Genomic DNA, 72,089 nt, shown 5'->3' on the forward strand with positions numbered 1-72,089 from the left:
GATGAAAGTTCATAATAATGCAGTTGACAAGAAAATTAGTTATTTCTGAGATATACATTTTAAAGTAATAACTAGGATTATTACTTATAACATTATACCAGAACATATAAGATTTTTAGACGTTTCCTGTAATGTCTGAAACATTTATATTAACATATTTCCATACATATTTCCATACAAATACAAATATAAGATTTTTAGAAATTTCATGTAATGTCTGAAACATTTATATTAACATATTTCCATACATATTTCCATACAAATACAAATATAAGATTTTTAGAAATTTCATGTAATGTCTGAAACATTTATATTAACATATTTCCATACAAATAACCCAATGAAAGTTTAGTATTAGTTGTTTTGTTTGTTTTTTTATACTGCAGGTTCTTATTAGGCATCAGTTTTATACACATCAGTGTATACATGTCAATCCCAATCGCCCAATTCAGCACACCACCATCCCCACCTCATCGCAGTTTTCCCCCCTTGGTGTCCATATGTCCATTCTCTACATCTGTGTCTCAACTTCTGCCCTGCAATCTGGCTCATCTGTACCATTTTTCTAGGTTCCACATACATGCATTAATATACGATATTTGTTTTTCTCTTTCTGACTTACTTCACTCTGTATGACAGTCTCTAGATCCATCCACTTCTCAACAAATGGCTCAATTTCGTTCCTTTTTATGGCTGAGTAATATTCCATTGTATATATGTACCACATCTTCTTTAGCCATTCGTCTGTTGATGGGCATTTAGGTTGCTTCCATGACCTGGCTATTGTAAATAGTGCTGCAGTGAACATTCGGGTGCACGTGTCTTTTTGAATTACGGTTTTCTCTGGGTATATGCCCAGTAGTGGGATTGCTGGGTCATATGGTAATTCTATTTTTAGTTTTTTAAGGAACCTCCATATTCTTCTCCATAGTGGCTGTATCAATTTACATTCCCACCAACAGTGCAAGAGGGTTCCCTTTTCTCCACACCCTCTCCAGCATTTGTTGTTTGTAGATTTTCTGATGATGCCCATTCTAACAGGAGTGAGGTGATACCTCATTGTAGTTTTGATTTGCATTTCTCTAATAATTAGTGATGTTGAGCATCTTTTCATGTGCTTCGTGGCCGTCTGTATGTCTTCTTTGGAGAAATGTCTATTTAGGTCTTCTGCCCATTTTTGGATTGGGGTGTTTGTTTCTTTGATATTGAGCTGAATGAGCTGTTTATATATTTTGGAGATTAATCCTTTGTCCGTTGATTCATTTGCAAATATTTTCTCCCATTCTGAGGGTTGTCTTTTCGTCTTGTTTATGGTTTCCTTTGCTGTGCAAAAGCTTTGAAGTTTCATTAGGTCCCACTTGTTTATTTTTGTTTTTATTTCCATTACTCTAGGAGGTGGATCGAAAAAGATCTTGCTGTGATTTATGTCAAAGAGTGTTCTTCCTATGTTTTCCTCTAAGAGTTTTATAGTGTCCAGTCTTATATTTAGGTCTCTAATCCATTTTGAGTTTATTTTTGTGTATGGTGTTAGGGAGTATTCTAATTTCATTCTTTTACATGTAGCTGTCCAGTTTTCCCAGCACCACTTATTGAAGAGACTGTCTTTTCTCCATTGTATATCTTTGCCTCCTTTGTCATAGATTAGTTGACCATAGGTGCGTGGGTTAACCTCTGGGCTTTCTATCTTGTTCCATTGATCTATGTTTCTGTTTTTGTGCCAGTACCATATTGTCTTGATTACTGTAGCTTTGTAGTATAGTCTGAAGTCAGGGAGTCTGATTCCTCCAGCTCCATTTTTTTGCCTCAAGACTGCTTTGGCTATTCGGGGTCTTTTGTGTCTCCATACAAATTTTAAGATGATTTGTTCTAGCTCCGTAAAAAATGCCATTGGTAATTTGATAGGGATTGCATTGAATCTGTAGATTGCTTTGGGTAGTATACTCATTTTCACAATGTTGATTCTTCCAATCCAAGAACATGGTATATCTCTCCATCTGTTGGTATCATCTTTAATTTCTTTCATCAGTGTCTTATAGTTTTCTGCATACAGGTCTTTTGTCTCCCTAGGTAGGTTTATTCCTAGATATTTTATTCTTTTTGTTGCAATGGTAAATGGGAGTGTTTCCATAATTTCTCTTTCAGATTTTTCATCATTAGTGTATAGGAATGCAAGAGATTTCTGTGCATTAATTTTGTAACCTGCAACTTTACCATATTCATTAATTAGCTCTAGCAGTTTTCTGGTGGCAGTTTTAGGATTCTCTATGTATAGTATCATGTCATCCGCAAACAGTGACAGTTTTACTTCTTCTTTTCCAATTTGTATTCCTTTTATTTCTTTTTCTTCTCTGATTGCCGTGGCTAGGACTTCCAGAACTATGTTGAATAATAGTGGTGAGAGTGGACATCCTTGTCTCGTTCCTGATCTTAGAGGAAATGCTTTCAGTTTTTCACCATTGAGAATGATGTTTGCTGTGGGTTTGTCATATATGGCCTTTATTATGTTGAGGTAGGTTCCCTCTATGCCCACTTTCTGGAGAGTTTTTATCAGAAATGGGTGTTGAATTTTGTCAAAAGCTTTTTCTGCATCTATTGAGATGATCATATGGTTTTTCTTCTTCAATTTGTTAATATGGTGTATCACATTGATTGATTTGCGTATATTGAAGAATCCTTGCATCCCTGGGATAAATCCCACTTGATCGTGGTGTATGATCCTTTTAATGTGTTGTTGGATTCTGTTTGCTAGTATTTTGTTGAGGATTTTTGCATCTATATTCATCAGTGATATTGGTCTGTAATTTTCTTTTTTTGTAGTGTCTTTGTCTGGTTTTGGTATCAGGGTGATGGTGGCCTCATAGAATGAGTTTGGGAGAGTTCCTTCCTCTGCAATTTTTTGGAAGAGTTTGAGAAGGATGGGTGTTAGCTCTTCTCTAAATGTTTGATAGAATTCACCTGTGAAGCCATCTGGTCCTGGACTTTTGTTTGTTGGAAGATTTTTAATCACAGTTTCAATTTCATTACTTGTGATTGGTCTGTTGATATTTTCTGTTTCTTCCTGATTCAGTCTTGGAAGGTTATACCTTTCTAAGAATTTGTCCATTTCTTCCAGGTTGTCCATTTTATTGGCATAAAGTTGCTTGTAGTAGTCTCTTAGGATGTTTTGTATTTCTGCGGTGTCTGTTGTAACTTCTCCTTTTTCATTTCTGATTTTATTGATTTGAGTCCTCTCCCTCTTTTTCTTGATGAGTCTGGCTAATGGCTTATCAATTTTGTTTATCTTCTCAAAGAACCAACTTTTAGTTTTATTGATCTTTGCTATTGTTTTCTTTGTTTCTATTTCATTTATTTCTGCTCTGATCATTATGATTTCTTTCCTTCTGCTAACTTTGGGTTTTGTTTGTTCTTCTTTCTCTACTTTCTTTAGGTGTAAAGTTAGATTGTTTACTTGAGATTTTTCTTGTTTCTTTAGGTAGGCTTGTATAGCTATAAACTTCCCTCTTAGAACCGCTTTTGCTGCATCCCATAGGTTTTGGGTCGTCGTGTTTTCATTGTCATTTGTCTCTAGGTATTTTTTTATTTCCTGTTTGATTTCTTCAGTGATCTCTTGGTTATTTAGTAACGTATTGTTTAGCCTCCATGTGTTTGTCTTTTTTACGTTTTTTTCCCTGTAATTCATTTCTAATCTCATAGCGTTGTGGTCAGAAAAGATGCTTGATATGATTTCAATTTTCTTAAATTTACTGAGGCTTGATTTGTGACCCAAGATGTGATCTATCCTGGAGAATGTTCCGTGTGCACTTGAGAAGAACGTGTAATCTGCCGTTTTTGGATGGAATGTCCTATATATATCAATTAAATCTATCTGGTCTATTGTGTCATTTAAAGCTTCTGTTTCCTTATTTATTTTCATTTTGGATGATCTGTCCATTGGCGTAAGTGAGGTGTTAAAGTCCCCCACTATTATTGTGTTACTGTCGATTTCCTCTTTTATAGCTGTTAGCAGTTGCCTTATGTATTGAGGTGCTCCTATGTTGGGTGCATATATATTTATAATTATTATATCTTCTTCTTGGATTGATCCCTTGATCATTATGTAGTGTCCTTCCTTGTCTCTTGTAACATTCTTTATTTTAAAGTCTATTTTATCTGATATGAGTATAGCTACTCCAGCTTTCTTTTGATTTCCATTTGCATGGAATATCTTTTTCCATCCCCTCACTTTCAGTCTGTATGTGTCCCTAGGTCTGAAGTGGGTCTCTTGTAGACAGCATATATATGGGTCTTGTTTTTGTATCCATTCAGCCAGTCTATGTCTTTTGGTTGGGGCATTTAATCCATTCACGTTTAAGGTAATTATCGATATGTATGTTCCTATGACCATTTTCTTAATTGTTTTGGGTTTGTTTTTGTAGGTCCTTTTCTTCTCTTGTGTTTCCCACTTAGAGAAGTTCCTTTAGCATTTGTTGTAGAGCTGGTTTGGTGGTGCTGAATTCTCTTAGCTTTTGCTTGTCTGTAAAGCTTTTGATTTCTCCATCAAATCTAAATGAGATCCTTGCTGGGTAGAGTAATCTTGGTTGTAGGTTCTTCCCTTTCATCACTTTAAGTATATCATGCCACTCCCTTCTGGCTTGCAGAGTTTCTGCTGAGAAATCAGCTGTTAACCTTATGGGGGTTCCCTTGTATGTTATTTGTCGTTTTTCCCTTGCTGCTTTCAGTAATTTTTCTTTGTCTTTAATTTTTGCCACTTTGATTACTATGTGTCTCGGCGTGTTTCTCCTTGGGTTTATTCTGTATGGGACTCTCTGCGCTTCCTGGACTTGGGTGGCTATTTCCTTTCCCATGTTAGGGAAGTTTTCGACTATAATCTCTTCAAATATTTTCTCTGGTCCTTTCTCTCTCTCTTCTCCTTCTGGGACCCCTATAATGCGAATGTTGTTGCGTTTAATGTTGTCCCAGAGGTCTCTTAGGCTGTCTTCATTTCTTTTCATTCTTTTTTCTTTAGTCTGTTCCGCAGCAGTGAATTCCACCATTCTGTCTTCCAGGTCACTTATCCGTTCTTCTGCCTCAGTTATTCTGCTATTGATTCCTTCTAGTGTAGTTTTCATTTCAGTTATTGTATTGGTCATCTCTGTTTGTTTGTTCTTTAATTCTTCTAGGTCTTTGTTAATCATTTCTTGCATCTTCTCAATCTTTGCCTCCATTCTTATTCCGAGGTCCTGGATCATCTTCACTATCGTTATTCTGAATTCTTTTTCTGGAAGGTTGCCTATCTCCACTTCATTTAGTTGTTTTTCTGGGGTTTTTTCTTGTTCCTTCATCTGGTACATAGCCCTCTGCCTTTTCATCTTCTCTGTCTTTCTGTAACTGTGGTTTTTGGTCCACAGGCTGCAGGATTGTAGTTTTTCTTGCTTTTGTTGTCTGCCCTCTGGTGGTTGAGGCTAAGAGGCTTGATGGGAGGCTCTGGTGGTGGGTAGAGCTGACTGTTGCTGTGGTGGTCAGAGCTCAGTAAAACCTTAATCCACTTGACTGTTGATGGGTGGGGCTGGGTTCCCTCCCTGTTGGTTGTTTTGCCTGAGGCAACCCAACACTGGAGCCTACCCGTGCTCTTTGGTGGGATTAATGGCAGACTCTGGGAGGGCTCACGCCAAGGAGAACTTCCCAGGACCTCTGCTGCCAGTGTCCTTATCCCCACGGTGAAACAGAGCCACCACTTGTCTCTGCAGGAGACCCCCCAACACCAGCAGGTACGTCTGGTTCAGTCTCCCCCAGGGTCACTGCTCCTTCCCCTGGGTCCCGATGCACACATTACTTTGTGTGTGCCCTCCAAGAGTGGGGTCTCTGTTTCCCCCAGTCCTGTCACAGTCCTGCAATCAATTCCCACTAGACTTCAAAGTCTGATTCTCTAGGAATTCCTCCTCCCGTTGCCGGACCCCCAGGTTGGGAAGCCTGACGTGGGGCTCAGAACCTTCACTCCAGTGGGTGGACTTCTGTGGTATAAGTGTTCGCCAGTCTGTGAGTCACCCACCCAGCAGTTATGGGATTTGATTTTACTCTGATTGCGCCCCTCCTACCGTCTCACTGTGGCTTCTCCTCTGTCCTTGGACGTGGGGTATCCTCCTTGGTGAAGTCCAGGGTCTTCCTGTCAATGATTGTCCAGCAGCCAGTTGTGATTCTGGTGCTCTCGCAAGAGGGAGTGAGAGCACGTCCTTCTACTCCGCCATCTTGGTTAATCTCCCCGAAAATGTTTTGATTGGGAATTTTTTTTCCCAAATATTTTCAATCTGCAATCCAAGGTTGGCTGAATCCTCAGATGCAAAACCCACAGACAAGGAGGGCCACTGTCCGTATAGTGGTTCCCTTCACTTCCTCTTGTTTCTTGAGTTCTAAGTTTCCTCATCAGGATCCTTAGGATGTTTATAAAAAGGATGAAATTAATCTGTAAAACACAAGGCAGAGGTGGGGCTAAGGGTGATCTGCTCTCCCAGCACGACCCCCCGGCCCTGGCCCCCGGGCAGGGAAGGCGCTGCAGGCCACACCAGGACAGCTCAGCTCGCCACTCCCTCCGCCACCTATTTATGGTCTTTTTGATGATAGCTATTCTGATAGGTGTGAGGTGATATCTCATTGTGGTTTTGATTTGGATTTCTCTGATGATTAGTGATGTTGAACATCTTTTCATGTGCTTGTTTGCCATCTCTATGTCTTCTTTTGAAAAATGCCTGTTCAGGTCTTCTGCCCATTTTTTAATCAGGTTGTTTGTTGTTTTGATACTGAGTTGTATGAACTATTTGCCTATTTTGAATATTAACTCCTTTTCCATTATATCACTTGCAAATATTTTCTACCATTCAGTAAGGTCGTCTTTTTTTTTGTTGATAATTTCCTTTGATGTGCAAAACCTTTTAAGTTTAATTAGGCCCCATTTGTTAATTTTTGCTTTTGTTTTCTTTGCCTTAGGAGACAGATCCAAAAAAAATTGCTATGATTTATGTCAAAGAATATTTTCCTATGTTTTTTCTAGGAGTTTTATGAATTCTAGTCTTACATTTAGGTCTTTAATCCATTTTGAGTTTATTTTTGTATATGTTGTGAGGAAATTTTCTAATTTCATTCTTTTACATGTTGCTGTTCAATTTTCCCAGTACCATTTATTAAAGAGACTGTCTTTTCCCCATTGTATATTCTTGCCTCCTTTGTAGTAGATTAATTGGCCATAAGTGTGTGTGGGCTTATTTCTGGGCTCTCTGTTCTGTTCCATTTATCTATGTGTCTGTTTTTGTGCCAGTACCATATAGTTTTGATTATTGTAGCTTTGCAGTATAGTCTGAAGTCAGGGCTTGTGATACCTCCAGTTTTGTTCTTTTTTGTCAAGATTTCTTTGGCTATGTGGGGTCTTTGGGGATGCCATATAAATTTTAGGATTATTTGTTCTAGTTCTGTGAAAAATGTCATTGGTATTTTGATAGGGATTGCATTATATCTGTACATTGCTTTGTGAAGTGTGGACATTTTAACAATATTAATTTTTCCAATCCATAAACCTGGGATATCTTTCTATTTCTTTGTATCCTCTTCAGTTACCTTTGTCAGCGTTTTATAGTTTTCAGTGTATAGGTCTTTCACCTCCTTGGTAGCGTTTATTCCTAGGTATTTTATTCTTCTTGATGCAATTTTGAACATGATTATCTTCTTGCTTTCTCTTTCTAATGGTTCATTATTAGCGTATAGAAAAACAACATATTTCTGTGTATTAATCTTGTATCTTACAACTTTACTGAATTCGTTTATTAGTGCTAATGGTTTTTTGGTGGAGACTTCTATATACAGTATCATGTTATCCACAAATAATGACAGTTTTACCTCTTCCCTTCCAATTTAAATGCTAAGAAATTTTAAAGGCAATATACATAAGATTATTAAAGACATAAGACTTAAAATACTGTTTCCTTCCCTAGGAGTGCATGTTCGCCAAACCTGAAGTACTTTTTTTTTTTTTTTCCTGGAGTCTGTGCATAAGTTTAGATCCAAGAAAGGACCATGCTTCTGGAATTGAGATTCTGTTATTCTGGTAGTGATAATGGATTCTGACACCTTTATTCAAGTTCTAAGGAGGGATCAGAAGATATTAGTGGGAGGGCTGTGCAACAGTTATTGTATATCCATCCAGTCTGGCCAACCTCCCTGGCAGAGATAAGTGTTCCAGCTGTGTGGATGATAGCCTCAGTCTTCATGGATTAAAGGTGTACATTAAAGTTAATTTTTTAACAGAGCTACTGAATTCAAGGATGGAGTAGGGAGCTACCTGTATATCAGGATTTCAGGGGAATCAAAAAGCACCCCAATGCCCTAACAATGGGCACTGACCCAATTCTGATGACTTTAACTGACATGCTTAGACATTTATTTCTTTGACAATATTTTCTTCACTGATAGAATGAAAAAAAAATCCATATAGTGTTATAATCATGATTTTCTAATATTCTTTAGAGAGAAGGCAAAAGGATAGCTCATTTATACCATATTTTTGAGGAAAAAAATCAGTGTGCCTCTTCTGAGACTTCAACATTATGCTTTGTGGGAAAAGGGATAGAATACTTAATATTAGAAATGTCTATGAAATCCTGTGTGTATATAATCACTTTGCTTATAAGAGATGGGCAACATGACTTTGAAGATTACATGCTTGAGGTTGTGGCTAGGGAGAGGGAAGGAGTACATATCTTAGAACAAGGCAGAAGTGTGGTCTCCTTTTTATCTACGAGATTGAGAGCTTTCACCAGAACGTAAATGTACTAGGTCAGTAAGCACACCACTTAGTTCAGCTGTTTTACATGTAGCAAGATTTTCTCTGTGAAGGAAGCAGCATAAGACTCTCAGTTCAGTGCAAGCTCTTAGCTCATGGCGGACATCATTTTGAGTAGCATCATTTCAAGCAAAGGGAGAGAGCCAGGAAAAAGGGATATCTTGGGAGCCAAGAGAAAACAGCCTGTTTCACTTTTGTTGAGTTCTAATTGAATGGGGTTCTTTATCCAGATTGTTAGAACTACCATCTGTAACCTTCATTTATTGGTTCTTATTCTGTCCTTCAGTTGTGGGACTTCCCTAAGTCTTCCTCACCCCCGCAATTCCTTTAATAATTCTCCATAGTACTTGGTTTTCAGACCCTTCATCATCATCTTCACCATCATTAGAATGTACCACACTTTATCCAGGTTGAACGCAAAATGATGAACTCATGCCTGTTCTAGATACATACTAACTGGAGCAGAGACTGTGGGAACTATTTTGTCCTGGACACTGTGCCACTTCACCACAGCCCGTGATTTCATGTTTGCTCATGGATATGTCTCAATTCTTAAGAACATTAAGTGTACTGTTAACTGAAACCCCATGCCTTTATACTTTCTTCACATGAACTGGAGTTAACTTATATTTCCATCATCTGGTACTTGTGAAGCTGATTTTTTTAAACCTACTAGCCTGATATTTCATTCGTCATTACTGACGAATGGCTTAATTTCGTCTGTTCTTCTGATCAGAAGGACAAGATTTATTAGCCATTCTGAGGTGCTAGTGTAGAGAGTAAATTGTTTCAAGGTGCTTTCAAGGCATTTAAACAAAACATTTGGAATTATGTTACAAATACCTTATCTACTCATTCAGTGCTGTAATGGGATTTATGTGATTGAAAAACTCTTGCTGAGGGACTAAAAGCTTAGAATTCTTCATTAAAAATCAGCTGCATATGTGAGCATTTATTCATTTACCCTTGTTTATAAACATCACCAAATTGTGGAAATTATTGTTTGCAAAAGAACTTTCTACGTATTTTTGGAAAATGTTATTTGGCTTTACTAAAATCCCAGTTTTCTTTTATATAAAATACAAATTAAAATATACACTTTATGAGAATGTTTTGAAGATAAAATAATCTGTGATTAATAGTAATTTCAGTCCACAAATTCCCATTTGCAATAAATATTTCCTATAATTAAATTTAATTTGAAATCTGAGTCACCATTCATTGTACTAGTGAGAAAGGCAACATTTAGTCATTCTTGAGGTTTGTACAAATTAAAGAAGAGGTGGGATTTTAACATGAATTTGAAGTGGGGGGAGAACTCTACCTGGAATGATTGGACGAATTCGGGAGTGGCAGTTTAGACAATTCAAGGGGAGGGAGAGCAGGCAAAAAAGGTGTTAGGTAGGAAAAGCCAAACTGGGTTTGAAACTAGAACTCAGTCTAGTGTGCTTGTAATAGCAACTATGCATTGGAAGAAATAAGGGGGAAAAGTATGATAGGAGTGGAATTACTTTCACAACTGTTTACCCAGACTGCGCTAGGCTAAGTAGGTAGGTTCGAGTTCCTCTGCAATTAAATGCTTTGGGGCCATTAAATTCTTCTGAGGAAGTGACATGGTTACCTTCATGTTTTTAATGGAACATAAAGATAACTGGAACAAGTGTGGTCATGTTTGGAAAGGAAGGGCTTGAAGTTAGGAAGCCCCATTAGGACATATTACAGTGGTCCAGGCAAGTGATTCAGAAGACCCAGACTAGAGGAGTGATGGAGAGAACACGAAGGAGGGAACATGGCATTGGGTTCTTTCTGACAAGGAAGCACTCTTAATAGAAATACTCGTCTTCATCATTAGAGTCCATTCCTTCTTCCACTTCAGTAAACCATTGATTAGATAGTCAGAGTCATGCATTTTCTACCTCCTACCAACCCTTGTCCCTAGCCTGGGACAGCAAGTTGTTTCTTAGTGACTGTAGCTACCAGGGAAAATTGACTTACAATCAGTGTGTAGTGGGAATTAGCAAAATAAGTTCTACTTAGAATAAAGATATATTTGGAATATAGAAGTTATTTTTATGATCATTTTATGCCTTTATAATTTAAAAATCAGTAGATAGATAAGGTTAAATAAGTATAAATGGCATTTATATTTGTTATAGTTGAAGGTAACTAAATAATATGATTGATTCTTATTAAGCTCTAAGACAAATTGAATATGGGTTAAATAATAAGGGTATAAGTTATGTCCTTTGGCTACTGGTTTTAAAATTGATAGAAAGAAGAATATAAATATAATATGCCATTAATTGCTGTTTATAGTTTTTTATCATATCTAAAATTTAAAAAAAGAGTAAGACCTTTCATGTTCAATGTGCTTTGTAGCTTACAAATCACATTCTTGGATAGTCTCATTTAATCCTCAGTACAGTTCTGCCAGGAAGGCACTTATTATTTTCCCAAACAGAGACTCTGAAGAGGTCAAATGAATTTTACAACTTTTTATCGAGCTGGCCGTAAAAAATGAGAACTTGACACTGATTTTGTGTGAGTGATTCTGTGTGTTTTGAATGCTGCACCATGCTACCTAAGTTATTAGTCAGGATACACTAAATTTCAATAACTCAGAACAAACAATATCTATCTATCTATCTATCTATCTATCTTTCTATCTTACACTTGTCCATCAAGTGCTAGCTTCAGGCTCTGCTCTGTGCTTTCTTCAGTCCAGAACACCAAGCCAACAGAGGACATCCATTCTGGTAGTGGCTGGTCATCATGACAAAGGGAAAGAGGACATGACAAAGCTCATACGTTTTGAAAGCTTCTGCCTTGATGACTCACAGTACTAATATCTCCATGCCATTGGTCAAAGTAAATTAAACAATTACACCTAGCTTCAGGTGAGCAGGGATGTATGTCTTTCCATGTGTCCAGAAAGAGAGAGAGCTGGACTATTTATAAACATCCTAATTACTACCATAGTTGTTAAAAGTCAAAATTGAAAAACTAATAAAAATTTAGAGAAACCATATTTTTGTTTTAAATAAAACAATAAGTTTGCCTTTTACCCAAAGTTTACATACGAAATGTTTGCTTTGTGTAATTTTAATGAGCATAATTTATTGACAACTCAGCATAGAAATTCTCAAAGTGAGAATTGTGTAAGACCAAACCTTTGAGATGCTCTGTGATCCAAGGTTGTATAAGTTTTGAAACTCTATCTCCTGTCACTTTCTTGGAGAGTCACAGTTATGTTAGCATTTAAAGCCCAAGAAATCCTGATGAAGTTCCAAACTCATCTGAAGACACTCCTTTGTGTGTGTGCGTGCATGTGTCACATCCACTAGCGTCCTGACAACACGGGACTCGTTGGGAAATTCACCCTGAATCCTTCTTTAATGTCCTCTTTTTCCTTAATCTTCACATTCAGTCTGCCAGAAAGTCCATTCAGAATTATATTTTCCGGAGTTTTAGGCAGCGAAAATTGTAAGAAGCCTATTGTAATAACCATACTAGCTATATGCCATAGCAAGTGACTTAAACTTTTGGAACCTCAGAAATGTTGTTTGTAAAATGGGTTTAATAGTTGCTGTGAGGATGAAAGTAATGACATGTAAGATACCTGACCCAGTAGGTAGTTAGTTTTGATTTTCCTGTCTATTCTTCCTTTCTCTTTCCACTTACATATTGGGAAAATAAAAGAATGGAAATGATTTGCCATTTTTTCTTATTTATTTAACTAAAATATTCTATTCATGTGTTTCTTAAAGATAGCCAGCAAAACAGTAATAGAATAAACTACCACACACTTTAACTTTGCTAACTTCTTAGAGGGAACATTAGAAGCAGAGAGCACTGAGCCAATGGGGTATAGAAGTCATGATTTCAGGCACCAGCATGTGTCAAAGACACTAAGCTAAAAAGCTAAAGAATTTTTGTCAGCAAGGCTGACTGCCACTTTCCATAATGAAGGCACATTTCCAAAATGTACCTTGAGTAGTTCCCTAGAGCAGGAAATCAGAAACATCCCATTTTAACGTCCTATTTAGATTTTCTCTATCTTTTTTGGTAACAAGAAGAGAGAATTATTTGTCAGGATAATGATTCCTTGTTAAAACTCATTTTTAAATGGATTTACCTTTCGGACATATATAATGAGAAAGAGGTTCTTTGGGACGTCATCATAGACAAAAGCAGCCACCACAATGATGTAATGAAGCAAAATTGAAATAATAAAAATAAATATAAGATGATGAAAATGTTAGGAAGTAAAAGCTTTTCTACTATACAATCCCAGGGGGGCTGGGCTACAAAACTATCTTATTCTAGAATCAACTATCTGTTTCCAGATCTGGCCCAGATCAGAAGCAGTTTATTCTGAGATGTAAGAAATTATGCCTATTTTCTCTTGATGCCATTTCTGGGCCACAGAGACCATGAAGAAGGAGACTGGTAGTGAAACCTATTTAAGGACTGGGTTATAAATCAGTCATCTGCAAACCTGACCAGGGAGTCTGGACCTCATATTCTCTTGTGTAGTGAATCTTTACTAAATAATCTTCTGTAGAACTCTCTTACCTTTAAGTGAGATAAAGAGAGAGTGTGGTGAAGGGGGACTGGGAAGAATAATGATTTCTTATCAGGAGTACCCTACTCTGGTTCTCTGTGGCCCAGTAGATGTGGGTCCTTTTCTGTTTAACTTTTTGATTTTTGTCCTTAAGTTATCCTCAGCAGTGGACTGCTATTTATTTCTTTACACAAGAAAGCTTTCCCCTGGCTATGGTGTCCCCTGAAAGCAGTCATCTTCATCAGTTCTACTGAGTCCAGGAGTGATTTTCTAATGCTAATTTTAGGCCTGTGCTCTGGAGTTGAAGGTCTATAGAGCCAAATATAGAGTAGACATTATTTCCACTCTGTAACATCAATGAAGATCACATCATAATAGCTGCAGATGATGAGAAAATGTGAACCTCTCCTCAACAGAAAAGACTGCAAAACTAGCATAGAAAGCACAAACTAAGAGATTTAGCATCTGACTTGGTGATCTACAGATAATTGCCCATACATTAATTGTCTCATTTATTCCCCCATTCATCAGACATTTGCTGAAGTCTCTTATGTGTCCTTTTGTGTCATGTACAGAGGAGTTGATCGCAAAAAATCTACACATTGCAGACCGAGGCAATTCTGGAGCCCAAACCTGACTTTTTTAGTCCCCGCAAGTTACGTATCACTCTATGTCTTAGTTTCTCCATGTATAAATGGAAGAAATAAACATTGTAGCATACTTTTCTTAGTGGATTAAGTGGTGTACTTAAAACCACGTAGCAAACAGTGGTATCACACAACGCTAGTTAATTCCCTTTGCTTTTTGAGCTGTCTTTCCCTATGATTCTGGAAATGATGCAGATATGATGATATGGTTTCTATCCCCGAGGAACAGACTGAAACTGATGCTAGTCAAAAAACATGGAAAGCCTTTCAAATAGGTTAGACCAGACCTACTTTTAACATAAGAACCCAAAAATTATAGCATATATATGAGGGGAACAAACATGTCTGTCTTTTATATAGTTTTGGAGTTATAGAGGCTTATCACGATTCCTGTCACTTAGTGCTTTCCAGTAAATATTAAATGGATGAGTGAGCCTGAAAGAAGTAGAGATCAAGGACTAAATGATTTCTAATGAGGGAGAAATGATTTCTTACATATAAGGTGTTCAGGTCTGGCACTTAGGACACAGAATCTGAGATTGAGATTTGTGTGCAGAAATGTTATTAGAGATGGTCTCAGGATTAACATGTACAGGGGTAGGGAAGGAAGCAGAATTGGGCAAAGAGAGAAGTTGGGCTGTGTGATACACTCAAAAGGGTCAGTGAGTCCACTGGGATCTCAGAGACTAGAACAGGTAGAGTTTTCCTGAGCACCCTTACTTTGAACATACATGCAGGCTACCCTTGAGAAGTGGGTATAACCTTTAACTGAGGGAAATTCCTGGAGAGGGCTGACAACTGAGGGCCATCAGGCTGCAGGCTTCTCAGCAATATGGAAAATTGGCCTTTATTGCTGAAGGGAGGGTCTGTGGGTGCAGTACACGGTCCACTGCAGTCTACCATTCCTTTTGATCAGATCTACTTCTTCCTGTATATCTGAGAACAGCTATTCCAGGATATTGGTTCAGCTCTTTTCCTGTGGACACTTATAATAGGAAGGTTAGTGAGATCACTAGAGACTCTGCTGCTATAGCTTTTCTTGAAATCACAACTAATATTCATCATCTCCTTCCCCTATTATCTATTTAGTCTTCACCTCAACCACAGCCAACCTCTGCTGGTCTCGGTGGCATACCTGCTGATGTGATTCAGAATCTCATTTCTGAGGGGTCTGAACTTCTGGTCACCAGACTCTTCTTAGGCGGTGACTGCTACACTTCTCTATTTAACGTCAGATTTGGACAAGCGATTACCTAGAGAGTCCTAAGAGGATCGCCTCCGTGTCAGATACATTCTTCCCTCTCCCCATTACATAACCACAGCCTTATCTCCTCTTAATGATTGATAAACTCTGCCAGAATCGTGACTCTTCTCGCCTGCTGGTCCTTTGGCATAATTTGGATCCTGAAGTGCCTGTATAGCAGCCGTATCTTAAAATTTAACACTTGCTCTAAACCAGCAGTGAACAGATTTGGAGGGAAGGGAAGTACAAATTTTCCAAGTGGGCCACTCTCTTGTCCCTGAACCCATGTACTCTATCTACTAAAGGCATGGCACTGTGTGATGGCCACTGTTTAGAGTATATAATGAATCCGGAGGATGGCATCCCATCTTCACAGAGTTTGATCTTTCAGTTGGTGTCTCAGCTGTGCCTTCAACAGGCCGTTATGTTGCTATGTCAGGCTAGCAGCTTCAGGTTGGTAAGATTTTTTGATAGGACCAGTGGATCTCACAGTGATCTGCCCACCCTCTCTTCTGTAAATCGTGTTCTTTGGTCTGTTACGATATTACATGGGATTCTGTGTCAGCTTACTTTGTAAGCCCTTTAATGGTGGTAAAGGCAGAACACCTGATGGTAGCAAAAAGGAAATTCTTATATGGAATGTGTCTATTCCAGCCAAGTGACTCACTCTCAGGGTAGAAGAAGTTCAGTGTGGTTAAGTTGCTCTCAAGTGGATGGTTGGTTTCCTTGGAGAATGGTCCTGTATCAGGGAGTCATTGTTCTATTATGTTCTCCACCATGGTACCACATGACATACTTCATCTGAGCCCATATAGCTCCCTCAGGTTCTCTGTCTTGCTTCTGTAACTAGGAAAAAGAAGCACAGGGATATTTTCCAAGTCTGGGAACACTGCTTCCAAATTTCCAGTCCCCTTAAGTATGCTATGACAAGTCATACCCTTGTCTTCAAAAATATAGGAAACATATGCTGTCAAATAATCACTCCTCTCTCACTTTCCCCATCTAGGAAAACTTCTTTCCTCTCTCTTGTATCTTTCTAAAACTCATTTTCTTTTATCCCTTCTCTTTGGAGATGTCCAGAATAATTCTCTCAGTGAGTTTATCTCTAGACAAATAAAAGAATAGCTCTTGACTTCAAACTGCTTCTGATGTTAGCCCTGGAAAAAAGAAGTTCCAAAGGCAAGAAACTACTAAGGGCCTGGCTACTGTATTAGAGAGGGGGGAGGAAAAATAAAGCAAACAAAATGCAAGTTAATGCACCAAAAGTGTCAAGCTAAAGTGGTCCAGTGCTATGAATCCAACAGACAGGAGAGAGAGACTGAGGGAAAATGGTTTAGTGGGATGAGATGACAGACGGAATGGTTAGGTACCACCACAGTCAAAAAGAATTTTAGGGGCAAAAAAGACCCTGAAGATCACATAATCCAGTTCTTTTCTTTTACACAAGGGTAATCTGAGGCTCAGAGCTAGAACCAAAGTCCAGGGCTCTTAATTAGCAGCCCAATCTCCATTTCTAACGCTTATTTTCATGCCTCGGATGACTGATTTTTCTTGTTCAAACCTTGGTAAGGAGAGATATACTGAGTTCTTGGCAGGTGACTGTGAAATTCATGCTGCAACCAATTTAAGGTTTAGATGTTCTTTTCCTGCATGCACACTACTATGAGACCACAAGGAACTGTGAGATATGATCTGCAGTCATAAATCAAGCTAGAGATATTTAACAAAGGCAGTTTGTGTCGTGAAAATGAATGTATTGTGGTGCTATGTACTGACAAAAACCTCTTTTTTCCCTTCCCCTTCCTTGCTGAAGCTGAAGGCAGCTGCATAATAAAAAGTGACCCTTTGAAGCCAGCAATGCTAACCTTCCCAAACTTGATAAGAATATTTAATTCCTTTATCACCACACTGGGCTTAAAGGAAAGTACAATTCAGACATAAAGAGACCAGGCAAATGGTTCCAGGGCTCTTTCTGTTTCTGCTCTACCTGCCAGAATTTCTGGCATTGCATCAAGCAGCCCTGCATACCCCAGCCCAGACAGATGCTTGTCAAGGGAATGGATATTTTAAAGAGGTTGCCTTCTGTTTCAATTAACTGACTGATAAATGAAGTATATCTGTCAATGCCATCTTCATTCTCATGTTAAAATTACAGTGAATATATGAACATGCAAGAATAGGTATATGTAGTAAACATTTGTATTTCTCCATCCACCCAGATTCTGCTCCTGCTTCTTCTAATATTAGAACTGTAATCCCCTTTGGGGAAATTATATCCTATGGATTATATATAGTGTGGATATTGTTCTCCATTGGTGTGCTCTGTACAATCCTGGTAAATGGTCAATGCATACCTGAGGCTCAGTTTCTTTGAAACTCTCTCCAGATTTTTAATCTTCAGTGGCATGACACAGGGTAGAAAAATGGAGTTGATTCGTGTAAGAGGCTGATTCATTCTAGCATAGTGTTATCCAATAGATATTTCTGCAATCATGGAAATATGGTACCTTTGTGCTATCTAATACAATAGCCACTAGGCACGCGAGACTGCTGAGCACTGAAGCGTGGCTAGTGTAGCTCTATAACTGAATTTTTAGTTTTATTTAATTTTAATTAATTAAAATTTAAATAACCACATTTTTACGGTAACTTCTGTTTCGGACAGCACAGCTCCAGCAGAGCTCCCTGGAGAAATCATGCACTGGCACATAGTATGTGTGCACATGGATTCCCAGATAGTACGGCTCTTTCTCTTTTTTTTTTTTTTTATTTAATTTTATTTATTTATTTATTTATGGCTGTGTTGGGTCTTCGTTTCTTTGCGAGGGCTTCCTCCAGTTGCGGCAAGCGGGGGCCACTCCTCATCGCAGTGCGCGGGCCTCTCACTATCGCGGCCTCTCCCGCTGCGGAGCACAGGCTCCAGACGCGCAGGCTCAGTAATTGTGGCTCACGGGCCCAGTTGCTCCGCGGCACGCGGGATCTCCCCAGACCGGGGATCGAACCCGTGTCCTCTGCATTGGCAGGCAGACTCCCAACCACTGCGCCACCAGGGAAGCCCCTTTCTCTTTTTGAAACTCTTTCTTTAGCTATTTCTTTGACTCTCTGAGCTACCTCAATTCAGTTTGTTATGATAATTTCCTCCTTTTCCTAGTAGCTAGAATCAATTTTATTTGCTTGCAACCAAAGAACTCTAACTGAAGAGCTTAAGTGGGGAAACTCACTAATTTATTGACATATCAATAAGTTAAGTATCTATATGTGTCTGAGCTGGTCTTTGGGGATGAAAAGTTATAAACAGATATCATCCTTACCTTTCAGGAGCTGAGACTAATGAAGAAGATAGAAACATAAACAGCAATAATGCAATGAGAGAAATCAGATATTTACAAAGAATTCTGGGGTCCCAGTGGATATTTCCTTAATACAGTGCAGTGTGTTAAATAGTGCTCCCCAAAAAAAGATAAGTCCATCTGGAACCTGTGAACATGACCTAATGAGGAAATAGGGTCTTTACAGATGTAAGTAAGGATTTTTGAGATGAGATTATCTTGGATGCAGAGTGGACCCTAAATCCAATGACAGTGTACTTATAAAGGACACCCAGAGGAGAGACGCAGGGAGACGAGGGGAAGGTATTTGAAGGTGGAGGAAGAGAATGGAATTATACTGCCACAAGCTAAGGAATGTCTGGAGCCACCAGAAGCTAGAAGAGGCCAGGATGGTTCTCCCCTAGAAGATCTGGAGGGAGCATGGCCCTGCCAATACTTTGCTTTTAGACTTCTGGCCTCCAGAACTGTGAAATAATATATTTAATTTGTTTTAAGCCGTCAAATTTGTGGTAGTTTGTTATGACAGTTATAGGAAATTAATGTATATAGTAAGATATTTTATTCCAGTTCTACTAACAGAACACTGCCTTAAACCCAGCCTTCTGTGTTGTCCCTTGGGTAGCGGACCTAGATATCAGGGATGCTAGACCCTATTTGTTCTACCTCCAAGTGTTAAGTAGGGTTCTTCTGCAACACAGATGGAACGTATACATCTTATCTTTGCATATTGTCCATTCAACTGTAAGTTCCACAAGGGAAAGGATAGTTGTCTAGCCTGTTCACTACAATATTTCCAGCACCTAGAAGAATACCCACCATACATTTAGTTTTAAATAAATATTAAATTAAATTAATAAATTAATTAAATTTAAAAATTAATTAATTTAATATTAAATTAAATTAATTAATGCTGCTGGGTCCTTCCCCTGGGCCTTGCCAAACTTCTTTCTCCTGCCACGTCCGCTTTCAGTATTAATGCTAATCTTGGTGATGTTCAAGTTCACCCTTCTTCCTTGGTGAATCATGTTGAGATTGCTGATTACTACTTACCCAAAAGAAACACAACCATGGAATTGACTTGGTCACCCCTACCCTAATCCCAAGTTGTCACTAGATTCTGCCACCCCTCTTTCAAATCAAAATATCCTGAAAGGAGTAAGAGTAAAAAGCATCTCTGGATCATATTGAAATAATCACATCTTTGGGAAAAACTGGGGCTTTTTTCCTGGTATATTAAAGCAGATTGCTTTGATCAGTATATTGTTGAGCTACTGCCAAGTTTATTTTCTTAGACTTTCTACAACCTCACCCATAATTTCAGAGTTAAGTTGTATCATGCTTTAACCATCATGCCACAAAACGTATACATTGAATTCCTGGCACTGTATTCTATGAAGAGGTCTTCAGATTCTCATTATATTTTATTGACTCTCTTTCAACATATACTTTTTTTTTTTTTTTTTTTTTATAATAGATCCTCTTCCTCTCATTTTAACGTTTTTTTTTTTAATTTTTATTTTTTATTTTTTTATTTATGGCTGTGTTGGGCCTTTGTTTCTGTGTGAGGGCTTTCTCTAGTTGTGGCAAGCGGGGGCCACTCTTCATCGCGGTGCGCGGGCCTCTCACTACCGCGGCCTCTCCTGTTGCGGAGCACAGGCTCCAGACGCGCAGGCCCAGTAATTGTGGCTCACGGGCCCAGCTGCTCCACGGCATGTGGGATCCTCCCAGACCAGGGCTCGAACCCGTGTCCCCCGCATTGGCAGGCAGACTCTCAACCACTGCACCACCAGGGAAGCCCCTCAACATATACTTTTAAAAAATATAATTGTCTTTTTTCTCAGCTCATAAGGCATTTAAATAACTAGTGGCAATGACTCACGTGCAATGACTTGACACAGTGACAAGTTACAGACTAACACTGAGAAAAAAGGAAGTTATAAAATATATACAAAAAATGTAATGTACAACAGACAGGAGCCATGTAATGCAGGGGCTAATCATTCTATATCCCTCAATAATCTACAGTATTATAATGGGTGCTCATTATAATGACTGAATCATCAAAACAGACTTAGCTTATGTTCAGTATATTAATCTCTTTAAGAGATTAGAGAGGTAGAGAATATATATTTTTAAGAATGTCACAGACTCATTAATTTATCTATTTTTTAACAATCACCATGAAAATATTTATTTGTGATAATCATAAGTCAGTAAGACCAACACAAACAGACATGGTCTCTACAGCGCTGGAAGGGGTTTTATGTTTACAAATACACCACAAGCATACAGTAGGTGGGGCTGGTAGAGCACGGGGCTAGTGAAACTACTGCCTGAACCGCAGGGAACCCCCCAGCCGCCGCCCCCCGCAGCCAGGACTGAGCTGTGTCTGAGGCTGCATGACTTAAACCCCCTCACCCCCGAGAAACCTCCAAAATCTGAGCTCCATTCAGGAATGACAGGGTAGGTATCGACTGGCCTGAGTCAGTGCCTCGGTCCTCCTGTGGGTCCAGTTTTGCAATTGTCGGCCAAAATCCCAACTAAAATTCAAAATTAGAAAGTATGCAGCTTTAAAGCCAAAAACATTCAAAACACCACCCACATACTTCTTATCCTTTGGGGGCTACATGGAGTAAATTAAGAATTCAATCCCATTTCCCCAAATATCAACATCTACATCTCCTATCATCAAGACAGCAACAAACTCATTAATTAAAAAAAAAAAAAAAAAAAGTACTTGAAATGGCAAATCTTACTTAGGGGGATAATCCCCTTAAGTGTTCATGCTGAGAAAGACTGGGAAGCTCCAGGAGCTCCAGAACAACAAGAAGCCTGCCCAGGTATAAGGACGGAAGGTTCTGAAGACAAAGAAATCAGGTTATTAATGTCAAACTGGAATATATACTATGATTTGAAACACAAGTAGGAGGTCACTGAAGGTACACAGGGTATTATCTCCAACCTGGTAGATTGATGGTTCCATCTCTCTCCCTCTCAATCTCTGTCTCTTTCTCTCTCTCTCTCTTTCTCTCTCTCCCCCCCATCACACACACACACACACACACACACACACACACACACACACAAATACACATATAGAAACAATCAAGACCACATCTTTGGGGTGTGGAGGCCCTGAAGCAACCTTGTATACATCTCTCTTTATCCCAGCACAAGGGCAGCCAATCTAAAATTGAATTATGAAATCATTTGTTCTTGATTTCAACCCCTATGGTGTTCATTGTACTTCCAGGAACCATGCTGCCTCCTTTTCTCTCTCAGGGACATCCCTCTCCTCTACTGGACTTATTATCTACAGGTATTATTTCCAGTCATTCTTTCAAATGCTACAATCTCTCCAACCCCAATCTAAAAATAAAAACTCTGATAGCGTCAATCCACATTTACCTGAAACATATTTAGTATCGACCCCATGATGTAATACCCCCAGTATTATTATTTTTATCTCTAATTATATTGATAGATTTGTCCAAGTAAAGGAACCTCAAGACAGTACAGGAAGAATTTGAACTCTTGAAAGAGATGGGAGACTTAAGTGTTAAGGAATTTCATATCATCCAGCTGGCTGAGAAGCAAACAGCAGCTTTGGGGTACATACTGGGGCCTCTTGTCTTTAACTGGATGTGTTAGAGCATTGATCATTGCTATTACTATTATTACTGTACTTACAGTGGTAGTGACGGTATTCACATGGTTATGGTGTTAAGGAAAATTGTGGATGCACATCTGACAAGGTAATCTTCTGCATTTGATGGTTTGGGTTCCATACTCCTTAAGAAGTTACATGCCTCTTCCACCGTGAGGAAAATACATAACTAAATATGCTTAAGTGAGAAATATTGGGAATTTTTATCTTCTTCAGTGAGGTTCATAGTTTTAAAAACCCATTGATCATATAACCATCTGTTGCCATTCAAGCTACTAAGTATTTGAGGTTTGCTTTCTCACAAGGATTCAGTGTTGTGTCTTGTGAGGCTGGTTTTACTTTTTGCCCGATTATTTATGTCTCTCTTTTTTTTTTTTTCATCTTAGAGGCATAACAGGGAAAACTGCTGTCTTCCCATAGAGTTATTTTTTAGTAGTTTCAGTATATTTATTTATTTGGTTTGAACTGACCAGTCCTCTCAAATGCTTGTGGTTTGAGATATTCTTCCATGATCTACTGTAATGTGGTAAGGAATTCCCCTCTGCTGAGTGTGATTCCTCTTGTCATGTCTTCGGTATCTGAAAGAATGTGTAGAGATACCAAGACCTTTGGAAGATTTATCAGCTGTTCCCACTACCAAACATACAAGCGTTCTTGTAATAAATTGGAATACTATGTGATATGACTCCCGGGGCATCACTCTGTCTTTAAAAGATAAAAAGTCACTAGATTTAGTAAAAGTCAAAACTGGAGAAAAAAAATGCTCTATTTTCTTGCATTCTACCTGGCCTTTGTATATGGGTTTACAAAATTAATGTTTTTAGTTTCTCATGTTGACACTTATCTTAAACAACAGAAGAGGGTTTAGTGGTTGAGGTTTGGTATTCACCTTTTACTAGACTTGCCTTTCACAAAAAAATTCCATCATTGCAGCACTAAATGGAGCAACTTATGAAAAATTTAATCAAACTTCTTTCACAGAGGAAAAAGAGCAAAATCTTACTCTATCATGTTGCACAAATGGTGTATTTTCTCTTTCTAAATAATCAGGCACTAGGGATGCTCCAGTGAGTTGGTTTAGTGGAATGCAGATACTGATTAAGCTAACATTTACTGAGTAAAAACTGCATGCCAGACACTGCCACATATTTTAATGATACTGTTTAATCACACAGTGTGATAACTGTAGCCACAATGTATAATTGCCAACTATATGCCAGACAATTTTTGCTCATTTATTGATGTTGCCCCAAGCTATGCGGTCAGTGAGTGCTGGAGACAAGATTTGCTCTTCATTTTGTGTAGCCCCACAGCTGCTCCTCTAGTGTTTCTCAGCCAATGCTGCCTGACCAAATAGGGTAATTTGGCCTTCCCTTGATTTGTACCACTCTTATCATGATCTCTCTCCCTGGATGATTAAATTCTAAAACTGATTTACCCATTTAGATCATTAAAACACTCAACTGTTTAAGTGATTCTTCAGTGCACAAATGCTCCTGAGAGGCTAACCCCTTAAGCCTTTCTTGGCTCAAAGTACAGGAGGAGGAGACTTGAGCCAGGCCCTGGGACAGCGGGATGCAGACAAAGCGACTACGGGCATGTGATTGCGATTATGTACTTGGCTCAATGACGGAGAGAATCGTCACAAAGAAAGCTGGAGGAATCCGAGACAAGTCCTTGGTGCTTCATAATTTAAAGAACAATTCCTCGTCTACCTTGTGTCTAATCAGAACTGTTCCACCAAGAAAACCTACAGGTCCTCGCTACAGGTTTATTGTAATCGCTTCCTTTATCTTTCCTTTATTCTTTTAACTGTTTGCAGTTTATATGCCGCCTTTCATCAGTTTAGTTGCTTGAGGCTAGTGTTTGAACTTGCCTTGCAGTCTTGTAGGCATCCTACACAAGCTTTTACACATGGCAATTTTCAATAGAATAAAATTGTTGGAAGTTAAATTCTTCCAGGGAAAGTATTTCACAGGGTCTATACAAGGTGAATGTCCATTTAATTATCCTAATTTTTATCACAGTGACTGAGGGTAGGTGGGAGATATAACCCCTAGGAGATATTCATCTAGTAAAATACAGAACCAAATGGGCAAGGGTCCAAGAGTAGGAACTGGAATGTAAATTCCAGAACCTCTTTTCACTTACATAAGTTGGTGTTGCACTGGTGTCGGTTCTCTTACAATCATTCCTGGTAAGAGAGCAAAACCATGTTTGAAATATGGTTAGGTTAAATTGCATGGAAAATATGGAGTTGGGCAAGTGAGGATGGGAACACCAGAGAAGTGAAATCTATTGAATTGATAAGAATTTATTCAATATTTACTGTACTCCTGGTACTGGAAGTGTAGGTTGAACTTAAGCTAGGGGATATTTTGTAATAACTTCGAGTTTTCTTTTTTTAATTTTATTTATTTATTTATTTTGGCTGTGCTGGGTCTTCAGTGCTGCGCGCAGGCTTTCTCTAGTTGTGGCGAGCGGGGGCTGCTCTTCATTGTGGTGTGCGGGCTTCTTATTGCTGTGGCTTCTATTGTTGAGGAGCATGGGCTCTAGGTGTGCGGGCTTCAGTAGTTGCAGCACGCGGGCTCAGTAGTTGTGGTTCGCAGGCTCTAGAGCACAGGCTCCGTAGTTGTAACGCATGGGCTTAGTTGCTCCGTGGCATGTGGGACCTTCCCGGACCGGGGATCAAACCCATGTCCCCTGCGTTGGCAGGCAGATTCTTAACCACTGTGTTACCAGGAAAGTCCCTGGGTTTTCTTTAGTACCCCAATTTTCCCCTTACTGGTCCCCTTCCTCTCAAATGGTTTGTTTCAAGAATTTTGATTTTGTTGTGTTTATCCAGAATTTTCTAAGTTATTATTGGTAAGAAATTGCAATTTTAAATAATCCTATAAGACCAGTTGGATAGATAGGAAGGGCACTAGGTTTGGAATAAGACAGACATGCATTTTTATCTCTGCTTTACCACTTAATATACTTCTGTTTTTTGATAAGTCATTTATCTTCTCTAATCCCCAGTGTCTCTATCTATAAAATGGAGATAAATACCTTCTGGGTTGGTGTGAAATGTGAAGATTAAATGAGATAATGTATGTATCATACACAATGCACAGCACCAAGTAAGTGCTCCATAAATAACCCTAACTGCTGTGCTCTTCTATTTAAATCACCCAGAACAGAGCTTAGAATATATTAAAATCACTGTAATTCTTATTTCATTTCTCTTCCCTTTAATATTCAAGACCTGAATCTAGGGGTAGAATTTCTGTGCCTGTAACTGGGAGAAGTAGATGCAAATTTGGCTCAAAGGAAAGAGGAGGAAAAGAAGAAAAGTGGTAGGAACTTTCTGAGACTCTTCAAATCAAACCAGCTGTGACCTTAAATCCACTTTGAATTAAGCTCTGTTCCGCTAGTGGAAGATTTCAGAAAGGCAGTTTTTCTTTCATTTAGTGTCTCAAAATGTGTCTGGACAGAGAACAAACAGGCAACCTCTTGACATTCTTTATTTTGTTAGCTAAAACCTATATACCTAGATCTCCAAATTTGACTAACAGTATAGCTACAACATTTGGAAAAAATGTATTTTCTTTTCTTTATCAATAACTTGTTTTCCCTCTCAACAACTATTTGTTTTTCAGCTGGAGGGTGGCAGGATCGGGGAGGGGCTCTTTTAGTCATTTCCTATTTCAAATTTCATCTGTTCCTACAATTTATACATGCAGTGCCTACAGAAAGAATGCTCAGGCTTTCAGATTTTAGTTCTTTACAGCTGCAGCTTCTCTCCAAGATGGCGGCTGAGCATATGGGGGTAGAAATATGAGTTGCATAATGTCATGTAGGAGGGCAAGGCTTAGAGAACTTGGGGATGATGTGGTCTGCTTTTTGTGTCTCAGGCACAATGTCTTTTTTCCTGCCTGGTTGAGGCTTGCTCATCTGGTATCCCTGGCTGGAGGGTGTAGCTGACGTACGTCACAGTCCTGTCTCCCTTCCAGGGCCTGACTCCTTGACCTTTACCTGAGCCCCTCTTGGTCTATAGACCCCTTGCAGATCTGACTGTAACTCCCCTTCAGCCAGGTGCCAGGAATCTGAACTGCAGTTCTCATCCAAGCCATTGTGTCTCACTCTTGGGATCCCCTCTCTAAGTACCCTAGCCAGATTCCCAGCCATTTCTGGGTCCTGTCTATGCCTTGTTGGGATCAGCGGGCTTGTGATCACGGAACCTCAATGCCTTTTAGTGACTGACCATCCTGAGCCACCGGCTTTACTTTTTACAGCTGTGGCTGTGAGACTTTCTCTTCTCATCATTCCAAAAGAAGAGTGGATACCCTCGGTATCACTACCACTTGTCTCATTAATGCTCCCTTTCTGAGCTGATGACTGAAGAGGGTAAACTGAGCATGTGCTTCTATTTTCTCTTCTGCCTTTCTTCTCCCTTTTTCCTCCCATAACCCCAGGACCCAACTGTGCAGGCTTTTCTTTACTTCAAACTCCAGTCTCATTACTGAACCTAAATGATGATGAGTATTTCATCCACTTTACAGGGACAATTCTATAATGTGTTCTCACTTTAGCCTTTGACGTATTAAATGATCGCTAAAAGAATGAAGTAATTTCTCTTTAAGAAGCCTGGCTTTTCTGCCTGTTGATATGCCAAAGAGGTGAAGTACTGATTCTTTACTTCTTGAGAACAATATAACTCACTTAAGTGGAAGGTTGCAGTGTGACCATGATAAAAGGGGAAGTTAAAATGCACTTAACATAGTTCCAAAAAAATTATCTCTGTTACCTATTATGTCTTTGGTCTGAAAAGTTCAATGGCTTTTCCATTGTGTGTGCAAATTAATTTTGAAAAATGAACCAATCACATATTATATCAGTATGTTAATGTCGTTTTCACTGTTAGTACATATCCTCATGGAGAACATGGATTGTGATGAAATATGGTCAGCACAGAGTTTGCTTTGTAATAGGCCCTCATTAAATATTTGTTGAGATAATTAATTCATGATAACCTGTGCTCAAGTCTATATTGGCCAAGGTCTGTGATAATATCCAAAGAGGAAACATGTGAAACATAGCAACTGCTTTGATATAACATTTTCCGAGGCTTTCAAACTCCATTTGATATTCTTTTACTATTGGGCATTTCTTGTGGCTTATTTTGTTCTTTTTTTTTTTTTTTCTACCCCGACTTCTCTTTGGTGAAAAGAAACATGCTTTTGGCAGTTGAAACCAAATCCAGTGCCTTTTCATTTCCTTTTCACTTTAGCCATTAAACTTCTCACAGTTTCTGAGTCTTGTCATGGTAGTTTTTTGTTTCGACAGTTAGCTTCAAGTCTGAAGGCAAACGTTTGCGCAACTCAGCTGCAGAGCAGCTAACTGGGTATCTGCATTATATGAGCAAGGCCTACCTACTACTAACTGGATGCAAAAATGAACAAAAGACAACAATCTTTGCCCTTACGGAGCTTATATTATAGTGGAGGCAAATACAGACCAAAAAAAAAAACAAAAACAGGTTTGTCATGTGAAATCAAATTATTAAATATTTACCAAGTATTTACTATATCCCAGTGTTCATGAACTGCCATGATACTTAAAAGTTAGTATACGCATGGTCTTTTCCTTAAAACTCAAAGTCTGTCTTAACTAAACTTAAGCTAAATGTGAAGCAATTAGAAAACCAATACAATTGGTAACATTTGTAACAAATATAAAAGGAATGAAGAGAAGAGCATAGCCACCAGAATCTTTAATAATAATAATTTAATTTAATTGATTACATTTAAATTTATTATAACTACACACATCACTAGGCCATTTGCATTAATGAAAACTCAGTAAGGTTGGGGGACACATACGATTATCCCCATTTGTTGGAAGAATATGAGACAAGACGGGGTAAAGCAACTTGCCTGTGTTTTATGACTGATAAGTAGTACCAGAGCTAGAATCAAGGTGTTGGACCCATACTGCCTCCAGGGGGAGGGGAGGGGAGGGGAATTTTTGCCAAGGGAGACAGCGGTGACAAAGGCACAGAGCTGGGAAGATACAGAGTATTAAAGGAGTCTCAAGATCAAGTCTCAAGATCTCAGGTTTTTCATGTTTCAGATTTGAAGCAGATGAAACCAAGATCATTCTTAAAGACTCTTCTAACATCAAAAATACATTATTCCTTTTTAAAGAAATATCATTTCCATTACATACTCTTAAAGTTTGATGGAACAGATTTTTCCACTCAACAAAAGCATAACTATTTTTGGTGAGCAGTTTTCTATTTCTGCAACTCTGATCTTTCTTTGAACCTTACATGCTGCCTTTCTTACTTTTTGAAGAACAGTTTCACCTGAAGTTTTTATTTTACCTTCAAGCTATTATGTGTAAAACAAATTTGTTATATTTCTTTCCAAATAAATTTCCTTTCAAGGTATGTTTATAGACGTTATTATCCCAGTAGCTAAGGATGAAAACTTCGAAGCCATCCTTGCTGCCTGCCTCTTTTTTACTCTTCCTTTTCTAAGAGCAGCCAGTCACCAGTATTTTCTGCAATTGCTAATTCCTTTCCATTCCACTGTTCCCAAGCTAAAACAGAATTTTATTACTTCATTGTTTAGATGACTTTAATAATTTTTTAATTGATTTTCTCCATCCCTGTCAGTTCATCATGCAAACTCAAGACAGCAGAGTCAGTATAAATATAAAATTATTGTCAACCAAAAGAGATACAGGATAAAGAAAGGTTATTAATGTGTCAGTGGCATTTTTTGTTGTATTTTATATTTGTCTTAAGAACAGGTATTTTGTCTGTCTTATTCACTACTTTATCCCCAACACCTGGAATAATGCTCTTGTAGACAGACTCTGAGATGGCTCTCCTGTCTCGTGATATTTTGATCTGCTCCCCATGATTATAGATAGGACTTGTGACTTGCTTCTAACCAATATATTCAATAATATGGAAGAGTGGTAGAATATCATTTCCACAACTACATTATAGAAGATTGTAACTTCCATCTTGCTAGCAGACTTTGACTATTGACTCTTTTCCTTGCTGGCTTTTATGAAGTAGGCTGCCACATGGATAGACCCACATGGCAAGGAAATAAAGGTGATCTCTGGCTGACAGCCAACAAGTCCCTAAGGCCTTTATCTGGTAGCTTATAAGCATCTGAATCCTGCTGATAGCCACATAGGCTTGGAAGTAGCAGATCCTTCCCCAGTCAAGCCTCAGATGAGACCCTAGCTCTGGTCAATGCCTCAATTGCAGCCTTGTGAGAAACACTGAAGTAGGGGACCCAGCTAAGCCATGGTGGGATTCCTGATCTACAGAAATTGGGAAATAATAAATGTGTGAGGCTGATAGGTTTATGTTTAAGGCTGATAGGTTTATGGCAATTTGTTATGCAGCAATAAATAATGCAATGCCTTGCATCTATTTTGTAGTTAATAAATATTTGTCAATTGAATACATGAGTGAAATATCCTCGTTGTATATTTAAGTCCATCTGGTCTAATGTGTCATTTAAGGCCGCTGTCTTCTTATTGATTTTCTACCTGGATGATCTGTCCACTGATGGAAGTGGGGTGTTAAAGTCCCCCACTAATATGTTACTGTCAATTTCTCCTTATATGGCTGTTAGCATTTGCCTTATATATTGAGGTGCTCCTATGTTGGGTACATATATATTTACAATTGTTATATCTTCTTGGATTGATCCCTTGTTCATTATGTCATGTCCATCTTTTGTCTCTTGTAACAGTCTTTATTTTAAAGTCTGTTTTGTCTAATGTGAGTACTGTTACTCCAGCTTTCTTTTGATTTCCATTTGCATGGCATACCTTTTTCCATCCCCTCACTTTCAGTGTGTATGTGTCCCTAGGTCTGAAGTGGGTCTCTTGTAGACAGCATATATATGGGTCTTGTTTTTGTATCCATTCAGCCAGTCTATGTCTTTTGGTTGGAGCGTTTAATCAGTTTACATTTAAGGTAATTATTGATATTTATGTACTTATTGCCATTTTGTTAATTGTTTTGGACTTGTTTTTGTAGATCTTTTTTCTTCCCTTCCTCCTTTCATCTCTTCTTTTGTGATTTGATGACTAACTTTAATGTTGTGTTTGGATTCCTTTTTCTTTTGTGTGTGTGTTTCTATTGTAGATTTTCGGTTTGTGGTTACCATGAGGTTTGTTTTTTTTTTTAAAGATTGATTGATTGATTGATTGATTGATTGCTATGTTAGGTCTTCGTTTCTGTGCTAGGGCTTTCTCTAGCTGCGGCAAGTGGGGGCCACTCTTCATCGCGGTGCATGGGCCTCTCACTATCGTGGCCTCTCTTGTTGCGGAGCACAGGCTCCAGACGCGCAGGCTCAGTAGTTGTGGCTCACAGGCCTAGTTGGTCCACGGCATGTGGGATCTTCCCAGACCAGGGCTCGAACCCGTGTCCCCTGCATTAGCAGGCAGATTCTCAACCACTGCGCCACCAGGGAAGCCCTACCATGAGGTTTTGATTTAGCATTCTGTGTATAAACAAGAGTGTTTTAAGTTGCTGGTCTTTTAATTTCAAATGCATTTCCAACATCTTGCGTTTGTGCTCTCCTCTTCTCACGATTGCTGGTTTTGATATCATATTTATGTGTGGATGATTTCCTAACTTTACTGTATGTTTGCCTTTACTAGTGAGCTTTCCCATCCGTAATTTTCTTGTTTTCAGTTATGGCCTTTCTTGCCTAAGCAGTTCCTTAAGCATTTGTTGTAAAGCTCATTTGGTGGTGTTGAATTCTTTTAGCTTTTGCTTGTCTGTAAAGCTTTTGATTTCTCCGTCGAATCTGAATGAGAGCCTTGCTGGTAGAGTATTTTTGGTTGTAGCTTTTTCTTTCATCACTCTAAATATATTGTGCCACTCCCTTCTGGCCTGCAGAGTTTCTCCTGAAAAATCAGCTGATAACCGTATGGAGATTCCCTTGTAAGCTATTTGTTGCCTTTCCCTTGTTGCTTTTAATATTTTCTCTTTTCTTTAATTTTTGTCAGTTTGATTAATATATGTCTTGGTGTGTTCCTCCTTGGGTTTATCCTGTATGGGACTCTCTGTGCTTCCTGGACTTGGGTGACTGTTGCCTTTCCCATGTTAGGGAAGTTTTCAGCTATTATCTCTTCAAATATTTTTCAGGCCCTTTCTCTCTCTCTTCTTTCGGGACCTCGATAATGTGAATGTTGGTGTGTTTAATGTTGTCCCAGAGGTCTCTTAAACTGTCTTCATTTCTTTTCATTCTTTTTTCTTTATTCTGTTCCACAGCAGTGATTTCCACCATTCTGTCTTGCAGCTCACTTATTCATTCTTCTACCTCATTTATGCTGCTATTGATTCCCTCTAGTGTATTTTTCATTTCAGTTACTGTATTGTTCATCTCAGTTTGTTTGTTCTGTATATCTTCTAGTTTTTTGTTAAACATTTCTTGCATCTTCTCAGTCTGTGCCTCCATTCTTTTTCCAAGATCTTGGATCATCTTTACTATCAGTAGTCTTTTTAGGTGGAAGTCCTGTCTCCACTTCACTTTGTTGTTTTTCTGGGGTTTTATCTCGTTCCTTCTTCTGGAACATATTCCTTCTCATTTTGTCTAACTTTCTGTGACTGTGGTTTCCATTCCACAGGCTGCAGGGTTGTAGTTCCTCTTGCTTCTGGTGTCTGCCCCCTGGTGGATGAGGCCAGTCTAAGAGGTTTATGCAGGCTTCCTGGTGGGAGGGGCTTCTTCCTGCTCACTGGTGGCTGGAGCTGGATCTTGTCCCTCTGATGGGCAGAGTCGTGTCAAGGGATGTGTTTAGAGGTGGCTGTAGGTTCGGGTGGGGCTGGGTTCCCAACCTGTTGGGTTGTTTGGCCTGAAGTGTCCCAGCACTGGAGTCTACAGGATGTTGGGTGGGGCCAGGTCAAATTGGCGGCCTCCAGGGGAGCTCACACCAATCAGTACTTCCCAGTACGTCTGTCCCCAAAGTGTCTTTGACCCCACAGTGAGCCACAGCTGCCCACCTCCCCAGGAGACCCTCCAAACCAGCAGGTAGGTCTGGCCCAGGCTCCTATGAAATCACTGCTTTTTCTCTGGGTTCCAGAGCATCTGAGACCTTGTGGGCACCCTCCAAGAGTGGAGTTTCTGTTACACCCAGTCCTGTGGAGTTCCTGTGGTCAAGCTCTGATGACCTTCAAAGCCAAATGCTCAGGGAGCACTTCCTCCTGATGCCAGACCCCTAGGCTGGGGAGCCTGACATGGGGCTCAGAACTCTCATTCCTGCAGGAGAACCTCTGTGATATGATTATTTTCCAGTCTGTGGGTCACCCACCTGGCGGGTATGGGACTTGATTTTATCATGAGTGTGCCCCTCCTGCCATCTCATTGTGGCTTCTTCTTTGTCTTTGGATGTAGAATATCTTTTTGGGGGAGGTTCCAGTCTTTTTTTGTCGATGGTTGTTCAGCAGTTAGTTGTGATTTTGGTGTTTTCGTAAGAGGAGGTGAGCTCACATCCTTCTTCTCTGCCATCTTGTCCTCTCTCCGTTTTGTATCTTTATAAATGAATATTCTATATACATATTTCAATAAATACTACCTAAAAAGAACAAAAAATACCTCTTAAGAGTTAAAAAAACTAGATTAATTTTAAAACTGGGACCTTCAGTCTCCGGGCATTTTCTTTAGTGTTGAGAAATTATGACGTGGTGAATGTGGTAGTGTCAGGTATTGCTTTTGAGTTTTTGTTGTTATTTGATGGCTAACATCTCTGCTGTCATTGAACATGCTTAATTAAATGTGTGATCTATACTTTCACATACTAGTTAATTAAACCCATGTCTGTAGACATAAGGTGAACTCTCCTTTTATTTTCTCAGAGACTTTGACGTTCCAAAGTCATTTTTGCCATAATTCTTGAGGATACTTAATTAAATTTGTACTGTTTTCAAATATCCTCATTACCGACAGCATATTGCACCATAGTGCTGGACATGCAGACAGAAAAACAAATTATAAATTGAAATGTGGCAAATATACATTAAAAATTAAATTCTATAGATCTTACCTCACTTGGCAAAGACTAGTGTCAAAAGATGTAACTTAATATTTCAGATCTTCAATAAAATATTCAAAAATCACAATTCTCTTCTCTTGGGAAGAAGAAAAATTTCAACAAACTTAACATCTACAAAATATAGTGACATATGAGGGGTACTTATCTTTATTATAAGTATTAAAGGAAAATATCAGGAGGCAATATGTTTATTACCAGGTTGGAAGTGCTAGTTACTGTGTTTGTATCAGTTATTTCTGGAAATTTTGCAATAGGTTTAAATGTTTGCTCCTGTGACACTCAGGCAGTTCCTTGTTTGCTTCTTCTTCTAATCCAGTTCATTTTCACTCTGTCTCACGCCATCAGAATCCTTGTCTTTTCATTCTACCATTCTTGTGGTTGTGTTTAGAACTGATCACATTACTCAGAAAATAATTTTGAATCAATTAAATGTGCCTTGAATTAAAAAAAAATAAAACAGAGGATGAGAGTATATTTAGCAACATACCTTGTTAAAAAGAAATTGTTAGTGAAACCCCAATTTCAAAACATAATATGGAAAGACATAGTAAAATTGGACAGTAAGTCATGTTTAACTGAGAATACAAATGGATAATTGAACTGGTGTGTGGGAATTCTCCGGTGGTCTAGCGGCTAAGACTCAGCACTTTCACTGCCTTGGGCCCAGATTGATCCCTGGTCAAGGAAATAAGATCCCACAAGCCATGTGGCATGGGCATAAAAAAAAAAGAAAAAGAAAAACCTTTGTATGACCACAATCCACAGTTAAAGGATAAAGGAAAGCAAATAAAAATTGCAAATTCAAATTTCAATCCAAGTAGTTGTTGATGCTTTTTTTACCTTTTTGTTTCAAATGAAGTGGAGGTGAAACTTGATTGAGGGTTGGCTAGTAAACAAATTGGCCTCATGTATCATTTTGTGGAGAGTATGAATTGTATAGTCAACCAAGGATATTATATTTGGCACAGAGAAATGAGTGGATTTCAAGAAAGAAGAGGATATTTAGAAAGTGGGGCCGGTAGAGGAGAGTAGAAAATAAGAACCTAGGTCTTCCCTAGATCTTAGTTTCTGGTATCTTTTTAATTTTTTTAAACAGCTTTATTGAGGTATATTTGATATATAAAAACTGCATGTATTTATATGTACAATTTGATGAGTTTGATATTTGCAAACACCCATGATATCATCATGATGATCAGAGAACAGATATATCCAGCACCTCCCGAAGTTTCCTTGTGTCCCTTTGTTTTCTTTCTCCTGTTTTCATTTGTTTATTCTTTTGTGGTAAGAACACTTAACATGAGATCTATTCTCTTAAGAGATTTGAAGTGTAAATACTATATTATTAACTATAGACACGATGTTGTCAGAGGATATCTAGAACTTATTCATCTAGGATAACTGAAACTTTATACCCTTTGAAAAACAACATCCCATTTCCCCCAACCCTCAGCCCCGTGTGACCATTATTATATTCTCTGCTTCTATGAGTTTGACTATTTTAGATACCTCGTATAAATGGAATCATGCAGTATTCCACTCTGTGATTGACTTACTTCATTTAGTATAATGTCCTTTATCTATGTTGTCACAAATGAATATGGGAGTATAGATATCTCTTTAAGATCTTGATTTCAATTCTCTTGGTTTATACCCAGAAGTGGGATTGCTGGATCATATGGTAGTTATACTTTCAATATTTTTTTAATGATCCTCCATATTGTTTTCCACAGCTGCTGTACCATTTTCCATTTCTTTTAGAACTAATATGCAAATTAGAGTTGCAGATATAAAATCAACGTGGAAAAATCAGTTGTGTTTCTATACACTAACAATGACCCATGTCTCAATTCTTAAGAAAATAATCCCACTTACAATAGCATCAAAAAGAATAAAATACTTAGGAATAAATTTAACCAAGGAAGTGAAAGATTTGTACACTTAAAACTATAAAACATTGATGAAAGAAATAAAAGGGGTCACAAATAATTAGAAGACATCATGCATTCATGGAATGAAGACGTAATATTGTTAAAATGGTCCAGACTACCCAAAGCAATGTACAGATTCAAGCTACACCCATCAAAATCCCAATTGCATTTTTTTCTTACAGAAATAGAAAAAATACAATCCTAAAATTCATGTGGAACCACAAAAGACATAGAATAGCCAAAGTGATCTTGACAAAGAAGAACATATCTAGAGGCATCACAGTTCCTGATTTTAAAATATATTATGAAGCCACAGTAATTAAAACAGTATGGTATGAGCATAAATACAGACATAAAGAACAATGAAATAAAATAGAGAACCCAGAATAAACCCACACATATACAGTCAGTTTACCTTTGTCATGGGTGCCAAGAACACACAATGGGGAAATTTAACAAATGGTTTTGGGAATACTGCATATTCATATGTGAAAAGAAGAAAAAGAAATTGGACCCATGTCTTATACCATACACAAAAATTAACTCAGAATGGATTAAAGATAAACATATGTCTTGAAACAGTAAAACTCCTAAAAGATAACATAGGATAAAAGCTTCTTGACATTGGTCTTGGCAATGATTTCCTTGGATGTGACACCAAAAGCACAGGCAACAAAAGAAAAAATAGGCAAGTGGGAATACGTCAAACTAAAAAGCATCTGCACCAAAAAAGAAAATAATCAACCGAGTTAAAAGGCAACCTACAGAGTGGGAGAACATAGTTGCAAACCATATATCTGATGAGTTAATTTCCAAAATATGTAAGGAACTCCTCAAACTCAATAGCAAAAAATCCCAAATAACTTGATTTAAAAATGGGTGAAGAACTTAGACATTTCTCCAAAAAGACATACAAATGGCCAACAGGTATATAAAGATGCTCAATATCATTAATTTTCAGGAAAATGTAAATCAAAACTACAATGAACTAGGATGGCAGTTATTTTTTTTAAAAGATGATAAATGTTGGTGAGGATGTGGAAAAATTGGAACCCTTGTACACTGCTGGTGGGAATGAAAAAGTCTCTGACATTTTTTTTTTTTTTCTGACATTTTTAATAAGACATTAGGTTAGTTCCTGAGTCAGTCTTAGTGTTTAAGGTGTATAATTTAAAAATCATTATTTTATTTTATTTCATTTTTTTCTTTTTTTAAATTTTATTGAAGTATAGTTGATTTACAAAGTTGTATTAATTTCTGCTGTATAGCAAAGTGATTCAGTTATACATGTATATATTCTTTTTCATATTATTTTCCATTATGGTTTATCACAGGATATTGAATATAGTTCCCTGTGCTATACAGTAAGACCTTGTTGTTTATCCATCCTATTTATAATAGCTTGCTTCTAAGCCACCTATTTCTAAGAGACCTGGGGGAGGTTGAGAGGTGGAGGGAAGATGACCATCACCCTATCGTCACTGCTCAATGGACAGTTTCTAGTACCTGCCCACAGCCTCCAAGTCAACGAGTTTTCTGGGCACCTGAAAAATATCCCATTCCTTTGACCATCGCCAGCAACAAAGGCCACTCTCCCAGTCTTGCAGGGGCCATTCAGTCATGGCCTCCTGTAACTCTCTTGGAATCCTAGTACAGTAGAGGAGCCACCAAGCCCTCAGTTGGTTCTGGGCTGATGGATTTCACACTTTACAAAGGCTGTTACAAAATACTATCTACATGCTTACTTAACCTCTGTTTCTTTCCATTAGAAGTTTAAGTTAGCATCAGGGATTCTTAGCATGAATTTTATAAATTAACTTCAGGAATTCATAGCCCTCAGAATTGTGTGCAGTAGTGCATATGAAGGCCATTTTTAAAAAAATCATTATTTTAATATGTATAAATACATTTTTAAAGATTTAGAAGTTTAAAGTCACTCATCTTCCTTGGCAAGACCATCAGACACACCTGTTTGTCCTGCTTGCCACCCCAACCCTGAGATCAATCATGGAAATATAAGAATTTTAATTTAAATTAATAGAAAGGTAAAGTCCTCATGAAAATCTTTAAGAAGACTAGACTGGAGAGTATATTAATCTCTAATAGAACAATAACATCTATAGAAATAATTCTTAAACATAATTCCTTTGTACAGTCCTGAAAATTTCCAAATGTTGATGTTTCAAGGCAGGAAATAAGAACTTAATGGTTTATTAATTTTTCCACAAAGCCAGATTTATTAAAGGACTGAACTTTCTTTTGTATTTATGTTCATCTTAAATATTGGATACTAAATGATCTCTCCCATGTGAGATGATGAAGGTAAATGGAAGAGCTTATAAAAATGTTTTTACACAGCAAAATACAAAGTTGGCAATTCTAGGTCTGTCCCCCCAAAAAAAAAAAATCTAAAAATCTTGGGACCTTAGCTCTTGGTGTTATCTTAGGAATATCTGCCTTATCATACAGTTCTGGGATCTCTGTGATTAATGGGAGTGGCCCTTGGTAAGACTAGGGCATGGAAAAACTATTTTATTAGTATGTCAGTTCTAGAGTGTTTCCATGGTCTGCATTGCCCAGACTGATGATCATGAATTTTCTAGTCTTTCTGTTCCCTAAACTGATTCTACTGGGGGAGAGGTAGGGCAGGGTTAGGGGGGCTCTCAATTCTTAACAGATTTTATGTCCTAGTTCCTGGACAGGATAAATTTGATTTTCTTTTTAACAGGTGACATTTATTTACTTACCTTTTGTTCATTCTCAGCAGGTATACATTTGTTGAAGATCTTTCAGTGTATGATTTCAGGTGAAACCTGACACTTCTTTAGAAAACATATCCACCCCAAGCCAATAAAACATGCAGTTATAGGTTTTGTGATTTATTTTCATGGGCTTCATATTATTACCACTTTTTATACAAAAAGATAAAGATTTATACAGTATTACTTTTGAATTGCTTTTTTAGTGGTGGGGATGAGTTGAAATAAGCTGTGAAATTTTAGAAATAGGACCTTAAAAATTGTTCAATTGCTTTGCTTCTTTAGCTAGCAAGGCTTTTGGTGTCCCAAGTTAACCTAGTGAAAGAATCATATTAATGTAAATACCTGTGTTAGAGCCCAAGTCTCCTGTACCCAGTCTCTATCTCTTTCTGTATTTTAACATTCCTGTGGCCATCTGTGCTTATTATCTTCATCAGAGGGTGGGAGGGAGATGCAAGAGGGAGGGGATATGGGGATATATGTATACATATAGCTGACTCACTTTGTTATACGGTAGAAACTAACAGAACATTGTAAAGCAATTATACTCCAATAAAGATATTAAAAAATATATGCATTGGAGTACTGCATCACCTTGTCAGGCATCCATGGATACAAAGTTATATAAATAATGATTACTGCTATCAAACAATAAAATCCTTAGATCCAGGCAAGAGAGGCTCTCTGCCCTGGGTTCCGCTCTAGAGGGCACTGTGCTGGATTTCTTCCAGCCATTCTCCTCTCCACAAGAGCTTATGCTTCCCCTTCTTGGCCATTATCTTATTAATTGGAACCCTGGGATTTCCTTCTCTAATTCAGTGAAGAGGCCCATCCCGGTCCTGAATTAGAGTTTACTGGTACCCCTGGACATGTCCCAGGAAGATTCAGTGGGAGTGTTCTTTGGTAGGTATAAAACAAATTATTATAATAACCCTGCTGTGACTGGAAGAAAGGCTTTAAAATAAGAGTTATGGCATTCCTAACCCTTCTGCTGAAAATCAGGCCCTGGATCTGATAATAGGGTGGCAAAGCTGCAAAGGAAAACTGAATTCACAGGCTCAACAGGTCTCCTGTGTTAAATTCAAAGCCATGATTATAATAAGTAGGACTCTCAAAACCAGACTGGGAACATTTACAAGAACAAGCCTGAGAATATTAAATCCCCAGATTCTCCTGAATACTCAAGAGCACTAAAAGCAGCCCTTTCCCTTTTGCCAAAATTGCTCAGCCTTCCCTTGCCTAGAGACACTGTATTGACTTCAGCCTAGACAGGTGCCTTACAAGATGATACTTGTTCTCCTTGAGATCTGCTCCCACTAAGACTCATTCCTTTTAGGACAGTTATCAGGGATAAGTTTCTCAGTGTATGCTCAGGAGAGAGATAAGGTCCCCAGTCTTTAAGAAAATATTCTTATCAATGAAAGGAATTGTGGATGTGGCCATATATATTGGCAGGAACATAGAAAACAGGTGTATAAGTGATTATTGAGGATGTCAGACCTGGGAAGCAGGATATTAGACTGGAAAATATAGTTTATTTACATGGTGGTTCTCTCCCATGACTCAGATTTAAATGTCCTGGCAAGCAGGTGGCCCTAATGATCTGCTGTGATGACTCTGAAGCTTAGACATGATGATGATCTAATATAAATTACGTATAGAGCTGAGGCAGATGTCAGAGGTAAAGAGAGGTGAGAAAGTCAGAATGGACTTACTTGGAAAGATCTGAGAAGCCACTATCTGATAGGCTTCCCAGAAGTTCCTTAAAGGACACACATTCTGGTCAGTCACGGGGAGGGGAGGTAGTGGGAATTTTGAGAAAGTTAAATGTGATTATTATCTGCAGGCTAGGATGGTGAGAAATGCTCTCATGAAACTAGATTCCTTAATATATATGGGGAAGATAAATTCCAGAAATGCAGAGGGTCAGTGACAGCACTCATTCATCAGCTGTAAGGTGGATGTAATTGCCATAATAGGCATTGAAGGCCAGAATGGCAATCAGGATGCCCAGGTCGTAGGGATCTGTGACAAAGGCTAAGAGATCATGAGAATCCCAGGTGTGAGATAGATTGACAGTAGACTATGGCAAAATGAAAAATCATGTCCTGCCAACTTCCAGATCTAAATCAGTTCACAACCTCAGGGTTCTTTGATTGAAGGAGATCCTAAGTCCCCCAACATCACCACAAATATATGTATTAAACAGTCCATTGTTTTATTCCCAAAAAGATCTGTGGGATTTGTCAGGGTTGCAGTGCCCTGGAAAGGCCTCTTACCTAGACTTTTCAACAGGGGGTCTGAACTGATGCTGACACAGAATATCTGAGACAATATCATGGTCTTCCAGTTACAGAGGCCAATGGTGGACCAGTTGTAGCAGTGAGTACCATAGCTTGTTTCACTAACTTCCTTGCTTGAAGTCTTTTCAGATATTGTTTCTGTGACTTTTACTTCCTCTTTTGGAGAAGTGAGGGCATTTTATCTTCATAAAAATGGTGGGTCATTTTGCAGTATGAGAACTGGAAAAAATGGAAGGGCATGAATGGATCTGAGTGATGCAACGAATGGGCCGTATCAGACACCTTCTAAGTACCACTTCAAATGCTTGTGACCTCATCTGCCCTAGTCTCTGGCCACTCGTTTTACCCCAGGTGCTGTGATGACTGACTTCACATGAGAGCACCTTGTCTCATGCCTGTACTCTATATCTCTTGTCTCTTACCTGAGGTTTCCTGGTTTCCACTGAGGTGTGAAATGCCATAGAATACACTTGGCACCTATGCTTATACAGCCCTGAAGTTGAACTTTTGACTGAGGGGAAGTGGGAGTTGGTGACTGTATTCTTAATTCTTCTCCACCTGGAAGGGCTCTCTTAAAATGCAGTAGTAAATGTGCCCTCTCAGAAGATAGACCTACTAGATCAAGCAAAATTAGTGGTGCTGGATTTTAAGCAGTGACCAGCTCCATGGTACTTTCTTTCCTATTTACTCTTCTTCTTTCAATACCTCACTCCCCATTTCCTTCCCTCCTGATTCCTTGGGATTTCTCTCACCAATAAAGTATTAACATATATATTTTTGCCTTAAGCTTTGTATCTAGAAAAAAAAAAAAGCTAATATAATATCACATGTCTCAGACATATGTATTTACTTCTTATACCTGCACTAATTTTTTTTCCTTACTTGAGTAGCAAACTCCTGATCATTCTTCAAGTTTTATTTCAGTGTGTTGAATAAAGTTTGATCTACTCAAGCAGAATTAATCATTTTCTCCATTGTGTTACTATTAACTTCCTAGCACATACATCTATCATTGTATTTACCATAATGTTTTATAGTGGTTTGTATTGCTGATTAAACCATGAACTCCTTGAGAGTCATGTCTTATACTTCTTTGGATTTTCAACATCATTAATAGTCTCTGGGACATAGTGTGTAATCATCATTTTTTTTTTTTTACATCTTTATTGGAGTAAAATTGCTTTACAATGTTGTGTTACTTTCTGCTGTATAACAAACTGAGTCAGCTATATGCATACACATGTGCACATATGCCCTCCCTCTTGAGCCTCCCTCCCACCCTCCCTATCCCAACCCTCTAGGTGGTCACAAAGCATAGAGCTGATCTCCCTGTGCTATGCAGCTGCTTCCCACTAGCTGTCTATTTTACTTTTGGTAGTGTATATTGGTCAGTGCTACACTCTCACTTCATCCCAGCTTACCCTCCCTGAGCCCATGTCCTCAAGTCCATTCTCTACATCTGCGTCTTCATTCCTGTCCTGTCCCTAGGTTCATCAGAACCATTTTTTTTTTTAGATTCCATATATACGTGTTAGCACACGGTATTTGTTTTTCTCTTTATGACTTACTTCACGCTGTATGACAGCCTCTAGGTCCATCCACCTCACTACAAATAACTCAACTTCCTTTTTATGGCCGAGTAATATTCCATTGTATATATGTGCCACATCTTCTTGATCCATTCATCTGTCAATGGACACTTAAGTTGCTTCCACATCCTGGCTATTGTAAATAGGGCTGCAATGAATATTGTGGTACATGACTCTTTTTGAATTATGGTTTTCTCAGGGTATATGAACAGTAGTGGGGTTGCTGGGTCATAGGGTAGTTCTATTTTTAGTTTTTTGAGGAACCTCCATACTGTCCTCTATAGTGGCTGTATCAATTTACATTCCCACCAACAGTGCAAGAGGGTTCCCTCTTCTCCACACCCTCTCCAGCATTTATTGTTTGTAGATAGATTTCTTGATGATGACCATTCTGACTGGTGTGAGGTGATACCTCATTGTGGTTTTGATTTGCGTTTCTCTAATGATTAGGGATGTTGAGCATCCTTTCATGTGTTTGTTGGCAATCATATATCGTCTTTGCAGAAGTGTCTATTTAGGTCTTCCACCCATTTAGGACTGGGTTGGTTGTTTTTTTGATATTGAGCTGTTTGAGCTGCTTGTATATTTTGGAGATTAATCCTTTGTCAGTTGCTTCATTTGCAAATATTTTCTCCTATTCTGAGGGTTGTTTTTTCATCTTGTCTTTGGTTTCCTTTGCTGTGCGAAAGCTTTTAAGTTTCGTTAGGTTCCCTTTGTTTATTTTTATTTTTATTTCCATTACTCTAGGAGGTGAGTCAAAAATGATCTTGCTGTGATTTATGTCATAGATAGTTCTGCCTATGTTTTCCTCTAAGAGTTTTATAGTGTCTGACCTTACATTTAGGTCGTTAATCCATTTTGAGTTTATTTTTGTGTATGGTGTCAGGGAGTATTCTAATTTCATTATTTTACATGTAGCTGTCCAGTTTTCCTAGCACCAGTTATTGGAGAGGCTTTCTTTTCTGCATCGTATTGTGTTGCCTTCTTTGTCAAAGATAACGTGACCATATGTGCATGGGTTTAGCTCTGAGTTTTCTATCCTGTTCCATTGATCTATATTTCTGTTTTTGTGCCAGTACCATACTGTCTTGATTACTGTAGCTTTGTAGTATAGTCTGAAGTCAGGGAGCCAGATTCCTCCAGCTCCGTTTTTTTTTCCCTCAAAATTGCTTTGGCTATTCAGGGTCTTTTGTGTTTCCATACAACTTGTGAAATTTTTTTGTTCTAGTTCTGTGAAAAATGCCATTGGTAGTTTGATAGTGATTGCATTGAATCTGTAGATTGCTTTGGGTAGTATAGTCATTTTCACAATGTTGATTCTTCCAATCCAAGAACATGGTATATCTCTTCATCAGTTTGTAGCGTCTTTGATTTCTTTCATCAGTGTCTTATAGTTTTCTGCATACAGGTCTTTTGTCTCCTTAGGTAGGTTAATTTCTAGGTATTTTATTGTTTTGGTTGCAGTGGTAAATGGGAGTGTTTCCTTAATTTCTCTTTCAGATTTTTCATCATTAGTGTATAAGAATGCAAGAGATTTCTGTGCATTAATTTTGTATCCTGCTACTTTACCAAGTCATTGATGAGTTCTAGTTTTCTGGTAGCATCTTTAGGATTCTCTATGTATACTATCATGTCATCTGCAAACAGTGACAGTTTTACTTCTTCTTTTCCAATTTGGATTTCTTTTATTTCTTTTTCTTCTCTGTTTGCTGTGGCTATACCTTCCAAAACTATGTTGAATCATAGCTGTGAGACTGGGCAACCTTGTGTTGTTCCTGATCTTAGTGGAAATGCTTTCAGTTTTTCACCATTTAGGACAATGTTGGCTGTGGGTTTGTCATATATGGCCTTTATTATGTTGAGGTAAGTTCCCTCTATACCTACTTTCTGGACTGTTCTTATCATAAATTGGTGTTGAATTTTGTCAAAAGCTTTTTCTGCATCTATTGAGATGATCATATGTTTTTTCTCCTTCAGTTTGTTAATATGGTTTATCACATTGAATGATTTGCATATATTGAAGAATCCTTGCATTCCTGGGGTAAACCCCACTTGACCATGGTGTATGATCCTTTTAATGTGCTGTTGGATTCTGTTTGCTAGTATTTTGTTGAGGATCTTTGTATCTATGTTCGTCAGTGATATTGGCTTATAGCTTCCTTTTTTGTGACATCTTTGTCTGGTTTTAGTATCAGGGTGATGGTGGCCTTGTAGAATGGGTTTAGGAGTGTTCCTCCCTCGGCTATATTTTGGAAGAGTTTGAGAAGGATACTTGTTAGCTCTTCTCTAAATGTTTGATAGAATTCACCTGTGAAGCCATCTGGTCCTGGGCTTTTGTTTGTTGAAAGATTTTTAATCACATTTTCAATTTCAGTGCTTGTGATTGGTCTGTTCATATTTTCGATTTCTTCCTGGTTCAGTCTTGGAAGGTTGTACTTTTCTAAGAATATTTCCATTTCTTTCAGGTTGTCCCTTTTATTGGCATATAGCTGCTTATAGTAGTCTCTCATGATCCTTTGTATTTCTGCAGTGGCAATTGCTACTTCTCCTTTTTCATTTCTAATTCTGTTGATTTGAGTCTTCTCCTTTTTTTTCTTGTTGAGTGTGGCTAATGGTTTTTCATTTTGTTTATCTTCTCAAAGAACCAGCTTTTAGTTTTATTCATCTTTGCTATTGTTTCCTTCATTTCTTTTTCATTTGTTTCTGATCTGATATTTATGATTTCTTCCTTCTGCTAACTTTGGGGTTTTTTGTTGTTGTTGTTCTTTCTCTAATTGCTTTAGGTGTAAAGTTAGTTTGTTTGAGATTTTTCTTGTTTCTTGAGGTAGGATTGTATTGCTATAAACTTCCCTCTTAAAACTGTTTTTGCTGTATCCAATAGTATTTGGGTTGTCGTGTTTTCATTGTCATTTGTTTCTAGGTATTTTTTAAATTTCCTCTTTGATTTCTTCCGTGATCTCTTGGTTATTTAGTAGCGTATTGTTTAGCTTCCATGTGTTTGTAATTTTTACAGTTTTTTTCCTGTAAGTGATATCTACTCTCATAGTGTTGTGGTCATAAAAGATACTTGATATGATTTCAATTATCTTAAATTTATCAAGGCTTGATTTGTGACACAGATATGATCTATCCTGGAGAATGTTCCATGTGCACTTGAGAAGAAAGTGTATTCTGTTGTTTTTGGATGCAATGTCTTATAAATATCAATTAAGTCCATCTGTTCTAATGTGTCATTTAAAGCTTGTGTTTCCTTATTTATTTTCATTTTAGATGATCTTTCCATTGGTGAAATTGGGGTGTTAAAGTCCCCCACTATGATTATGTTACTGTCGATTTCCCCTTTTATGTCTGTTAGCATTTGCCTTATGTGTTAAGGTGCTCCTATCTTGGGTGCATAAATATTTACAAGTGTTATATCTTCTTCTTGGATTGATCCCTTGATCATTATGTAGTGTCCTTCTTTGTCTCTTGTAATAGTCTTTATTTTAAGGTCTATTTTGATATGAGAATTACTACTCCAGCTTTCTTTTGATTTCCATTTGCATGGAATATCTTTTTCCATCCCCTCACTTTCAGTGTGTATGTGTCCCTAGGTCTGAAGTGCGTCTCTTATAGACAGCATATATACGGGTCTTGTTTTTGTATCCATTCAGCCAGTCTACGTCTTTTGGTTGGAGCATTTAATTCATTTACATTTAAGGTAATTATCGATATGTATGTTCCAGTCCCATTTTCTTAATTGTTTTGGGTTTGTTTTTTCAGGTCTTTTCCTTCTCTTGTGTTTCCCACCTAGAGAAGTTCCTTTAGCCTTTGTCATAAAGCTGGTTTGGTGGTGCTGAATTCTCTTAACTTTGTTTGCACAGCTCCTGGGGTTCAGCTTTGGTTTTGGCCTGCCTCTGCATGTAGGCCACCCTCAGGCCCCTGTTCCCCTCCCAGACAGGAGGGGGTTAAAGCAGCAGTTGATTAGGGCTCTCTTGCTCACTCAGGCTGGGAAGAGGGAGGGGTACGGTAGTCATAATTTGAATGTGGGGCATGCCTGCGTTGGCAGAGGCCGGTATGACGTTGCAGCAGGCTGAGGTACGGCGTGTGTTCTCCCAGGGATGTTGTCCCTGGATCATGGGACCCCGGCAGTGGTGGGCTGCACAGGCTCCCGGGGGCATGTGGGTAGTGACCTGTGCCTGCACACAGGGTTCTTGTTGGCAGTGGCAGCAGCAATAGCGGTCCATACCTGCCTCAGGGGTCCGAGCTGATAGCCGCAGCTGGCACCCATCTATGGAGCTCACTTAGACGGTGCTCTTCCATCTGTGGGCATGCAGAGCAGGAAGCCCTTCTCCTCGTGCACCCAGAAACAATGGTCTCTTGCCTCTCCAGCAGGTCCAGACTTTTTCCTGGACTCCCTCCCAGCTAGCTGTGGTGCACTAGCCCCCTTCAGGCTGTCGTCACACAACCAACCCCAGTCCTCTCCCTCATGTCTGACCTCTGAAGCCAGAGCCTCAGCTCCCAGCCCACGCCTGCCCCGGCGGGTGAGCAGACAAGCCTCTCAGGCTGGTGAGTGCTGGTCGGCACCAATCCTGTGTGCAGGAATCTCTCTGCTTTGCCCTCTGCACCCCTGTTGCTACGCTCTACTCCATGGCTCTGAAGCTTCCCTCCCACCACCCCCATCTCCGCCAGTGAAGGGGCTTCCTAGTGTGTGGAAACTTTTCCTCCTTCACAGCTCCCTCCCAGAGGTGCAGGTCCTGTCCCTATTCTTTTGTCTCTGTTTTTTCTTTTTTCTTTTGCCCTACCCAGATACATGTGGATTTTCTTGCCTTTTGGGAAGTCTGAGGTCTTCTGCCAGCATTCAGTAGGTGTTCTGTAGGAGTTCTTCCACATGTAGATGTAGTTTTGATGTATTTGTGGGGAGGAAGGTGATCTCCATGTCTGACTCCTCCACCATCTTGAAGGTCTCCCTAATCATCATTTTTTATGGAATGAATTAATGTGTTAATTAAAATTTAATATTAAGACCATGTTCTAGTTTTGTGGCCTGTGTGAATGAAGAGAAATGTCTAATAGCTGAAGATTTATACTATTATACCTAAGCACCTAGTATGTAACTATAGGTACCTATTATGTAATTATGTACATATATTGAATATCCAAAAGTATTTTATTTACCTATATATTTTATCTTCCTGTCTAGCTATCTCTCTCCCCCCTACCTATCTCTCTATTGTCAGTGTGTACTATCCCTCTGAGGATGAGAAAGAGAAGAGACAAGTGCCATTGATAAAGCAATAGACCACGAGGTTACTTGTTCAAAGTCAAAACACTATATGCTTTGGAGAAATGATTTTTATTGCTTTAGTTCAGAAGTGAGCCTACATTGCTGCTTTGTTTGGGCCTGGTGTGTTTTGGTTGTGACAGAGATTTTGCTGTTATAATGGTCTCAATGCAGTACTTAAACTAGAAATAGTAAGCCTAAGAATTGACATAATTTTCACCAATAACTGAGGTGACAATAACGAAATTTCATTTGCAGCTTCAGATACTTGGAGCTTCAAGTCAATACTGGATCCCCGAGCACATATTAATTTATTTGCAGATCCCTCTCTAACATATCTCTCTGCTCCAACCTCCATAACCGCCTAGTATAATTGTTATAGTTCTGATTTGTAGGTGTTGCCTCTCATTTCTATGCCACAGGCTACCTGCTCATCCAAAGCCAGTCATTTCATAACTCCCAAAGAGGTAGAGAAATGTCCACCCACATCCACAGCTTCATTATTGTTGGCATATTATGCTTCTAATTAATCAGCTTTCTTTCAAATTTAGCCTTTAGGCTTTTGCCTCCAAAATCACCAAAAATGGCATCAAACCTGAGTGCTTCAGTAGTATAAGAACTTTAGTATCTGTGTTCTAGAAAACCCTTACCACTTACTATATTATATTATTATAAATATTCAGAAAATATGCAATGATAATTTGTATCCAGTTGAAAATACATTATTAGCATGTAATTATTCCCTATTGAATTTATTTCTGATCTGAATATATTATTTATGGTTGAGAATAAGGGGAGAAAATCATTCCTTTTTTGTTCAATTTACCTCTTTATGATTTATCCAAACTACTTAATTTATTACTTTTTTGTTGTTTTGTTTTGTTTTTGTTTTTGTTTTTGTTTTTTGAGGACAGCACTTTGAGATAATGCATCCTGGAAAATATCTGCACTCTGGTTAGGACATTTATTTGGAATGAATTAAAGCTCTTGAAGACTCTATTATATTCTTTCTTTATCATGCATTTAAGAGATTTCTCAGTTCCTTTCAAGGTATTTATTATTTCTTGTTCTGAGTTTGATGTAAAATGTCACAAAACAACTCTAGGAGAGTGTGGGCAGTTTCCATACTGTCAAAGAGAAATGATCCTCATTTATGATGAAATAGTTATTTACTTTAGGCTTGTAAGCCCCTTTGTCATTTGCAATTTTCCATTCAATCATGACACTTTAAACAAAAGAAATATAAATAGATGGAAACAGCAAATCAATGAATATGATCACTTTATTAATTAAAATGATTTTAAAAAGGGCCAGGTAAGTTTAGGAAAACAAACCTCAGAATTTCATTTGAAATCCTACAGATTTTTGTCTGCATTTCCCATGCTCTCAGATGCTGAAACAATAACACATTTGATGGCAGTGAACAAGAAACGTTTGTTAAAGTAATCTACTTGCCAAACATGACCTAACCTTGTTTTATTTTTTACATTGTTTTTCTATCTACACAGGTACAAGGCTTCTGTGTGCTTGTCAGACAGATTAGGCCCCAGAAGGGAAGTGCATGGGCAAGCAATGAAAAAAGTTTTGGAATTGGCTGGCTTGTTTGTGAACGGTCCATTCTATTATTGCTCTTAGGCTCAAATCTGATACTTGTGGTGAAATGAGAGGATGAGGATGTGGGGGTTGAGTTGGTAAAATTCAGTGGCAAGAAGAGGAAAAGGAGCACACAGCCTTAAGGAAAGCATGCTATTTCTGCTCTTAGGTTTAGTATTGTACATCTCTCCCATTTCACAGATAGGATGAAACCAATTAAAAACCATCAGGATCTAATGTGCTCACTAGATCTTGATGGTTTTCTTACCTTTTTCTCTTGTATATCTTCCTACACACCCTGTTCTACCATTTGTTCCTTTATACTAAAATGGAGCTTCTCAAAGGTGGCACCATTGATATTTTGGGGTGAGTTGATTCTTTTTTGGGGAGTGAAGGCTGGGCTGCCTTTGGCTTTATAAGCTGTTAAGCAGCAACTCTGATTTTTATCTGCTTGATTTGAGTAACACAACCCTCCCCTGCCCTAGTTATGACAACCAAAAATATCTCTAGACATTACCAAATATCCCTTGAGATATTTGCAAAATATCCCCCCAAGTCACCCCTTGTTGAGAACCACTGTACTAAAAGAATAATTTTAAGAACTGCATTAAATATGGTGCTCTAGCTTCTCTCCTCAAATCTCAGTTACTCAACACAGTAAAAGTTTATGTTCTCCTCACTTTACCATTATGTGCAGATATTCCTGGTCAGATGGCCTTCCATAATGTAATGAAGGAATATAAGCCCCTTACATTTCACAGATCTACCCTTCTCAAGGGGCTTTGAGTCTTTTCTATCCAGTGAATGGAAAAAGAGAGCAGGAAAAAAACTGCCTAATTCTTAACTACTTTGGATAGGAATTGAGATGCATATTGTATTTGCTTACATTCCATTGAGAAAAGTAGTCATTGGCATCACATAGATGAATATGAACTGGAAAATCTAGTTCCTAGATTGGCAACCATTTCCAAACAATTATTCCACTCCAAAAAGAACAAAACAGAAGTCTTTGGGGGAAGAAGTGGTATGTCACTTATTCTTCTTTGCTGCATAACCCTAGAATATTTTTTTCTTCTCCATGGACCCCCTAAGTTGGGGCTGCTGATAGGTATCTGGGAGGGGAACTAAACTGTGGTGCCACTGGACAGAAGATATTTTAAGATATTTACCCTGAACAGAAGTAAAAAATCTTAGAGACCTACCAACACTATAGTTCCACAATTAGATGAATGATACACATAATTTTTGAGACACTTAAATATTTACCATATTACATATTCATCTACAAATAATTAAATGAATACTCATTGAAATAAACTATACCCTACAATATAGTGGGTTTAAAAGAACAGATGTCTGATATTAGATTTTGAGTCTGTCCTTACTGGCTTGTGATTTGCGCAAGTCATTGAATATTCCAGCATGTTTGTTCTGCATGTGTAAAATAGACATAAAACCACTTAACGTTCTTACAGGGGATTCAAAGGAGAGTTATGTTATAACTTTATTTGAAAAATTCTTCATTCTAGCTAACTTCAAAGTATTATATTTATATCACACTACTTATTATGGGTTACTGTATGGAGCTGGTAACTGATCACATATTAGTTCACTGTCCAGTACAGAGAGGGATTCTGAATTATCTGAAGAAAAGAAGGCTGAGAGGCTGTATGGCAATCTTGTGAGCCCAGTGAGCATTTGGACATATTCATGGAGACCTCAGGCTATATAAAAGGAATCTCCTATATGTTGTAGGTACTATAAAGGCTTCTGTGACAGTAGTTGAACAATAAGGAAGATGAATTTGTAAGCCAGAGCATTCTCTGATGGGCAGTAGCCACCAAGTTAGGTCTTAATTTTTGAATATTCGATGCCTCAATAATATCTGGAGCAGAAGCAACAAGAACTACAATCCTGCAGCCTGTGGAACAAAAACCACAGTCACAGAAAGATAGACAGGATGAAAAGGCAGAGGGCTATGTATCAGATGAAGGAACAAGATAAAACCCCAGAAAAACAACTAAATGAAGTGGAGATAGGCAACCTTCCAGAAAAGAATTCAGAATAATGATAGTGAAGATTATCCAGGACCTCGGAAAAAGGATGGAGGCAAAGATCGAGAAGATGCAAGAAATGTTTAAAAAAGACCTAGAAGAATTAAAGAACAAACAGGGATGAACAATACAATAACTGAAATGAAAAGTACACTAGAAGGAATCAATAGCAGAATAACTGAGGCAGAAGAATGGATAAGTGGCCTGGAAGACAGAATGGTGGAATTCACTGCTATGGAACAGAATAAAGAAAAAAGAATGAAAAGAAATGACAGCCTAAGAGACCTCTGGAACAACATTAAACGCAACAACATTCGCATTATAGGGGTCCCAGAAGGAGAAGAGAGAGAGAAAGGACCAGAGAAAATATTTGAAGAGATTATAGTCGAAAACTTCCCTAACATGGGAAAGGAAATAGCCACCCAAGTCCAGGAAGCGCAGAGAGTCCCAGGCAGGATAAACCCAAGGAGAAACACACGGAGACACATAGTAATCAAATTGGCAAAAATTAAAGACAAAAATTATTGAAAGCAGCAAGGGAAAAATGACAAATAACATACAAGGGAACTCCCATAAGGTTAACAGCTGATTTCTCAGCAGAAACTCTACAAGCCAGAAGGGAGTGGCATGATATACTTAAAGTGATGAAAGGGAAGAACCTACAACCAACATTACTCTACCTGGCAAGGATCTCATTGAGATTTGATGGAGAAATCAAAAGCTTTACAGACAAGCAAAAGCTAAGAGAATTCAGCACCACCAAACCAGCTCTACAAGAAATGCTAAAGGAACTTCTCTAAGTGGGAAACACAAGAGAAGAAAAGGACCTACAAAAACAAACCCAAAGCAATTAAGAAAATAGTAATAGGAACATACATATCGATAATTACCATAAACGTGATTGGATTGAATGCTCCAACCAAAAGACACAGGTTTGCTGAATGGATACAAAAACAAGACCCATCTATATGCTGTCTACAGGAGACCCACTTCAGACCTAGGGACACATACAGACTGAAAGTGAGGGGATGGAGAAAGATACTCCATGTAAATGGAAATTAAAAGAAAACTGGAATAGCAATACTCATATCAGATAAAATAGACTTTAAAATAAAGACTGTTACAAAAGATAAGGAGGGACACTGCATAATGATAAAGGGATCAATCCAAGAAGAAGATATAACAACTATAAATGTTTATGCACCCAACATAGGAGCACCTCAATACATAAGGCAACTGCTAACAGCTCTAAAAGAGGAAATCAACAGTAACGCAATAATAGTGGGGGCTTTTAACACCTCACTTACACCAATGGACAGATCATCCAAACAGAAAATTAAAAAGAAACACAAGCTTTAAATGACACAATAGACCAGAGAGATTTAATTGATATTTATAGGACATTCCATCCAAAAACAGCAGATTACACTTGCTTCTCAAGTGTGCACGGAACATTCTCTAGGATAGATCACATCTTGGGTCACAAATCAAGCCTCAGTAAATTTAAGAAAATTGAAATCATATCAAGCTTCTTTTCTGACCACAATGCTATAATATTAGAAATGAATTACAGGGCGAAAAAAGGTAAAAAACACAAACACATGGAGGCTAAACAATACGTTACTAAATAACCAAGAGATCACTGAAGAGATCAAAGAGGAAATAAATAAAATGCCTAGAGACAAATGACAATGAAAACACGACGATCCAAAACCTATGGGATGCAGCAAAAGCAGTTCTAAGAGGGAAGTGTATAGCTATACAAGCCTACCTCAAGAACCAAGAAAAATCTCAAGTAAACAATCTAACCTTACACCTAAAGAAACTAGAGAAAGAAGACCAAACAAAACCCAAAGTGAGCAGAAGGAAAGAAATCATAAAGATCAGAGCACAAAAAAATGAAATAGAAACAAAGAAAACAGTAGCAAAGATCAATAAAACTAAAAGCTGGTTCTTTCAGAAGACAAACAAAATTGATAAACCATTAGGCAGACTCATCAAGAAAAAGAGGGAGAGGACTCAAGTCAATAAAATTAGAAATGAAAAAGGAGAAGTTAAAACAGACACCGAGAAATACAAAGCACCCTAAGAGACTACTACAAGCAACTCTATGCCAATAAAATGGACAACCTGGAAGAAATGCACAAATTCTTAGAAAGGTATAACCTCCTTAGACTGAACCAGGAAGAAATAGAAAATATGAACAGACCAGTCACAAGTAATGAAATTGAAACTGTGATTTAAAATCTTCCAACAAACAAAAGTCCAGGACCAGATGGCTTCACAGGTGAATTCTATCAAACATTTAGAGAAGAGCCAACACCCATCCTTCTCAAACTCTTCCAAAAATCTGTGGAGGAAGGAACACTCCCAAACTCACTCTGTGAGGCCACCATCCCCCTGATACCAAAATCAGGCAAAGATACTACAAAAAAAGAAAATTACAGACCAATATCACTAATGAATATAGATGCAAAAATCCTCAAGAAAATACTAGCAAACAGAATCTAACACCACATTAAAAGGATCATACATCATGATCAAGTGGGATTTATTCCAGGGATGCAAGGATTCTTCAATATATGCAAATCAATCAATGTGATACACCATATGAACAAATTGAAGAAGAAAAACCATATGATCGTCTCAATAGATGCAGAAAAAGCTTTTGACAAAATTCAACACCCATTTATGATAAAAACTCTCCAGAAAGTGGGCATAGAGGGAACCTACCTCAACATAATAAAGGCCATATATGACAAACCCACAGCAAACATCATTCTCAGTGGTGAAAAACAAAGCATTTCCTCTAAGATCAGGAACAAGACAAGGATGTCCACTCTCACCACTATTATTCAACATAGTTTTGGAAGTCCTAGCCACGGCAATCAGAGAAGAAAAAGAATAAAAGGAATCCAAATTGGAAAAGAAGAAGTAAAACTGTCACTGTTTGCAGATGACATGATACTATACATAGAGAATCCTAAAGATGCCACCAGAAAACTACTAGAGCTAATCAGTGAATTTGGTAAAGTTGCAGGATACAAATTAATGCACAGAAATGTCTTGCATTCCTATATACTAATGATGAAAAATCTGAAAGAGAAATTAAGGAAAAACTCCCATTTATCATTGCAACAAAAAGAATAAAATACCTAGGAATAAACCTGCCTAAGGAGACAAAAGACCTGTATGCAGAAAACTATAAGACACTGATGAAAGAAATTAAAGATGTTACCGACCGATGGAGGGATATACCATGTTCTTGGATTGGAAGAATCAGTATTGTGAAAATGACTATACTACCCAAAACAATCTACAGATTCAATGCAATCCCTATCAAATTACCAATGACATTTTTACAGAACTAGAGCAAAAAATCTTAAAATTTGTATGGAGACACAAAAGACCCCAAATAGCCAAAGTAGTCTTGAGGGCAAAAAGCAGAGCTGGAAGAATCAGATTCTCGGACTTCAGACTGTACTACAAAGCTACAGCTATCAAGACAATATGGTACTGGCAGAAAAACAGAAATATAGATCAATGGAACAAGATAGAAAGCCCAGAGACAAACCCACGCACCTATGGTCAACTCATGTATGACAAAGGAGGCAAGGGTATACAATGGAGAAAAGACAGTCTCTTCAATAAGTGGTGGTGGGAAAACTGGACAGCTACATGTAAAAAAATGAAATTAGAACACTCCCTAACACCATATACAAAAATAAACTCAAAATGGATTAGAGACCTAAATGTAAGACTGGACACTATAAAACTCTTAAAGGAAAACATAGGAAGAACACTCTTTGACATAAATCGCAGTAAGATCTTTTTTGATCCACCTCCTCGAGTAATGGAAATAACAACAAAAATAAACAAATGGGACCTAATGAAACTTCACAGCTTTTGCACAGCAAAGGAAACCATAAGCAAGATGGAAAGACAACCCTCAGAATGGGAGAAAATATTTGCAAACAAATCAATGGACAAAGGATTAATCTCCAAAATATATAAACAGCTCATGCAGCTCAATATTTAAAAAACAAACAACCCAATCCAAAAGTGGGCAGAAGACCTAAATAGGCATTTCTCCAAAGAAGACATAAAGATGGCCAAGAAGCACATGAGAAGCTGCTCAACATCACTAATTATCAGAGAAATGCAAATCAAAAGTACAATGAGGTATCACCTCACAGCGGTTAGAATGGGCATCATCAGAAAATCTACAAACAACAAATGCTGGAGAGGGTGTGGAGAGAAGGGAACCCTCTTGCAATGTTGGTGGGAATATAAATTGATACAGCCACTATGTAGAACAGTATGGAGCTTCCTTAAAAAACGAAAAATAGAATTACCATATGACCCAGCAATCCCACTACTGGGCATATACCCAGAGAAAACCATAATTCAAAAAGACACATGCACTCCAATGTTCATTGCAGCACTTTTTACAATAGCCAGGTCATGGAAGCAACCTAAATGCCCATCTACAGATGAATGGATAAAGAAGATGTGGTACATATATACAATGGACTATTACTCAGCCTTAAAAAGGAACAAAATTGAGTCATTTGTTGAGACATGGATGGATCTAGAGACTGTCATACAGAGTGAAGTAAGGCAGAAAGAGAAAAACAAATATCGTACATTAACGTATATATGTGGAACCTAGAAAAATGGTACAGATGAACCGGTTTGCAGGGCAGAAATTGAGACACAGATGTAGAGAACAAACGTATGGACACCAAGTGGGGAACGTGGCAGGGGGTGGGGGTGGGGGTGTGATGAATTGGGCGATTGGGATTGGCATGTATACACTGATGTGTATAAAATGGATGACTAATATGAACCTGCTGTATAAAAAAATAAATTAAATTAAATTTAAAAAAAAAACACACTTATGGCTTCTAAGGAGGAAAGGTGGCGTTGGGTGAGGCATAAACCATGAGGTTGAAATTAGCATAGATACCTTTCCAAAGACCAAAAAATTAAATAAATAAATAATAATAATACCTGTTACAAGGCTCTCAAAGGAGCTATCCATTGTTCTCATACTCTATTTCTGACCTTTCTGCGTCAAGGGGCCAATGTCCTTATTCTTCGTACAGTATTTGCCTTGAACCTTGTCCTCCTGATTGTAACTACCCTTAACATTACTGTGCTCTAGACCAAAACTGATCTGTGAAACCATTCTTATATCTTGAATGGTTTCCAATCTAACTTCCATTAACCTTAATAAGTTAATGAGTTACACTGCTGCCCAAGTTAATAGATACCTAGCCTGATCTTCACATTCCCCAGATATGCCCCAGACCTACATTCTGGTTTCAAACTGGATTAATTACACAACAAAAAATGCATATTTTGTGCGTATAGCCAATGGCTGGAGAATTACTTTCATAAGGCATTCAATAACTATAGTGTAAGTCTAACTAATTTTTATGGTTTGTGACATTTTTAAGTACCTGAGAAGAACCTGATTTTAGAACACAGATAAATCTTAGGAATAGTTTGATATGTTATGTGAACAGTGATTTGGTTGTAAATTAATACTTCTGCTGATTGTTCAGGGTTCTTATCTCAGCCAGGAATCCCAAAAGACTCAAATAATATGTTTAACAGATGATGAAATCACATGGGCAACTTTGATACTTATTATGTTATCTCACAGGATTCCATTGTCATGTAAATGCCCTACTCTGGTAATAAGTAAAGGAAAGATGGGAAGTCTGTTTTGGCCTTGAAGTTTGATTATTCTCTTCAATGACTTTTAAGAATATGAGGTGTATTATTTATGCCAAGCACCTGAAACACATTACCTGTACTAAGAAGAACAGTATTTTGCAGAGTTGATTCCTATTAAAGAGTGAGTTTTAACAGCCAAGGGCACAAATAAGCCAACTTGAGGAGTATTGATCAGGGAGAATTGCAGCATTGGCACTAACTGGAAAGTGCACGTTTGCTACTCAATTAGAATCAAATCCAGTAGCAAGAAAACTAGGGGGATTCCTTAAAAAAAAAAAAATAGGGTGCAAGGAGCTCTAACTTTCATAAGAATTAATTTTGGTTAAATCAGGTACTCTCAAGGTAAGGAAAAATGGATGAACCAGCAGGATAATGATTTACCTGAGACACTGTATTTTCATTGCATCTCGTTGACTTTTTTTCCAAACAATGATATAAAAATGTATGTGGTTTTTAGATCTCTTAATGAATATAAAATAAATATAGATATTTTAATCTGTGTTTCATTAGACTAACACAGTAATACCACGACTAAACATTGCAACATTTAGAAACACGTGTCTATTTCCCCTTGGTAAATTTCCCATGGCATGCATATATATATATATATATACACACACACACACACACACACATATATTGATCTATGTGTGTGTATATATATATATATATATATACATACACATAAAGTCTGATAAATATAGCAGAATTTCTCTACTTACATTCCTTTTTATGTGGCTAGAACCCATGGTATTTGAAGATGGGAAGGGAAGAATACTACCTAAGTGATAGTAACAAAAATATTCATTGGCAATTATTGCTTTTACTTTTACCTTTTCTATATTGGATATCATATGAACGCAGATAAAAATTTATTAAGATTTTGGCCTCATTTTCAGTGATTTAAACAGAGGAATCAGCTTAAAGAAAAAAACAATATCCAGGCCCTAGGGTGGTTAGTCTAGTTTGACAGTAGTCCTGTATTGTTGATTATATGCTTTGAGTTTTGTGAATGCTTTCATTTCACATTTGGCAATTTTATTGTTTACCCCATATACAATTAGTTGAAGGCCTAAGAAAAAGAATTATTGTTAAAGAATGGCATTGTCCACTTTAAGTTGGGTAACACGTGGTCATTTTCTTTTCTGCATGTCTATGTTCTTTCTTAAATGTTCTTTAGGACAGTGCTTCCAAACTTTAATGTGCATGTGAATCATTTATGCATCTTGTTAAAACGCGGAATGTGATAGTAGGTTTGTAGTGGAGACTGAGATTCTGCATTTCTAACAAGCACCCAGGTAATGCCAATGCTGCTGGTCTGCAGACCATAATTCTAATTTCTATTATGTAATAGCTATTAGCTATTACATCGTAGAAATAGCTATTATAGTAAGCTATTTGACCTTCCTATTTCAGGACCAATAGGGATGGTGAAATGTGGTGATTAAGACCATGGGCTCTAGTGTCAGGTGATCTGAGTTTGACTTCCAGCTTTCACCTTTACTTAGCTGTGACTAAATTGTTAAATGTTTCTAAGCCTCAGTGTCCCATTATATAAAAAGTAGATAATCTCTGGTCCTACATCATGGAATTCTTATGTTGATTTCATGAGATAATGCTTATAAAGTACTTAGCCCACTGATGGGCACGTAGTAGATACTCTAAAATATTAGGTACGATCATTTATATTTGCATTTATATGAAGCAGAAGAGGCTTTCAGAAATTATATAGTTTAACCCTGTTAAAGCTTGGAATATTGAGACATGTAAGATAAACTGAGTTTCCTTGGATTGATCAGCAACTGCTGGTTAGTAACCTAGATAAGATGGCATAACAGAGGCAGCATCTGAGAGAAAATTTGGAAGGATTAAGACAGTTAAAACAAAATTCATTATTTTGGCAGATGCATTAATCAAAAAAATAAACCCAGCATATACTATATTACTTAGTAGATTTTCATATTTTTATGAACACACTTCTATTTTTCAAACATCATTTTATTTGTGCTATTTCAAACACTTTATGATACAGCTCATACAATTTTTAAAGCCATTTTAGCAGAGAAAATCTTGAAGTGCAAGTAGAAATTTATAACATACTTCTTCAACAGAGTAATTGCTTGGCAGATATCATCACTTTTTTATGCTTAAGAAAAAATCTCTATGGAGGTCTATCTCTGTTTGGCCCTGAGAATCAGGAGGTATGCAATTTAATTCTATTTCTGTTGCTCACTGATTGTGGGTTCTTGGGTAAGTCAATTTATCTCTGGCTCAGTTTCATCAACTATAAAAATATCCATTTTTCCTCCAAGCATCAAGTATAGTTCTGGGTGTTGAAAATTTGTTGTTGGATTATCGTCAATATGAGTTCATTATTATAATGGCACCTTCACCTTCAGAATATGACCAAGGCTATCAATGACATCAGCCCTTTATCGTAGGAAATCCTATGTCAGTGACTTCCACAGTGATTGAAAGTGAGGGCCCATTTCTTTAGGGTTAAAAAGAAAAAAAAAAAAACACTGAGAAATTGGGTAGCAGCTGTTGACATTGCACAAGCTAAATTATTAACCATATATGTGTAAATCTATGCATTTCCTTTAGGAGAAAAAGTACCCTACACCATTGTAAAATGTGGTGGCATTAACTTTATCTCCAGCTGAATTTTAAAAAATAAACTTCAATATTATTATAATGCAGATGCAAGTTGTCTATGAGGCTTTCCAAAAGATTTCCTTGTGCTTTGAGTTGAGATCTTTTTAAAAATTTTATGTCTTTATGTTTTTTCTCTCTCACAAAATGTCATCCAAATGCAGACATATGTGGACAGAAAAAAATGATCTTAGTAAAGTGGATCCTCATCTTTTCATTAGAGATGGATTAATATTTATGAGTTTATCTTTACCTTAAGTATGTTTTTACAGGAAATGCATTTCAAAATTCTGGATTGTCCATAAGGTTTCTTTACATTCCTGAGAATGTTCTTCCCAGTGAAGATCAAGATTTATATAAGAAAAGTTTATTGTATTTGTAATTGGAGAAGCATAAAAACTGATTTCTATCAGTTCCTTCAAGTAGAGGTGCCAAAACTATTTAGGCCTCCACTTATTTCTTTCTGGAACTTCTGCATACACACACCTTTACCTACTGAGGATATCATCATTTCAGCATTCCCATGTGCCTGGTGCTGTTAGTTCGTGAAGCCCCATCCCTTTTGCTGTCATTTGTCCTTTGTCCCCCTGTGGGTCACGTAAAAATATCAGATACAGCTGTTGCTTTTACCTATAACTTTACCCCAAGGTAATAGTTGATGTAAGTGTAAAGAATACCTTGAGAAGAAAATTTGGCATTTAAAATAGAAAGTACAGTATCTTTCTAGGTCAATTTCTAAAGAATGCTGTCATTTTGAATTAACACTTTTATTCAAAGTAAAGGGCTGAAAGATGTCTTGGCCTCATTTATTAAGATCTTTTCTTAATTTAGAAGGTTTTGATTTTTAAATATTCTATATTAAATGTGCAAAGTAAATATACTGGAGTTTTCTGAGTCTTTTATTGTTTATTTTTATTTACAATGTTGTGTTAGTTTTAGGTGTACAGTACAGCAATTCAGTTATGCATATACATATATTCATTCTTCTTTAGATTCTTTTCTCATATAGGTTATCACAAGAATATTGAGTAGAGTTCCCTGTGCTATAGAGTAGGTCCTTGTTGGTTATCTATCTTATATAGAGTAGTGTGTGTATGTTAATCCCAAGCTCCTGATTTATCCCTCCCCCACCCACATTTCCCCTTTGATGACCATAAGTTTGTCTTTGATATCTTTAAGTCTGTTTCTGTTTTGTAAATAATTTCATTTCTGTCATTTAAAAAAATTAGATTCCACATATGAGTGATATCATATGATATTTGTTTTTCTCTATCTGATTTACTTCACTTAGCGTGATAATCTCTAGGTCCATTGGTGTTGCTACAAATGGCATTATTTTGTTCTTTTTTTAAGGCTGAGTAATATATCATTGTATATATGTACCACATCTTCTTTATCCATTCCTCTGTTGATGGACATTTAGGTTGCTTTCATGTCCTGGTTGTAAATAGTGCCGCAATGAACATTAGGTTGCATGTATCTTTTTGAATTATGGTTTTCTCCCGGTATATGCCCAGGAGTAGGATTGCTGGATCATATGGTAGCTCTATTTTTAGTTTTCTAAGGAACCTCCATACTGTTCTCCATAGTGGCTGTACTAATTTACATTCCCATCAACAGTGTAGGAGGGTTCCCTTTTCTTCACACCCTCTCCAGCATTTATTGTTTATAGAGTTTTTGATGATAGCCATTCTGACCAGTGTGAGTTGATACCTCATTGTAGTTTTGATTTACACTTCTCTGATAATTAATGATGTTGAGCAGCTTTTCATGTGCTTTTGGCCATCTGTATGTCTTCTTTGGAGAAATGTCTATTTAGATCTTCTGCCCAGATTTTGATTGGGTTGTCTGGTTTTTTTGATACAGAGCTGCATGAGCTGTTTGTATATTTTGGAGATTAATCCCTTGTCAGTTGCTTCATTTGCAAATATTTTCTCCCATTCTGTGGGTTGTCTTTCTGTTTTGTTTAAGGTTTCCTTTGCTGTGCAGAAGCTTTTAAGTTTAATTAGGTCCTATTTGTTTATTTTTGTTTTTATTTTCATTAGTCTAGGAGGTGGATCAAAGAAGATATTGCTGCAATTTATGTCAAAGTGTGTTCAGCCTATGTTTTCCTCTAAAAATTTTATAGTGTCTGGCCTTACATTTTGGTCTTTTATCTCTTTTGAGTTTATTTTTGTGTATGGTTTTAGGGAATGTTCTCATTTCATTCTTTTACATGGAGCTGTGCAGTTTTCCCAGCACTGCTTATTGAAGAGACTGTCTTTTCTCCATTGTATATTCTTGCCTCCTTTGTCATAGATTAATTGACCATAGGTGGGTGAGTTTATTTCTGGGCTTTCTATCCTGTTCCATTGATTGATATTTCTGTCCTTGCACCAGTACCATACTGTTTTGATTATTGTGGCTTTGTAGTATAATCTGAAGTCAGGGAGCCTGATTCCCCCAGCTCTGTTTTTGTTTCTCAGGATAGCTTTGGCTTTTCAGGGTCTTTTGTGTTTCCATACAAATTTTAAAATTGAGTCTATTTTAAAAGTCTGTGATAAATGATGTACAGGAATCTGCCTTTTGTACAAATATTACTGTAAGCACATCAGCAGTCTGTCTGAGCCCTGAATAACATTTTGATAGATGCCTTAATCCAACCTCAGACCACATAGTCATTTAGGGAAACAGATTTTTTTTTTACAAGTGAAAATAGGCTTTGCTGATTGCTCAATATGCCGAGTTGTCTGAAAAATATTCAGCGAAGATACAAAGTAAAATAAAAATAAAGCCCTTTTCATAAAGTATTAATTTAAAATGAATTTTGCAATGATCATGAAATGTACTTTCTTTCTTAATATGGATATAGACCTTTTGATTTGAGTCATAGGGACAATCTGGGATGTTGTGAGTGATTCTGAGCAATCTCTTAGAGTATGTGCCTGAAATGTAATAAAACTTAGAAATAGGATCCCTCCCAATAAATCACTTTTATTTGACCTCTCAGCAGTGAACATTGAGATCTGACAGATTTGAAGTTAGCATGTGAATGTGAAATATATCAGTTTTGTAAGTGCACAGGGAAACATTGTTTTGCTACACAGTGATGATCTATTGAAGAAAGTAACCACTGTACCAGAAAGACTCACTTTCTTTGATGTATATATTCACTGGGGGACTGCTTGACAGCTGATGCATTTAGGAAAATCACCATTAATACTGAAATTCTTAAACTTAAGCTGCAACTGGCTTTTAGAGTCAAACATGGACCCAATTTGAGCTAATATTAGTACAAATACCCTACAGCTCTCATTGCCAGACTGCTTTACATAATCCATAAAAGCAGCTGTATAATTTGAATTTATCCTGGGAGTCGGCTTTGATCAGAAATAATTTCTGTCACATAAAAAATTTGATAAGCTTCCTATGTTCCATGTTTGCACAGTCATGATAGCTCATCCCCTTGGAATTATCGATGGAATGACTGGGCCCTCAAGACCTGGTCAGTTAGTGTTTTTATTTACAAGGCACTCAATCCCGTGGAAAGCAGAAACAGTTACTACTACTCAAAGCAGATCCTGCGACAAAGCATTAAAAAAAATCATAACTCATAATAACAAATGCTGATATTAAGACATTTATTCTTCAAGGGGGTATGTTTCAGAGATGCTTTTTTCTTTACAGGCTTTGGTTTTTCTCCTTGGTAGAGTGACGGTCTCTTCCCAGTCTGGGCTGTAACATCCTCCTGGCTGGAGAACTGGTATAAGAGACGTGGAGAAAAAGTCACATTGCTATTCCTGACTGAGGGGACTGTGGCCTCTGTTGACTTTACATTTTCTTGGCTTGTAGCTTTTAAAAGTGAGGCCAGGTTTTCTGCCATTCTTCTCTCAGCTGGACTCTCACTTGAGATTCACAGAACAAATTACAGGAGGTTAAGCACAGCCAGGTCTTGAATCCACCTGCAGGCCTTTGCCTGAGCCAGCCATTTTGTCAAAGTCTACATTTTACCTCTTCTGAATGCATAGGAGGGAAAAAATACAGTTGATCCTAAATGAATTCATCAAATTCAAAGGTAGTTGTCAGGAAAGGTAGTTTGTCAAAAAAAAAAAAAGGAAATCTAGGATAAGAGTTTATTTGCAAAATGAAAAAGTACCTCAGTTTTTTCTTTCCAGACAAATTTGTAAAGTGCTGTTTTCTTTCACTGGTACAGCATACCTTAACCAAAAGTGGAAAATTGAAACAATTGTTTACATGTCATAGGTAGTGATATCAGTTGGAGTTTTATAAGACACACACACAAACTGTTTTATTGTATATACAATATTGTATATTGTATATATGTATTTCTAAAATGTATTCCTATATAATGTATATATGTGTAGCTATAATTATTTCTTTGTACCTACTTTATGTCCCCTTAGATCAACAACTTAATTTTGGCCTTTTAAATAATTAAGGTGAGAGCTGCTATTTTAATGCATTTCTGGTTTTGCTTTGCTCATGTCTTATTATTTACTAGTGATTTGTTACCAGCTGGAAAGAAGTTTTTGTTCATTCCTTTGTTCTATTCCCTTTATAAGTCAGGCTCAAAGGAATATATTCTTTAGCAAGCAGCCAGAGCCACTCTGATTACAGATAAGCTAATTGATGCTAAAAAATGAGGGAGACATGGAGTGCTGCTCTGAGACCCTGCAGCTCCTAGGGCAGGCATTAGAGACAGTGGCTGCCCCACTTTCCTCTCCAAAGCTGCAGTTCCCCTGTCTGCCAAGCCTCAAGAGCAGGGGCAAGGTGAGCAAGGGACAGGGGTTATGTAAAAACATGGGAGGGTAAATTCAAAATCATAATGGGATAGATATGTAATGGACTTGGAGTTCACTAGTCCAGCGTTTCTCACAGTGTTGTCTGAGGCCTTCCTGGCAGAATCCCCCTCCTCCTTACTGAGACAGTCTCTGTGGGGTTGTGGGCCCAGCTTACAAGCACACCAGGTAATTGTTTACTACACACTAAGGTTTGCAAATCACTGATTCTAATCTAATAGTCCTTCTAGCAATATTGATTTACATTGGTTACATCATCATCATTCTCATCAGCATCATAATTGCTAGGATTTATTGAGAATTTACTCTTCAGGGCACTGTGCTTTTCATGCTTTATCTTCTTTAATCTTCACAACAATCCTATAAATTAGAATCATATAAGCCTTTATAAGTAAAAAGAAACAGGCCTAGAGAACTGAGGAACTTTCCCAAGTTGAACAATAATTAGTAAGTGATAGACAGAATCCAACCCCTCTTCTGTATGGCTACAGAGCCTTTACTTGAATACTCTGTAGGTACAAATTTTAAAGAAAACAAATATTGCTTTTTGTAGAGACTCTAAAATAGTGGAAATGAATAGGAAATATTTTATGGAAAAAATACAATTAACTGAAATACTTGAAAGGTAGTCAGAATAGCTTCATCTTATCTGGTCTGTTGTATTAACAGAAATATTGAACTCAGCCACAAATTAGAAGAAATGGACATGGAGATATGGAACATTGAATAAGACCAGCATATATGCCCTAAAATTTTCCTAGGGAACTTGGAATTTGCATAGGCAAAAGTTAAACAAGGAATAGTGGAGGATCTTGTGGATGATTAAGTAAAATATCTTCAGTTCCAAATTTTAAATTCCTTTTGTTTGTTTGTATATCCATATTGCCTAGTGCAGGGTTTGCTATATAATAAGATTTAAAATTATTGTTGAATAAATTGAATTGGGTGTGGAATTGGAGAATAAAAAGTAATTGTGAGAGGCCATCCTGGTAGCTTTTCAGATCTGTCATGTCTTGATGGAAAAGAGGCTCCTTAGGACCTGTTATGCCAACAGTAAGACTGCATCTTAGTGAAGCTTTTATTTGGGGAGTGTATGAATGAAACATTTTAAAATATAAAGGGGGATCAGAGAGATCATCATGACATGATACCAAGGACTTTCAGTGCATGCTCTATGAGTAAATGCAGTATTAAAAAGTGATCTGTATTGAGATGGGCTGAGGTCATAAGTCTAAAATTTAGTGTGATTTGGATGTTAATACCTCAGATGTTAAAGTCAGAAAGACCTAGTTTCAAATCATAGCTCTCCACAATGTTGTATGTGCCAGGACAACATACAGAGCCCCCTCACTTATGAAGTATGGATGAGAATGCCTAGATTATTGATATGTGGGAGGACATGAATATCTTCTGTGTAAAACACCTCAAAAGTCAAAATTATAGAAGCAAAACTATAAAAGGGAAAATTGGGACCATCTGATATTTTACTAAACATAAGCACATTTTTCTTTTGTGTGTGTATAAAACATGTTATATGATATTAGAAATATAAGTTGTTGCTACATGATACTGAACACCAGATGAAAAATTAGAACAAAATTAACCAATCATCGCTGATTTTATAAACATCCAGATGTTTGGCATCAGATAGATAAAACATCTGGCTCGTGAATTGAAGTTTTTACTTTTCATATGCAAGTTGTGATAACACTACTTGCTGTTTACTTGTATAAAAAATTTTTCCTTTCTAAAGTAACAAGCTTATGAATCTCACAAGAGAAATGTATAAAGCAGGGAAAACATTTTAATTTTAGGTAGATTTTAATTTCACAATTAATTTTTACTCTCCAATTTCACACCAAATTCAGTTTATTCAACAATACTTTTGAATCTTATTATATAGCAAACCCCGCATTAGGCAATATGAATTTTAAGACAAACAAACAAACAAAAAAACCACCCATGCCTAGAGATACGTCACTTTTGAAGGAAGGAAACAAATGTTTAAAGCAATAAAAATTTAGCATCAACACTGAAGTAGAATCAGGGTGGCACAGGCACACAATAAAGAGGCTGCCTTCCCAGCTCCCAGCTAGAGGAAGTGGAGAGAAGAAGGCATGTCTGTAGAGACTTCCAAGAGGAAACTGATGTTAGAGTTGAGTAATAAGGACAAATAGCTGTATGTCGGGAGGATTCAGAAATTATGGACGTTCAAGGAGCTCATGGGTTTGCCCCTGGAGCTTAGGACCTACATGTAAGTTGTCTGGGAGATGAGGCAGCAAGGAGAGATTCTGAATGGCTTTCTCTTAGTCAGTGGGGTGACAGAGTGGCATTGCCCAGAGTGTGAGGGGAGTAGAATGCAGGATGAATGGTGAAGGGAGACAAGAAACCAGTAAGGAGACTACTGCAATGATCTGGGGTTATGAATTCCCTACCTTAGGAAAAAAAAAAAAATAACAGAGAAGAGGGAACAGATTGCAGAGATATAGACGAGCTAAAAGCTCATTTGGTGCTATCAGGATGGAGAGCAAAGGAAAAGGAAGTTTGCCTACAGCTTTCAGGTTTCTGTTTGAATGACAGGGAAATAATGCCATCTCTATATGGAAGAAGAAAGGAGAAAGAACAGCTGTATGGATAAATGTAGTGAAACTAGTTTTTGACATCCCTGTGAGATGCAAGAGGGAGATGTGTAGAAGGTCATAAAAAAGTAGCCTAGATTGAAGTATTGATTTTTGTGGATGTTGAAATCCAAGTTAGAACAAGAAGAAACACTGTAAACGTTATAAACACTAAATTTAAAATACCCTCTAGATTCATTTAAATGATAATCCAGAGCATCAAGGCAATGGGTATATCTTTTGAAATTGCTTCATTATGAATTCCACCTTGGATGATCATAAAATTGGAAATAAAGAAGTATATTATTTATGCCCTGATAGAATCTGTGAGCCATGATGTCAGTGCTGTCATATGTCGCTCTTACCCAGAACTATATGATTTTGAGAATTATCTTCTAGAACATTTTATTCAAATTCAAACACTAAAGATGTGAAAAGTATTATGTCTTTTATACTCCCGAGGGTTCATTTGTATATTTGATGGGAACTGAACTGTATTTTTCATTCAGGTTTTTGTCTGTGGGTTTAAATGGCAGAAACAAAATTTAAGTGCCCCTAAAATTTTTGAAAAATTCAATCATATATGGCTTTGTACATAGTATCAATTATTTTGTGATTGAAATATTTGTGGCCGTAATCCCCAACATTGGACTAGTCCTAACTGTTGACTCTGTTTCACCTCGCCTTGGATTTCTATCCTAATCTGCTGTTACGTGGAACCAGAGGGTAATCCCCGTTGTCAGACTTAAGAGCCCAAGCCTTACTGTCATTTGGCATGCTCTATGGAGCAAAGAAGATTTGCGTTTTGCCTAGAGCTTGTCAAGAGCCATAAACACACAGCTTTGAATTAGAGGTGAAGCTAAACTTCTGAATAGCCATCCACAGGCTAGGTCTTTGTAGCCCTTCACAGCAAGATCTGAGCTATAATCTTCAATTTTATTTCACCTCTTAAGTGATAGATTCTGGAATAAACCTCATTTTCCTGATGGCCAAAGTATCTTGACTCCACTTTATACGGATACTATATGTTATTAATCTCAAAATCACCCTTGCTCTTCTTTATTGCTTAAGCAACATAAAAAATTAAAATGATAGTATTTTGTTTAAAGAGGGCTAATGGTATGTTTTAATAGCCATAAAACTTTCATTGCTTTTTTTCCCCCCCTCAATGCTTTTTTTAAAATAACTTTCTGTTATACACAAAATTCATGCTATTTGCTTCCGCACATACTTTCAAAAAGTGAGAAATTTTCTCATATATTCATGGTCATTATAATACCAATATTAAACATAATTCCTAACTTATTTAACAGATAGTCCATATTGAAATATCCTGGGTTGCATCTCAAATGTCTTTAGTTTGCTGTTGTTTTTTGACTCAGTATTCAGATTCTACGCATTGCATTTTGTTGTTATATCCCTTAAAGCTCTTTAAGTTTTTTTTTTTTTAATTGAAGAATAGTTGACACACAATAGTATATTTATTTCAGGCATATAATACAGTGATTCAGCATTTATATACATAACAAATTGATCACCATAAGTCTAATAACCATCTGTTACCATGTAAAATTATTATAATATTATTGACTGTATTCTCTAGGTTTTAGATTACATCATTGTGGCTTATTTGTTATAACTGAAAGTTTGTATCCCTTAGTCCCTTTCACCCATTTTGCTTGCCTTTCACCCTCCTCTTCTCTGGTGACCACAAGATTGTTCTCTGTACCTATGGGTCTATTTCTATTTTGTTTTGTTTTGTTTGTTTGTTTTTTAAATTCCACATATAAGTAAAATTATATGATATTTGTCTTTCTCTTACAATTACATCTCAAAATGTTATATATAGAAAAACAAAGATAAGACTGATAACCGACTTCTTGTGAGAAATAATACAAATGAAGAGATATTTTTTGAACAGTTTTAACATATTAAAAAAAAGAAATCCCTGCCAACTTATAATTGAATAATTGGCAAAAACATTATTCAATATCAAAGGACATTTTCAGGCATATAAAAGGTGAAAAAAATTACCACTAGCAAATCAATGCTGTAAGCAATGTTAAAGAAAATCATTCCATCAGAAGGAAAAGAGATAGAAATCAGTATTGACATGGAATAAATAACACTGGAAATAGTAAATATGTGAGTAAATATAAAAAGCCTTTTTTTTTCTTACTTTTAATTCTATTTGAAAGGTAATGGACTGTTTAATACAGTAGTTGGCAAAATACGGCCTGTGGACCTACAACCTATTTTATATGGCTTGAGACCTAAGAATAATTTTTTCATACTTAACTATAATAAGACACAAGCAAAAACAAAAACCAAGTAACCATGTGCAACAGATCTCATGTGACCTGCAGTGTTTAAAACATTTAATGTCTGGCCCCAGAAAAATATCCTCAGTTTAAAGCAAAAATACTAATGTTGTGACACTTACACCATTTAGAAAAGCGAAATGTGTGAAAACAATAGGACAAAGTCCAGTGGAGGGAAGATGGACTAATAATGTCACAAGATTTTTCTACTATCCTTTAAGTGATACAGTACTACTTAAAGTTAGATTGTGAAAAGTTAATTATATAAGTTAATGATAGTCAATGATAAAGTAATAACTTAAAAAGATGAATAGTTAGTAAGCCAATAAAGAAGATACAATGGATTGAAAAATAACCAGTTATTCCAGAAGATGGGAGTAAAGATGAAAAAGGATACAAAGATCAGAGGGGACAAATAAAAATGATAAGCAAGATGGTAGAACTAAACCTTAAAATAGTAGTAAATCATATTAAATATAAATGGTCATGTACCCCATTAAATGACAGATAAGTCAGATTGCATAAAAAAGCAAGATGCAAATAAACATATGTGGTATACAGTAAGCCCTAATGAAACATAGAGACATAAATGGTTCAAAGGCAAATAATGGGAAAATATATGCAGTGCTAAGCTAATATAAAGAAAGCTGCAATGGCTATATTAATATGAGATGAAATAAATTTAAAGCAAAGAATATTGCCATCAATAAAGTGGGCCATTTTTTAATGATAAAGAGCATAAAACATTCCTAGATGTTTATGTTCCTAATACCAAAGTTTACAGATAAACAAAAATTAATAGAATTGAAAGCAGATACCCAATTGGACAGATACCCAATTATAGTGAAAGATTTTATACTGGATAGAAACAAAACAAAAATAAATAAGAATCAAGAAGACTCAAATATCTCCTCCCTGTTATAAAACAGAAACTAACACACCATTGTAAACCAATTATACTCCAATAAAGATGTTAAAAAAAAAAAGACTTGAATAACACTATAAACAAACTTTACCTAATAAATATTTTTAGAACCTTCTACTCAATAGTAGCAAAATATACATTCCTCAATTGCACATAGAAGTTTTACCAAGATAGATCATATCATGGTCATAATGCATATCTGAATAAATTTAAAAGCATTCAAATATTGCAAATTATACTCTATAACAAACATGGGATTAAATTAGAAAACCATAAGGGAAAGAAATCTGGAAAATTCCCAAAGAAAATAAACCAACATCTGTAAATAAGACTTGGATCAAAGAGTTTATTTTTGTACATGGTGTTAGAGAACGTTCTAATTTCATTCTTTTACATGTAGCTGTTCAGTTTTCCCAGAACCACTTACTGAAGTGACTGTCTTTTCTCCATTGTATATTCTTGCCTCCTTTGTTGTAGATTAATTGAACATAAGTGTGTGAATTGATTTCTGGGCTCTCTATTCTGTTCCATTGATCTTTGTATCTGTTTTTGTGCCAATACCATACTGTTGTGATTACTGTAGCTTTGTAGTATAGTCTCAAGTCAAGGAGCTTGATTCCTCCAGCTGTTTTTTGAGCAAATTTCTTTCAGATAACTATTTTAATTTTTTTTAATTTTTATTTTATATTGGAGAATAGTTGATTAACAATGTTGTGTTAGTTTCAGGTGTACAGCAAAGTGATTCAGTTATATGTATACATGTATCCATTCTTTTTCAAATTCTTTTCCCATTTAGGTTATTATAGGATATTAAACAGAGTTCCCTTTGCTATACAGTATGTCCTTGTTGGTTATCTGTTTTAAGTAAAGCAATGTGTACATGTCAATCCCAAACTTCCAATCTATCCCTCCCCCTAACCATTCACCTCTAGTAACCATAAGTTCATTTTCTAAGTTGTGAATCTGTTTCTGTTTTGTAAATAAGTTCATTTGTATCATTTTCTTTAGATTCCGAATATAAGTGATATCATATGATATTTGTCTGTCTCTGTCTGACTTACTTCACTTAGTATGATAATCTCCAGGGCCATCCATGTTGCTGCAAATGGCATTATTTAATTCTTTTTAATGGCTGAATAATATTCCATTGTATTTATGTACCACATCTTCTTTATCCATTCCTCTGTTGATGGACATTTAGGTTGCTTCCATGTCTTGGCTATTGTAAACAGTGCTGAAATGGACATTGGGGTGCATGTATCCTTTCGAACCATGTTTTTTTGCAGATATATGCCCAGGAGTGGGATTGCTGGATCATATGGTAGCTCAATTTTTAGTTTTTTAAGGAACCCCCATACTGCTCTCCCTAGAGGCTGTACCAATTTACATTCCCACCAACAGTGTAGGAGGGTTCCCTTTCTCCACACCCTCTCCAGCAGTTACTGTTTGTAGACTTTTTGATGATGGCTGTCAGAATGGTGTGAGGTAATGCCTCATTTTAGCTTTGATTTGCATTTCTGTAATAATTACCAATGTTGAACATCCTTTCATGTACCTCTTGGCCATCTGTATGTCTTCTTTGGAGAAATGTCTGTTTAGGTCTTCTGCCCATTTTTTCATTGGGTTGTTTGTTTTTATGATATTGAGCCACATGGGCTATTTGTAAATTATGGAGAATAATCCTTTGTCAGTTGCATCATTTGCAAATCAGCTCTGTTCTTCTTTCTCAGGATTGTTTTGGCTATTTGGCATCTTTTGTGTTTCTATATAAATTTTATAATTATTTGTTCTAGTTCTGTGAAAAATGCCATTGGTTTTTTGAAACAGATTGCATTGAATCTGTAGATTGACTTGGATAGTATGGTCATTTTAAGAATACTGATTCTTCCAGTCCAAGAATACAGTATATCTTTCCAGCTGAAGAAAAATAGAACATATTTGGGACTGAATGAAATTGAAAACAAGATATATCAGAATTCTTGGGATGCAGTTAAAGTAGTACATAAAGGAAATTTAGAGCTTAAACAGTTACATTACTTTAAAAAAAAATGAGTCTACATTGTGACCTATGCTTTCTAAGACATTAGGAAAAGAAAACTAAATTTAACCCAAAGTAAGCAGAAGAAAAGAAATCAGAAAGATAAAAACAGAAATAAATAAGATAGAAAACTGAAAAACAAGCATGAAAAATCAATGAAATAGAAAGCT

The sequence above is a fragment of the Balaenoptera acutorostrata genome, chromosome 12 (genome assembly GCF_949987535.1).
Source record: "Balaenoptera acutorostrata chromosome 12, mBalAcu1.1, whole genome shotgun sequence".
Lineage (NCBI taxonomy): Eukaryota > Metazoa > Chordata > Mammalia > Artiodactyla > Balaenopteridae > Balaenoptera > Balaenoptera acutorostrata.